Below are 71756 nucleotides of genomic sequence, written 5' to 3' on the forward strand. Positions count from 1 at the left end.
ATCTTTGGAAACAATGGTACAATGTGTTTACTTCACATTTATACATTCATTTATACTTCAATTTTAGTTTCTTTACTTTCTCCTAATCCCCAATTCATCGAGTATATAGATGTATGGTAATTGGTATTAGACCCTTCATCTTGTATGTCTATATTGAATTTTTTGGGCGTTTATTAGTATGTTGTACGTATAAGGTTATCAAGATCTTATAGCTTATCCGATATGATTAATAAGAACTAAAAGCCTAATAGGTTGATGTGTACAAGGTTCATAATGTTAATTTATCGATCTCTAGGATTAACCTATCAATCCTCGACCCCCATACGTGTATATAGGAAAACAAGGGATTCCTCTTAACTATTATGCATTTTTTGAGTTTATATATTCATGCATTGTAAGATAGTCTCATCTCTTATAGTTGGCTGAATTTGGTTTCGTTCCTTATTTAGATTTCTTAATATATTTTATATATCAATAAATCTTGCATTGCAATGTAGGTTCTCCAAAGGGGATGGAAATGGCGAAGAAAATGTTGAAATTCTGCCAAGGAATTCCATTGGCAATTATTGCACTTGGAGGTCTTTTGGTGACTAAGAAAACGCCAGAAGAGTGGGAAACCCTTCTCGGTTTCATGAGTTCTCACGAAAATGGGAAGAATAATCAACAACAATCCTATGAAAAAGTTATGGAAATATGCTACTATGCTTTACCATATTACCTCAAGAATTGCTTGCTCCATTTAGGTGGCTTTCCAGAAGATTTTGAAGTAGCTACTAAGAAATTGTGCAACATGTGGGTAGCTGAAGGTATCGCGATATTAGCAAATGGTGAAGTTTCTAGGGGAGAATCATTGGATGATTTTGCTGAAAATTGCTTAAGTGAGTTGGTGCAAAGAGGTTTGGTTCAAGTATGGAAAAGGAAGACATCAAATGGTAGTGTAAAATCTTGTAAATTACATGCTCTTATGAGAGATTTATGCTTAAGAGTGTTCAAAGATGAAAATTTCCTAAGCATATTGGACTTTGATTCTAAGGAAGTTGTGCTAAATGGAAAAACACGCCGATTGGCTATATACTTGGGAGAAGAAGGTAAAGATCAGATTGTACTTAGCCTAAAAAATCCTGTTCTTAGGTCTCTTTTGTTGTTCACTTCTCAAAAAGAGAGACCGGAAGTAAATCATGCATCGGTTAAAGTCCTTTCTCGAGAGTCTCAGTTGATTCGCGTCCTAGATCTTGAAGGAGTTGTTGTAAGTTCTAAGACTTTGCCTAAGGAAATTGGGGACTTTATTTTTTTGAGGTACTTAAGCTTGAGAGATATGCTTCTTACAAAAATACCACCAACAATAGGCTGTCTAAGGTGGCTCGAAACACTTGATTTAAGAGCTAAGGTAAGGCTCGAGATACCTAATGTATTATGGTGTCTCGAAAGGCTAAGAAATTTATACCTTCCTTGCTATTTCACCATCAAAGATTCTGAAAAGTTAAGATTGGATAACTTGAAGAACTTACTAACACTGAAGAATGTGAACCATTTTCTACTTGAAGATGTGCTTTCGATGAAAAAACTAAGAAAAGCCTCAGTTCGATACATGCTTGAGAACGAGCACATTGAATTCATTCAAAAATCTCCTAAAGTTGTGTTTAGCCTTACTATCTTTAGAGCTATAATTGGCAAAGAGCATGTAAACACGTTAATAAGTTTTGCTAACTTGATCAAACTCGAGCTAAAAGGAGAGGTCTCAGTACCAATACATGAGCTCAAATTTCCTCCTAATTTGAAGAAGTTGATCTTAGATTTTTGTGGGATTATGCAAGACCCAATGCCGGTCCTAGAAAAGCTTCCTAATTTAACATGCGTTTGCCTTGATCACCAAGCTTATGTAGGGCAAAAGATGATTTGTTCTGCTTCGGGTTTCCCTCAGCTTACTTACTTGAGGCTTCATGGCCTTAAAAGTTTACGCGAGCTGAACGTTGAACATGGTTCCATGCCGAATCTCAAGTGCTTGGAGGTACGAATTTGTGAACGATTGACAAAAATTCCTGAAGAGCTTCCTCAGCAGGTTCAAATTACACATATTTGACAGCATTTTGGTGAGTTTTGCAAATAATATTGTTTGGTACTTTATGATACATTTTTGGTTGTATAATTTTCCTGCTGTTTTTTCCCTCCTGTTTGGTGTTTTTTGTGTTTGTACACACTTGATTGAAATCATGAAATGTCTGTTATCTGTACTACTTGTATCAAAAAGGAGTTTTGGAAGAGTTATGTACTTATGTGACTGTCTAGACTCTAGAGCCACTCCAAGGTTTTTTCAAAACATCTTCTACTCTAGATTATAATTTACTCCGTGATACTTATCACACATATGGACGTTTCTTGCTCCCTAGAAACATCATTGTGAAACGGGAGGAAATATTAGCCCTCATTAGATATTATTAAAATTTTGAATGCAGAATAAATTGTCAAACATACTTCAAGTATTATTCTAAACTTCAAGACCGCCATTTACTGCAAAATACATGTGAAAGTATCATTAGTTGAATAGTTCGGGATTTTATTGCAAAATTACTAAATAAAAAAGCAGATATTACTGCAAACACGGACCACTCTACATGCACAAATAAAACAATGGGCAATTTATTGTAAAACTACTTTGAAGACTCCTACAGAGTATACTATACCATATTTTAGTTATGAATCTCCACTACTACAGAGTATACTATGCCTTATACTATACCATATTTTAGTTGAGAATGCGGCAACCCTGTAATATAGTGTGATAGGACAGCCAGAGTACAGTGTACTTTTCCTAAAATTATCTGTGCTACCGTACATCTTTCTGAATTAATATACTCCCTAAGAGTACTATATTCTATATACGTGGAACCTGTTAAAAAGAAAAGTAGACTTTTCTATTCATTCAAATAGCGTGTTGTGGGATTTATAAGAAAGTGGGAAGCATCTCGACTTCTTTCCTTTTAAATCCAAAAATTCAAAAATTGTTTAAACTAAAGGTAATATAATATACGCTTTTAATTTGGTCCAATTTTGAAGATTTTAAGACTCGGTATCAAAAAATTTCGGGATCATAGTGTACATCCTAGGAACATATAATGATGTTTGGAAGTATATATGAGTATATGACCACTGCTTGGTCATATAAAGGTTTGTGGTAGCCTTGAGTTAATTAAGGGACGCATGTATTAAAATGGCAAAATAGATTGTTTAAAAGCAAAGTGGATGGTTTTAACTACCCAAATGGTCTCCTGAGGTGTCGTGAAGTCCATGGGAACGACCACTTTTCTTTCGAGGTTTGAAAAAGTCCGAAATTGTCTAAATTTGTAGGCTAATATATACAAAATTGGACCAATTTTAGAGATTTTGGGACCTAATGTCGACAAATTTCGAGATTGTAGGATGATGAATACTAGGGTCATATAATGCTATAGTGTAGAATGATATATAGTTGGTCATATAAAATTCCTTGATGGCCTTGAATTAAGAAGAGAGGAGTAAGTTGTAAACACGACTTAACTAATTGACATTTTATACTATGGGGGTTACTAAATGCCACAATAGAATTACTTATGCCGCGGTATTGAATGACCCATCTACCCTTACTTGTTTTTTTTAGGCAAATTTGTTATTTTTTTTAAGCCCGTAAATTTACTAATTTTTTTAAGCCATAAATTTTACTAATTAAATTAACTGTACTTTGTTATTTTTAATAATTATTAAAAATTAATTAATATAAATTAAACGGTTTGCTTAAAAAAAAAATTAAACGGTACCCGGTCGCATGCTACATGCGACTATACCGTGGTGTAGTCACATATAACATGCGACCGGGTACAACGGAAATTGAAAAAAAAGTCTGACATATACCTGACTCGACGGCGTCGAAGGTTCATCGTCCCCACCAAGTGCCTCCGATATGAATGCAGACCGTTGTGGACTCATTTTATTGGACGGAAAGTACAATGTTAGTGGTCAACCGTTGTGGAATCGGTCAATTTTGTTGTTAAGGTGGAGTCGTGGTGGTGGACAGTCAAGGTGAGTGGTGGTATGGGTGGTGGAGCTTGTTAGTGGTGGACAGTCAAGGCTTGAGTATGGTCAAGGTGGGACAAAGTTAGTAGTTAGTAATGGTTGGATTGTTATGTTATTTTCAAAATTATAAGGGGTATGAAAGTCTTTTAATATTATAGCTTGAGTAATTTCATTGCGACAAAGATAAGATTTGATCTAGATTTTGGATAAACCAAGGCGATGTGTGCTCATTTTCAAATACGATAATAAACCATAACAAGACAGTGATCACCGACCATGAGAAGTAGATTCATTCCTTATTTTAGATGAGATCAGTGTTAGTCCTATTCAACTTGCCAAACAAATGGGTCCGTACTGTACATATTTTATGTTAAAAGCCAAGTATTTTATTATTTTAAACTTTTAACTGACAACAAACTACACATCATTGATGAAAAAACTCGGCATTTCATAAATTTGAACAATCATTAATTTTGCAAAAAATACAATGTTGGCCACTTTTGCTTATATGGTTGTCAACTGCACTAAAAGCCATGTGAACTTTGGTTTATATGGTTTTTTATAACATAAATGAGTAAAAAAAAATCAGTTTTCTATTGGCTAGACAAAATGACCAATGGTATTGTTATACTTTTATATATTGTTTATATATAGCCATTCATAAAACACTCATTTATCAAACTTGTTTCCTCCAAAAAAAAAAAAAAAAAAAAAAAACCTTAACATTACACAAAACTAACATGGGTTTTAGACTCCATAATATGATCTCAAACACAAAGCAAATCCTTAAGATTCATTCATCCTTGAATAGAAACCAACAAAAATCAGTTCCAAAAGGCCACATTGCAGTTTACGTAGGCGACGAAGAAATGAAGAGGCATGTAGTGCCCTTGTCTGTCCTTAGACACCCTTCTTTCCTAGACTTGCTTCGCCGAGCTGAAGAAGAGTTCGAGTACAATCATCCGATGGGCGGCCTTACCATTCCGTGCAGTGAGCAAATCTTCAACGATCTCACTGCACGATTGAGCTACTAGCCGAATGAATAATTACATGAAAATATTTACGAAATATATGAGATATATTCACAGATTCAACTGTGAACTTGTGCTGAAGTGACCCTTTTATGTTTTCTGGTGTTTTTTTTACACTTCTTGGTTAATTCTGCTTCTTGTGTGCTCAAGTAGTAGCACAACAAGAAACAAACTTCTTGTGTATATTTTTTACCCCACTTCATGCATTGAGTGGGTTGATGATTATTGATTAATGAAATGCTAATATAATCTTTTGGTTGATTTCATCTTATACTTTTAAGCCAAAGATTGTCTTTCAAAGTTTCTATTAAAGAGATGCATGAACAATAGAGCAATATATTATGACATTAAATTGATGATTTACAGGTGATGGATTGTTAATTGACTAAGTTACATTAATTGTGTATGATGTATAAAATTAGACAACTATATCTTCATTAAGAGAAGTCAGCAATTTAAGCAACATAGTCAAAGTTTAAGTGTGTAACAGAATATTGCATTGGATTGATAACATTTTTTAAGTAGTATATATTCCTATCCCTACCACACGTCTATTATAAGATAATAGTAATTGTAAATTTTAAAGTTGTGATCACTTCAAATCATATAAAAGTTACCCTTTTGTGACGTCAACTAGCGTTTTGTAGTTACTATGTAGTATGTACTTATTTTTGGTAATGTGATGGTATATAAAGTCAAACATAAAGTTTCAACCATACACTTAAACTTTAATTTTGATTAATTAGTTCGTCCTTTAACATGTTATCATCCCCAAGATGATCTGAGCGAATACTAATTGGCCTATTTTGCGAGCATCCGCCACCTGCTCCGCCTCTAAGTCCTGAAGATGTAGGACATTTAAAATCTAGAAAGCCAAAAGGAGCTTTTCAACGAACAACAAGCATTAAGAGCTAGCGTAATAAGAAGGTTACAATATAAAACCTCACCAATCTAAATTGGAGTATTTAGTGCTACATATGAGGAGACCCATCCATACTTTGTATTTAATGGACTCTTGTACGAAGGGGTGTGATATAAACTAAACTCGGAGGCTTCAACGGTTTTTTTCTAATTTTATTTTAATCTCCTTTTCATATTCAAGCATTATCTCTTTGGCTTCACCAATGTATTGCAGTTACTTCAGCTAATAGAGAACGGAGAGAGTATTAACAAAAGTGTGACTTTTCATTTAATTGGTTGAAATTTGTGGTTGGAATCAGAGCGTCAGGGAGTACCACATGAACTTAACATGCGAGTGATTATTAGCGTTAATTCACATGACGAAAGCACTTAGATATGCTAAATAGCAGTACAATCTGAGGTACACTACTCTTGTCCTCTCTTTTACATGTTACATCCAATCCAATCACGTTTACCTTACAAGATGACAAGTACAACTCCTATCAAACAAGAACAGAAAAGTTTATTTTCCATGTTGCCTTTTTAGTGGTGATTTTGTACCATGTATTACTACTTTACCGGGTGTTCTTGTGTTTTAAAAATCGCCTGATGTGTTCAATTGTTGTCTATGAAAGATAACCACATATTCTTAATGACTAACATGATGTACTTAGTATGTACCTAAACGTTGTTCATATACCCCCCACAATTAACTAAAAACTCAAAATCTACCGAAATTGTTGAAAGGAAAATTGTGAAGAGAGTAATAGATTATGGGCTTCAATTAGTTAAGCTCCAGGGGAGTCCAATTATGCCATTTTCTACCTACGTAGTATATTATTGATCTAAGACTAAAAATGAGTTCACAACCTACAAGACTTGAACTAAACACAATTTGAACGATCTATTAGACATCTTTTTAGACGATGTCAGTCTAACTAGATATTTGCTAGTAAATCCGAAATCATCAATTACTCTTAGTCAATTATACTATTGGCTGTCCTGCAAGGCTGCTATAAAAATACTGAATTAGATTAAAAAACACCCCACCACACTTATATGATCTATCTTCTTCTTTGACTATCCCTTTCTTCTCTAAATAATGACATTCTTATAATCTTATTATCCAGACAATAAATTTGTCGTCAATTCAAATAAAACGAAACCTTTTCCAGACATTTTCCTTGTCAATAAGCAATTTGATAAGCAACTATATATTAACTAGTTAACTACACATATGAAAGGATAATATTCATATATTCATACATATATATGACTTGTTTTGGCAGAAGTTATACAAAACATTTATGATTTATCTAATTGTCCGTATAACATTAGTGGACCGACGAGGCGCCGACGAATCGACAACAAGATAATATACTAAACGTACATATTAAAATGATCAAATATACACCATTAAGATAGAATGGTAGATGAGACATCAAATTAAACTAAAAATAAGTGATCCATTTGTTAACATTTGGGGCCTTATGTTTATTTGGTATGTGCATGTCTTCACATGGCCTTGTTTCGCTTATAATTCACAAGCATTTTCAAGATTGTGGTATTAAGATGCTAACAAGGCAAAACCATGTGAAAGCCTTAATTAGATGGGTCATCCATTACATCTACAAAATCTTTATCCAACACACTAAGGTTTCGCCGCGATTCACCTTAGTATATATAGCTACATTAGCCTTTGCATTTTCATCAAACTCGAAATCCAATTCTTACAAAGACTAAGCAAATATACATCTCTTAGCTAATAAGCTTTTTTCTCTGTTTCGAACGATTTTATTTACAAAGATGGCTATTCGATTCCCTTCTATGCTCGCTAGTGCAAAGCAAATTCTTAGTAGAAATCAGCAATCAGTAGTACCAAAAGGGTACATCCCAGTTTATGTGGGTGATCAAGTTAACAAGAAGAGATATGTGGTGCCGCTTTCTTACTTAAGTCACCCTGCATTCCAATGTATGCTACACTGTGCTGAACAAGAGTTCGGGTTTAATCATCCTATGGGCGGTCTCACGATTCCTTGCTCTGAAGAAACATTCTTTGAGCTAACTTCTGAACTAAAGTGCTAGTAGAACGATGCTAAGAACAACAATCAGGAACGTTTCAGATTACTTGTAACATTAATTTTTCGGGTTTTTATTCTGTAAAGATGTTTATTGACCCTATGACAAACTAACACTGTATAGTACTCGTGTACATTTTCCCCCATCTGCATGATTCAGAAGGGTGGTTCTCAATATTTTTTAATGGAATCATTTTTTGGATTACAATTGCCTTGCTTTTCAGATTTTTATTAGTTTGTCAGATTTTTGTGATGTTCATATTCATATTCCGGCCTAGCTACAGCACAAAATTCACCCGTTCCTGATACTTGATTTCAAATTGATCGCGAAAATGTACTTTGAACAACACTAATATAATGCCAAACTAGGATAAAACTATTCTTTTTTATAGGCAAGAAAGAATGGAGATTTTCTCAATATATAAAGTTGTCTATGCTATTTTTTGCAAACTAATTACTCTGTAAGATAGGTAAAACAATTGCAGTGATTATAATTACAAGTAAATTTCCTTACCTAACGCGTTGTTGTTTTAGCTGATCATGATTCACTGAAGCTCATTATACATCGAATCCACCTAGCTAGTCTTCTAACCAAGTGTGTCACTAAATTTGCTGGACTTGGGATTAACTTGAAAGGCTGATTCCTTTCGCAGTCAGTGATCAGGTTATCGAGCATGTCCATGACTGTGGTCAGGTTCAGAGAGGCTAAGAATGCTCAATCAAATTCCTTAGAACTTACACTTAAGTCAATAAGTCACACCGGCCTGATAACACTAGACAACTTAAATTAATTGAACCATTTCTAGGAACTTTCCTGATTATCAATAAGAAAATGTGATTCACATCAAGTTTATGTTGACTCACATTAACATTATGTAATATTGTAATGTGAAGAACATATATCCAATTATATAGCCAAGCTGAAGCTACACATTAAATATACGAGACTAAGGCAGTATAACAGTAGGAGACCAACACGGACAGATAGGTAATACATGGAAGCTGTAATCAACAAAATTGTCTGAACTTGTTATTGAGTACAACTGTAAGATAAAGGCGCATTATAGGTGAGGCAACTAGTTAGTCAATTGAAATGATTCATACCTTAAACAGCATCCGGGTCCTGATGTTTACTACCATTAGTATAAGCCATTCACATGGGTATGCTGCCAAACATACAAGTTGCAAGCATTATCAATAAATAGTAACTAATAAGAGTACATGTCACGGAACAAATAGATCAGATAATAACAGTACATCAGTACTCTCAAGGTTAACGTACAAGTTGCAAGCATTGGCAATGATACAGCAACTAATAGGAGTCACGGAACAAATAGATAAGGGTACATCAGCAATTTACAAGCCTTGGAATTGACCGGATTATGTAGGAGTCACGGAACTAGTAGATAAGAAGACATCAGCACTCTCCAAGTTAAGGCCTTAATAAGCCTAGAGAACAAAACCATGTGAGAACCTTCATTAGGTAGGTCATCCTCATCCATCAATAATAATAATTATCCGAATGTCTAATGAAACACGGATAATATTAGTACTAGCTCAACCATTATATAAATGGTTGTTGAACCCTTTAAAATTGCATCATTACTCAAAACTTCTCGTTTACTAAATCTCATTTCCTCCCAAGTTCCGACCTCTCTGTCTATACTATCCACTGATTATAAATACTCAAAGCTTTTCTTTCACAAGAATCCCATTTCCCCCCAAGTTCCGATCTCTCTCTCTGTATTCTTCACTCTTTTGCACAATCTCATCACAAGGATGGCTATTCGCATTACTTCAGTACTCTCTAACGCGAAGCAAATTCTTAACAAAAGTCAGCAAGTAGTTCCAAAAGGGCACATCCCAGTTTATGTAGGAAAGCAAGCTGATAAGAAGAGATATGTGGTGCCGGTTTGTTACCTAAACCACCCTGCATTTCAAGACTTGCTACGAAGTGCTGAAGAAGAGTTCGGCTTCCATCATCCTATGGGCGGTCTGACAATTCCTTGCACTCCAGAAACATTCTTTAAACTGACTTCTGAATTGAAGTGCTGATAATAAACAGAATGACATGAACAACAGCTAGAAATGTAGTTACATTCTATTTTTTAGGCTTGTTTTCTTAGAAAATGTTTATTGACCTATAACAAATTAACACTGTACATATAATGTATCTTTTTCCCTCTTCTGCATAATTCAGAAGGGTGGTTTTCAATATATTTTCTATGGAAACAAATTTTTTATGACAATTGTCTTAGTTTTCTGTTCAATTATTTAGCTTGTCAGATATCTGCATCGTCTTTCTTCATAGTCCTGCAACAATTCTCCAGTCTCTGATAAATTTACGAGTATTGTACTGCTGTGTACAACTGATATAAGAATTCGATTATCATGAATCGCAAACTAGCTAGAACGGAGAACATATATGTATTATATATATTTGTAGCATACAAGAATGTGCCTGTTCTCTGTTTATGAAATCATTAACCATTGACCCTCTTCTGGTTATGTTACTTTCAAGACCATTTAACTGATGATGGCAACAAAATATACAGTAAATCCTGCACTTTCTCGACATAAGACCAAAGAATAAATTCTTATACACATTACCAGAATATGATCCACCAACCACTTAAAGAGATATTTTATACATATGTCATCCCTGAGTAGTGAGTACTAAGTAATCCATTTCCGCGGAGTCAATCTTGTACAGCTTCAGATCACCTCATCCTTAGCTTGTCGATGAAATACAGAATATGTCCTCTTGCCTGTCAGGAATCAGGAGTCAGGGCATCTTAATAACTAGAGAATAACATTTTAACATGAGAAATGTCAACAGCACTATCAAAGTTTAACCTACATATTTGAACTTCAATTCATACATCTCAAGTTCCATATATATATATATATTTTTTTTTCAAATGCTTTTAAATTCACGACATGATGGAGTGTCAAATGCGAATTTCTTGAACCATAACAAAGGGAGTCCGAGTAACATATGACAAACAACATCGTCAAGCAATATAATCACATAAACAAGTCACACCAGCAACTTGAAGTAAAACCTTATTAGCATTGGGGTCCTCAAATATACGAAGTGCTTGCACTTGCAAGGACATATCACACACCCTCTACTTTATTAGTGTTGAATAAGACAGTTTCTAATAAGAGCTAGGAAATATATAGTCCCGGTACTTGTAGGACTAGTCTGACATAACCCTTCACGCCGTTCAGGTGGAGCATTCCCCTCAAATGCAACATGTAGGCCAAGCAAGAGAGTGGCTTTGCAATTTGCAATGCTAAGAAAACAAAGCCATGTGATTGACGGTAAGTCCATTCAACTAGTCAGTCTTCGACTTAATTATCAAATTTTCCTCAAGGAAACGCGGTAATTCCTCTGTTATAAATACCTTCCTTAGCCTTAACAATTGCATCATCATCACACTCAAACTTCTCTTTTTCCAAAAGCCTCATTCAATCCTCTCAAGTTTCCACATCTCTTCCATTTTCTCTCTTGTACGATTTCAATTCCTTACAAATTAAAATGGCAATCCGTTTCCCTTCTGTACTCTCTAGTTCAAAGCAAATGCGTACAAAAAACCAGCAAGCAGTTCCAAAGGGGCACATCCCAGTGTATGTGGGAGAGCAAGCTGATAAGAAAAGATATGTGGTGCCACTATCTTACTTGAGCCACCCCTTATTCCAAGACTTGCTACAACGTGCTGAAGAAGAGTTCGGGTTCAATCATTCCATGGGTGCACTCACTATTCCTTGCACCGAAGAAACATTCTTCAACCTAACTTCCGAACTTAGATGCTAGAACAAGATTTAGATCATGATGTTTCACTTACAGCTCCATTGATTTTTATTTTATTTTTCGATAACCATAGAACTGTACAGATTGATGTAACTTTTCCCCCCATCTGCATCATTCAGTGGGGGTGGTATACGTATAAATCCATTGACTCAACATTCAGATTATATTTTTCTTGCCTCGATTTCAGTTTCTTAGTGGTTCTAATTATTGTGATACCATTGAATTAATTGGCAAAATATGACAAACACATTTGTAGAAAGAATACAATTTTAACATACAGTAAGTACTAAGCTACTAATGTTTATTCCACTGATATAATCAAGTCACATATCTGATTTCAATACTATCTTTCCGTATGCAACCTTCTTATATAAAACCCGACTCAAGATTTGCTTCGATGAGCAGCAGAAGATTTTGAGTTCAATATCCAATAGAGGGCCTAACCATAATTCCATGCAGCACTGAAGCCTATGACTCTTGCTTAAATTTCAGCTTTCAGTCTATGACATTGCTAATTCCACTATTCCAGCAGATCATTATTAAGGAATCTCGACGAGAACATCAAAGTCTTCTGATTAGCCTAGTACATATACCAAGTACAAAAGAACTGGCTGGTTAAAAAATATTAAATAATCATGTTATTCCAAAGTCCATAATATCTGAAGAAAAAGATATAACGCTTGATGTTTGCTGTTGGAACATATAATAAGAACTTCACCATCTCTAAGACATACCTTACACTTTACACAGTACACCGTATACTTGTCTATTAATGTTAATGCAGAAAGATGGCAATCAAGGATGATCAATCACATTCTCGAATGACAGAGCACTTGTCATTTGTATGATCGACTAATTAGCAAGCCAGTCAAAATCTAACAGCTAATGTTAATATTATAGCATCATTCAGTTAATCTCATCTGTTCATTCTTTTAATGAACACATGTCAATAGCACTGTCAATCGAGTAGTCGCCAAGTCATCTTCATCAGGACTTTTCCCAGGTGCTTTCCTTGTTAATGAGCAATGTAATGTGCAACTACCAACCAGACATATGGAAAGAAATATATGTTGACTGGCTCAGATGAGTAATCATATACATACTTGACTTGTTCTATAAATGCAAAGACATTAATCACAATACACAAGCTGATCGAAGCTTCATTTTTCGAGTCCAAGGTCAAAATTATTATAATTTAAGTAGTCCAACAATGACACATAGGTAGCTTCCTTCAATAGTTCAGTCAATATAAGTGGTTACAGATTATGGAAACTACATTAAAGATATTGTCTGATATGATTAAGTAGAACTAAAAGATGACGCGATATAGGTGAGGCTACGAGTTGATCAAAATGATTCATACCTTATCAAGCATTTGGGTCATGATGTTACCCTAGTATATACCAATTCACATGAGTATTTTGTCATGATTAAATAGATAATAGGTTGAGAAGCTAAGTTTACAAAGCCATGTGAGAGCCTTAATTACGTGCGTCATACATTTTCGATTTTAAATCCACAAAATCCCTAGATCTCTAAGCAACATTGGCAATTCACCTAGTATAAATAGCTACCAAAGCCTTTGGAATTGCATCACACTCAAAACTCATCTCTTACAATCAAAATAACATCCAATTCTTCGGTCTCAAGTTCTTACATCGATCTCTCTATTTTCCTTCTCTTGCACGGTTTACTCACAACAATACATACATGGCTATTCGTTTTCCTTCCATGCTTTCTCATGCAAAGCAAATTCTTACTAGAAATCAGCAAGTAGTTCCAAAGGGACACGTACCAGTTTACGTTGGAGAGCAGGCTGATAAGAAGAGATATGTGGTGCCACTTTCATACTTAAGCCACCCTACATTCCAACAATTGCTACAACGTGCTGAAGAAGAGTTCGGCTTTGATCATCCTATGGGTTGTCTAACGATTCCTTGCACTACAGAGACGTTCTTCAAACTAACTTCTGAATTGAAGTGCTAATGGACTAATGTGAAGAACAAACAACAATGTTTCATTGACTTAGATTTTTTTTGTAAAGATGTCTATCAACCCTGCACAAATTAACACTGTATAGAATACAATGTACTTTTCCCCCCATCTGCATCATTCAGAGGGGTGGCTCTTAATATAATTTCAAAGACTCGAATTTTGGATTATCATTGTTTACCTCTCAATTATTTTCAGTTTATCAGATTTATTTCTGTATTGTCATTCCTCATGATCCTGTAACAGTTCTGTAGTTTCTGACTTTCCGATACCTCTGATTGAGTGAACTTGAGCCTAATACAACCAACACAAACGGGAAATAAACCATGATAGAAAAAAAGTTGTAAGTTAGTAAGCATAGATTTGAAAAATGAGCTTATTGAGTGAACTTAATTAGATCTACATATTTGAGCATAAATAAGATCAAGCGATAATGGTATATAAGTGTTTCCTATTCATTAAGGTCAGTTAAAAAATGAAGCATATATATGAGGGTTAAAATAAGGCTTTTAAGAAGTTCCATGTGTTTTTGTATAAGATACAGGATTCTGTGAGGCGAACACAGGATTCTATGAGGCTTTTAAGAAGACATATAAGATACAGGATTCTGTGAGGCGAACACAGGATCCTCGTTTCAGAAGGAAGAGTGTCCAAGTAACATACATAATGCATTAATGCATCATCTATCATCAAGCAATATAACAATGAAGCAATACTTAGTTTAAGGGTATAGTACTCGTAGTTCCTTAGTATCTAGCTAGGTCCTTGTACGCACATTCGATCACATGGAAATGTTGGATATCATTTTGAAGCAGTGACCGACAGAGTTTCCACTAGAGCAATAGGACCCTGGAGACATATTCAGACTTCCAACTTGCAAGACGCTGTTCTGATGGATTATATCTCTCGAAAACAACATGTTATACAATCAACTTAACCCATAAATTAAACCACCTTCATCTTTCTGTTAGGATCAACTTCAGCTCGTAAATCACATCTATGATCAATTCATGTGTGTTACTCCATATATTAGTATAGATTTCAATTTTTGTACAAGTTGAAATTGAAATATGAATCCTTTAAACAACAAAATGCATGAAGTTTACTTTTGAGATGTGTGTCTAACAGTCAAGTAAATTGCAAGTACCTCATATAATGTGATAACAAAATTAACAATCCATGTAAACAAAAAGTTCAACTTCAGACATTATCAACATTCCCAAATACACTATAATTTCTATTGTCACATATTTAAAATGAGATGACATTCTAAACGAACAATCTTTTTCGCCATGTCAAATTGGGATTATTACTTCCAGGCACTTTTCTAGTCTATAAATAATGTGATGACTGATAGGAAACATCAAAGAATGGAACATGTTTATCCAAGCTACAGCTACACATTCATCCCGACAGTTCGTCTACAAGGTCAATCCTGCTAGAAAAAAAGTAATGGATGATTGAATGACACCGTCGACACACAGGTGGTTATGAAAACTATATACTAAAATTAAACATATTGTTTTTAATTTATTAAGTACAGCTATATATAAAATGTTAATTGAGGTAACAATTTAATGAAGATGAGTCACAACCTAATAGGAAAGGAATACAAGTACAAGCATCTGGGGTCTTGAGATATACTAAGTATATGAACTTCACATGGGCTTGTTTAGCTTATAATTAACAGGCTTAGCAAACGACAGATTAACAAAGAAGAGCCACGGAAAGATAGATATGACTCATATCAGTAATGATCAGATTGAGTATCTCCGTTGAGGGAAACAAGCGGGCCATGAAAACGAAAAACCGACGGAGAGAAGGACAAATGAGAAATTAAAGGAGGAGAAGGTTTTGTATTGAGAAGCTAAGAAACAAAGCCATGTGAGAGCCCTTAATGAGGTGGGTCATTCACTCATTCATGTCTATTTACACTAATTCTCTACGAAAATGTATGAGTTTTGCCTTAGTATAAATAGCCTACCTAAGTGTTTGCAATTGCATCAAACTCAACTCAAAACCTTCTCTAGCAAAAAACTCAAATTCAACCAACTTTTATACAACTCTCTAATTAATTTCGTTCTTGCACGATTTCCTTTCAACGACATGGCTATTCGATTCCCTTCTGTGCTCTCTAAGGCAAAGCAAGTTCTTGCCAAAAATCAGCAAGTAGTACCAAAGGGGTACATTCCAGTATATGTTGGACATCAAGGTGATCAGAAGAAATACGTGGTGCCGGTTTCCTACTTAAGCCACCCTACGTTCCAAAGCTTGCTACGACGTGCTGAAGAAGAGTTCGGATTCAATCATCCTATGGGTGGTCTAACCATTCCTTGCACTGCAGAAACATTCTTCAAACTAACTTCTGAACTGAAATGCTAGCTAGAAACAGAAGATCAGAACAAATTAGTTTTTTTCGGGGTTTTTTTTGTTCTTCCTTATAGTTTAGTAACCCCAAGGAAATCGATCTACAATGTACAGATAACAGAATACAATTATGTACTTTTTTCCCCCTAACTGTATCATTCAGAGGGGTGGTTCTTCATACATTCTTATAAAAATTCGAGTTTTGTGATATCATTTGCCCTTGCTTTTACATTTCTAGTTAATCAAATTTATGTATTGTCTTTATATTTCTAATAATAATCCTGCTGCACTTCTCCAGTTTCCAATACTCTCCAATTGAGTACATTTACATGACTAACACGAAAGAAAATCCAGGATAGGATAAAAGTATGTATATAAGACACAATTTCTCCAAACATTTTTTTATATTGAAATCATTTGCTTAAAATTATATGTCAATCAAAGAGTAATACTTGAAAAAAAAAAAAACAAACAAACAAAACAAAACAAAACGAGGGAGGTATCAGGTATGTAACACTTTGTCCCAAAATCTTTATTACACTTAACAATATATCCCAATATCAAAAATCCTTGTACGATCAGTATAAATACAAGTCATTTACCTTGATACACCAAGATTTCAGTGCTTGTCACCAAGTTAACATGCTACTATGCTAGACTGCTAGTATGCTACCATCCCCATGATATACTAAATCAAAATTAGTCAATTTGAACCTGCATATTAGAGCAATTATAGTAATGGGCAGGCATTAATATTATGTCAATGCAACAATACAGAGATAATTACAATAACTAATTAAGTGTTAATTCGTTACATTATCTATGGACGGTCTATGTTCACTAGTTGTGTACCCTGTACCTCATATACACCCTTTACTACCAAGTGAAGAGCAACAAAAGCTGAGAACCTATTACGGAACTAAGAACCTGATTTAGAACTCTTTCTCCGAAAGATTTTTATGTCAGGCTAATAAGTTTGAAGCAGTTCCAATTCCGGATTTCCTGAATCTGGAATGGACCTGATACTGAAACCGCGCCTTCCTAAGTTACATACAAGAAATGAGCATTTGAAGATTTTGAACATTTGCCTAATCCCAAAACAGAAAATTGACATCTTAAAATACATGTACGTACATGATTTAACAAATTTAAACCTTTTTTGGGCACTTGATGATGATGGAAAACACTTATATAAACTAGACAGTACAAAGCAAGTCGTGACAACATATATATTCATAGTTTATACTAACTTAACGTGATTAAAAGCAAGATATTAATCTCAATACTATCTTAAACAAGGCCACATTTAGTGGATCAACGACTGAGACACGGGTGATTACATAAGAAAGCTATGTGTGTATATGAACGATCTGAGGACTAAATTGATCACAACCATAAGATAAAGCAATATAAGTGAGACAAGTAGCAAAGTTTATAAAAGTTATAAGTCACAAGCAATCTGATTGATTAGGAAGAAAACAAAATCGTTAACATCTGCGGTCCTAAAATTTACATGGTCTAGTGTTAAGAATATACGAAGTAATCTTCAGGCAAGAAGAAAGTGACTTGTAAACAAATGGGAGCCTTAGAAACAAATGGAGCTACTCATCTCCCTTAATCTAGGACATTATGTGGCTATGTGTTATCCCTCGATGAGTCGAGTAAATTAGTCCATATTCATTAAAGGAATACCGCGATTCATCTAGTATAAATAGCAACTTAGGCTTTACAAAATTATTCATCAAACTCAACAACTTATCTCTTCCTAAAAGCCACTTCCTCCTTCCAACTTAAAACATTTCAATCTCTCGTTTGACCAATTTCATCGCAAAGATGGCCATTCATTGCCCTTCAGTGCTCTCTAATGACAAGCAAGTTCTTACAAAATATCAGCAAGTACCAAAGGGGTATATCCCAGTTTATGTAGGTGATCACGGTGATAAGAAGAGATATGTGGTGCCGCTTTCTTACTTAAGCCACCCTTCATTTCAAGACTTGTTACAGCTTGCTGAACAAGAGTTCGGGTTTAATCATTCTATGGGCGGTCTCACAATTCCATGCTCAGAAGACGCGTTCTTTGAACTAACCTCTGAGCTAAACTGAACGATGTGAAGATGGACCAACGAACCATTGATCTCTAACTTTTTTGAGGTCTTATTGACCTAAGCCATAACAACTTAACAGTGTACATATGTATATTTTTCTCCAACTGCCTCATTCAAATGGGTCTCAATATATTTTGATTAACTTGTATATATTTTTGTTAAAGGACCAACTCAACCAAAAGTTAAAGCTGATTGTTGAAGCTTAGGATTGGTTTATGTACTCTTATCAATTTCAATACATCTACCTTAATTTTCAGTCTTTATTGTGTCTCAGATTTTACTGTTGTTTATCATTGTCCTGCAAAGAACAAATCTTATGTTTTCGATACTCTCTTAATACAATGAATATGTGTTTACTGTTTAACACAAATGTCAAACCAAGAATTGACTGCTTCTTCGTTTCACAAAGCTTTCCATCTTCTTTTTGGCATACTACAGCATAAAAAAGTACTGCAGTGAGCTGAGTTGATTGTGCAGGAAACATAAATATAACCAATTTTCATTAGCTATTTATCCTTTTTTTCTATAACTTGCTTTGCAAATAAGTGTTTATTTAATCATCATATGAACAGCCAAAACACTCCACACATTACGAAAAACTTTGATTGTATTACTTAAAGCTCGAAATCTAAATACAACAACAAATGAAGAAGTAAAAATCTTGCAAATCAAGTTTTTCTACACAATAACAAATAAACATACTTTTTCAATCAACTGTCTCAATAAATAGCTTTTCAAACAGATATATATACATCAATTCATTGATATTCCTAGTACAAAATTGCAATAGAGGATTTTCATATAAGACTAAAATTATTCCTCTGTATAGTCATATTCTAAACACAAAATGTGCCAACTCAGCGTACTCGGGACCTTTTTCAGACACAGACCTTACATACCCTTATCCATGAGCAATGTTGTATGCAATTATAAATCAAACATATAGGAAGAATTAAACAAGTCTTTTGGCTTACTTGCTGGTAGCTAGTCAAATACAGCTATTGAATGCAGAACAATATATGAGGCCAGTGACGAACACATAGGAAGTTACGGAAACTATATATGGAAACATATTGCCAAAGTTGATTGAAAACAGCTACAAGATAAAGTATTAAAGTGATTAGATGAGGCAACAACTCCATTAAACCATTAATCAAAATGAGTCGTACCTTAATCACCATCTGGGTCCTGATGTATATTTGGTATGCGCCGTTCACATGGGTATGTAATGCATATAATTTACAAGCATTGCAAATAATAGGAGCCAAGAAAAGACAGACAATAAAAGCACTTCATCTAGCAATCATGCAAGTTGTTTCCTCTGAAACAAAGACATGTGAGAGCTAAAACAAGGTGGGTCAGCCATGTTCGTCTACATAAGTTTTCTATGAAGTATTTCTCCTTAGTATATATAAAGCTCACTAAGCCTTTGTTTATTTCATCACACTCAAAAACTTCAACTCTTCCTTACAAATTAAAAGATTATTTTTAGAAAATTCTGTCTTTCTCGATCTCTTTCAAACAAATTTCATTGCAAGGATGGCAATCCGCTTCCCTTATGTACTTTCTAGTGCAAGGCAAATACTTACAAGAAATCAGCAAGTAGTACCAAAGGGGTATATCCCGGTTTATGTAGGGGATAAGGCTGATAAGAAGAGATATATGGTGCCGCTTTCTTACTTGAGCAACCCTGCATTCCAAGACTTGTTACAGCGTGCTGAAGAAGAGTTTGGGTTTAATCATCCTATGGGAGGTCTCACAATTCCTTGCTCTGAAGAAAATTTCTTCAGCCTAACTTCTGAACTGAATTGTTAACAGAAAGATATGAAGAACAAACAGATCTGTCATACCTTCTACTCTACCTTGGGGGTTTTTAATGAATGTATATTCATCTTAGACAAACTAACATTGTACAGATATACTTTTCCCCCATCTGCATCATTCAGATGGGTGGTTTTCTATAAATTATTTAATGAACGTAAATTTGGGATCATAATAGCCTCACTTTTCATTTTTCGCCTGTCAAATTTCTATTTAATCTTTCTTCATATACAGTCTCTGATGATCTGCAGCAGTTTTCTAGTCTCTGATGATTCTCCTCAACTGAGTGATGCGAATGTGATTAATACGAATGGAAAAGTAGGATATAATACGCGTATGCTGTAACTTGGCATCATAACAAAAGCAATTAAGAGTGTTCACTAAAACTCTTATATCACCATCATTATGTTATGATCATCCCTACACATATATAATTAGATCACAGCTTCCATCAGTCCAAAACCATCAGTTTAGAAACATACAGACAATTGATGCCCCTTTCATCTTCCTAGCAGTCAGTCAACGCCTGAGTCAACTTTGTACCTCCCATCAGGAGTCATGGAATCCACATATATTCTGTACTATGAGTAATAAAATTAAGGTCAAGAGATTCTAACTTCCGTGGCAAACCGATTCCTAGGCAAATACAGAAACCGGCAGGATGGAATTTTTATGGGGTTGTCAATAATAGGGAGCAATGAAGCACAGAAGTCGGTAAAAAAAAAAAAATACTTACTGTATTGATGAGGCATATGAACCTAAGGCTTCATTTATCCTAGACCACAATGTTAATGACTAGGTCAACACTCAACAATTCATTGGTATGGCCTTATGGGTACAAAATTTAGATTGTATGGCCAATATGAAGATGAAAACAAAGTATTCAGAAAGCTGAGTTCCATAACTTTTTGAAGTTTTTAACTGTACTATTAACAGCATAATTTTATAGGATGTTGACTGTGACAGAGCGCATAATACGAGCCAGGAAATAGATTCAGTACTTGTAGACTCAGTAAACAGCAACCAGTGAGTCCACAAAAAACCTAATTAATACGACTTAAACCTGAGCATCTGAGTCCTTACATTGCATCTACCAAGTGCGCGGTTTCACATGGACATGTCACATTATCATTTGCAAGCATTGACTGTGACAGAGCGCATAATACGAGCCAGGAAATAGATTCAGTACTTGTAGCCGTAAAACTGGTCTGGCCAGAACCCTCATGTACTTCAGGTGGAGCTTCACCCCCTCAAGTTAACACGTGGGTCGAAACATTAGTACATAGATAGCAAAACAGGGTATTTCTAAACTAAAAATAGACAAGGCCATGTGAAGGTCGTCTTCTCTGTGTGGGTCTGTCTTCTCTACTCATATTACACACAACAGCCACAAATCAATCTACTCCGTATTATAAATAGCACCAAAGGCCTTAGCAATTTTATCACATTCAAACTTCTCAATCTCTTGCAAAGCCTAAATCAACCCTCGAAGCATTCCTTTCTTTTTCTCTCCAGCACAATTTCCTCACAAAAATGGCAATTCGCTTCCCTTCTGTACTCTCTAACACAAAGCAAATTCGTACAAAAAATCAACAAGTAGTTCCAAAGGGGTACGTACCAGTTTATGTAGGAGAACAAGCTGATAAGAAGAGATTTGTGGTGCCACTTTCTTACTTGAGCCACCCCGTATTTCAAGACTTGCTACAGCGCGCTGAAGAAGAATATGGGTTCAATCATCCCATGGGTGCTCTCACCATTCCTTGTTCTGAAGACACGTTCTTTACTCTTACTTCTGAACTTAGGTGCTAATAATAGAAGATATGAACAACAACATGATGTTTCACTTGCTGTTCTAATTTTTTTCGGGTTTTTTTAGATCAAATTGATACCTGAAAAGGAAAAAAAAAAAAAAAAAAAAAAAAAAAAAAAAACTGTACAGACTGATGTAACTTTTTCCCCCCTATCTGCATCATTCAGTGGGGTGGTATTCATTTTCTATACATTTATTGATTCCATTTTCAGATGTCAGTTTTACTTATTTGCAGTTTTCCAGTTTGCCAAGTTCTATTCATTAGAAGTGACTTTTTTTTAACATTTTGGTGATGCTTACAATCAATTAATAGATCGAAAATGAGTATATGACTAATGAGAGATTATAAGCTTATTTTCTGGTTAACACTGAAAGATTAATTTTTCATTCATAATAACACCAAAAACATGAATATTTCTCTACTAAAAAAGTTCTTGTTCTTCTCAAAGAAGCTGGATTAGAGTATTTTAAACCAGTTTAACTTAAAACATATATTTTCATCCACTCGTAGTCTCTTTGATCCGTCAGAAAAGAATGTCAATTTAGATCTCATATTGAATAATTCTTGACTTGCAGAATGGTAGGTAAGATACTCAAAAGAAAACTTCTAATTAAAGGTCGTGAAAATATACGAAGTATATATTATGCATAATTTTTGTTCTGAAAAGATAAGGAAGGGTTCATGTCCTTTCTATGCTTTTCAAAAAAATACAAATAATTTGCATTTTCATTGTATTTTTTAGATTCAATCACACAAGCAAGAGATTTTTTTTTTTTTTTTTCCCAGATTCTTAAGTAAAACATGGAAAGAACAATTTATAGTACTTAAACAAAAAAAAATGGAAAAGATGGCTAAAATGCTTGACACCTTCCCAAAGAACAAGACCATATTGTGGTATAAAAATCTTAGATTTTCATCTTTATCAAACTACTCTCAAACCACAAATCTCCAATTTTAGTAAACATTTTCATCTCATTTACCTTATATTTCTTGAAGTTAATGCAGCCTGATCACTGAGCAGTTTCGGTACTCTTGCTCAGTAGTACTACGATATCAGGAGTCTAAACAGCACTTAACTTATTTGCTGTCATAAAAAAGAAGAAAAATACTCAAAAGACTTTCATTCCTAAATACTCTATATAGAAATTTTCTCAAGTTGCTTACACGTAAAAGTAGGATCTAAAAGCTCATAAATTAGCAGCACAGTGTATAAATTCCTATTTGCTTCTTGTCATTTTAAACAGAGCAGATTGAAAATGGCAGGTTTCAGGGAACTACTACTTCTGGCCTTAACTCTGAATGCAAGTTTTGCAGTTCTCGGAAGAAGGTGATGTTGGTGTCTGCTATGGGCTCGTTGGAGACAATCTACCCTCTCCAAAGGATGTGGTCAGTCTCTATAAACGACACAACATCCGGAAGATGAGGATATTTGAGCCATATCCAGAAGTGCTTGAAGCTCTAAGAGGGAGCAATATTGAACTCACATTGGGTGTTAAGAATACTGATATACCAACTCTTGCATCGAGTGAAGATGCAGCTAATTCGTGGTTCATTAGCAATGTTGATCCTTATGTCAATGACATCCGGATAACATACATCAGTGTCGGTAACGAGGTTATACCAGGAGAATTTAGCGATTCTATTTTGCCTGCCATGCAGAATCTGCAGAATGTCCTCAGGAGCAATAATCTCGGTATGTGATAACAAATCAAACTTTAAGAGGAGATTGCATTGAGCTTAAATCAACCCTAAATCAGAACTATGACTTCTATTAATCTTACGACTCGGTTCTAATTTATTATTGCTATAATACAATTTTTAATTTATATTATTTCCTGCTGGAACAAGGTACGAGGACAACCACAGTGGTGCATTCAGCAGTGCTAGGAACTTCTTTCCCACCCTCAGCAGCCACATTTTCAGATAGCGCTCGCCCCTTTATCAGCGGAATTATACAATTTCTATCATCACAAAAGTCCCCACTGTTGGTTAATCTCTACCCTTATTTTCCCTATGCTGCAGACCCGGAAAACATAAGACTAGACTATGCACAATTCAGGACAACTGAACCACTGATCAAGGATGGAGCTCTGAGGTACTCCAACCTCCTTGATGCCATGCTTGATGGTTTCTTCTCGGCAATGGAGAAAGAGGGTGTCAATGATGTTAACATCATAATATCTGAGACCGGTTGGCCCCATGATGGGAATGGCAATATCACAACTCCAGGTCTTGCGGCTACTTACAACCGAAATTTCATACATCATGTTAATGACTTTGAAGGGACTCCAAAGAGGCCAGCGGCATTTCTAGAAGGATTCATTTTTGCTATGTTCGATGAAGATTTGAAGGATCCTGGTGTTGAGCAACATTGGGGACTTTTCAGCCCCAACATGCAACCAAATTACAATATATTTGGTTGAATTAAAAATTTTGTAAAAGAGACTGTGCAAAAAAATATGGCCTTTATTTTTCTGATTAATCATAAAAAGGCAGTTAGGAGAGCAAAATTTGGTAGATATAACCTGATTAAACTATATGGAAAATTTTCATATACAACTCATAAATTTAGGGCTTTCTACTTACAGATTTTCATCAGTCCAGGGAAAGATTCCCAGTACGAATTTTGCGCTGCTGATGCGTGATTTCTTTGGCTAATCTTAATTGAGATAATCCCATTTGTGCTTGTACTTGTCCTTGTGTTTGTGCCTGATTCCCAGTAAATGAAGGAACAATTTTTGGCTGAAGCCATTTTTTTACAGCAAATCCATTGATTTTGATTTTGCCACTTGATTCAGATCCTTGATATGGTAGCCGTAATCTCCTAAATAAAGCTCCAATTGCTTGACTAAGCCTGCAATAAGAAATGACACAATGAATTGCTATTAGGCAAGTTTGCTGGTTTTTTTTTTTAGCTAAGTTGTGCCAAATCTATACAATTAAAATTGCATTAGAGTACTAACGATTGAGAATTAAAATCTAAACATTTTTTTTAGAGCCTTTAGAGGATCCTGAAGCTTGCTAGGATAAAGTTTGTGCAAACAATATGGCAACAAAAAAAAAGGTCCTTTATATAAAATTGCATTTGGTGCGTCTTCACACTTTCCTCCAGCATAAATTTGTATTTCTCCTAAACAATGCAAATGCTTTTCTTGCAATTGATAATCTACAAAGTACAAACTACAGTGCATACCATAAACCTTGAGGCCACCATATATTTAGTTCTCGTGATAGCTCAAACAGTCAGACGCAATCTCAATCTATATTCAGAAAATCTATTTAAGTGCTTAAAGCATGACTAACCTTGCAGAGAGATTGATTGTTTTTTCTCCTTTAGGACGTGCAATGTCTGTTGTCTCCACAGGCAGTGAAATTGTTATACTGGGAACCTTTGCACCTGCATATTCAAATAGAGCGATCAAGGTCTTTTATGCATTCTACAGTTACAACATATTTTGACTCGGACATTAATGCCGTAGAATAGCAACTTTTCAGAGAGCTGTGGAGTGGACAACCTAATATGGTAATCTCTCTACGGGGGAAAATTTCAACATGAATTGATCAGGCTCAATTCTGCAACTTTGGCAAGGCAATGCCAAGATAGCAGCTTCTAGAAAAAGCAAGAACCCCAATGGCTCATATTGGTAGAAGTCAATTTTGGGCAATTGACAATGAGTTTTTGTCTAATAATATGTGGAAAATCTGCGATATGAATGTCCATGTTAAATTTTTAATATATGTACACTGCCAAGAATGTGTACAATAATTCCTGTGCCACTCATGCCCACTATATCAGGAAGTAACAAGGGATATTGAGAACTATCGATAAATACAACTAGCTGAATAATGAAAATGCATTACCATGACAATACATGGGAAATTCCATTCAAATATTCACACAATTTGTTTCCACTTGCCACTGTTCTAACTCCAACTGAGTCATAAACTCATAAGTATGCAGAAAGCAACTTCAGAAGATACAATACTAGGGGGAAAGGGGACCTGAAATTCCTGCAACATACAGCTATCAAATAGCTATATCACAACATGACTACAAATTATATGCAAAATATTGCAGTTCAAGCACATTACAAAAGATTGATGAAACACGGGTGAGAGAATATTGGGATGAAAAGGACCATCAATAGGTGGTTGATCAGATCAATAGACCAAATTCGATTGAAGATAGAAAAGCTATACGAAGTATATAGTAATTCAGAATCTACTTTTGCTCAGCTTTTAGACAACAATAGGACATGCAGACGAAAAAAAAAACATTCTAAGATCACCGAGATAATAGACACAGCAGGGTTTCATGTAAAAGATAAAGAGGACAATTCAACTTGATGAAAATAGAGTGCATGCATCCATAAAGTACAATAATACATTAATAAGAAAAGATAAGCTTAATCATACCAGCAGCAAGACGATGCTTGAGTCCTTTTAAAACTGTTAGGATATATACCTGAGAGAATACGATGAACAAGAATAGATTAGCAGTCAGCATCGAATGAATTATATGCAAAAAGAATACAGAATTGAGCAGCAATCCTAAGGTATTCACTGTTTTAACTCTGTTAGGCAGCTAAAAGGATTCCATGATTCTGATATTAGTAATCTAGACTGAAAAGTACTTTAGTTTATATCTCTACTACTAAACTAATGTGCTAGATATCTATACTGTAGAAATGGTCTAGTTGGGAACAAGACAACAACAGAACCAACATATATGAACATGTCTGGAGCTAGCAAAGAGATGGTGCAATTAATGAGCATCCATGAAGAGAGAGGCAAGGACAGGTTGGATACCATACTATTCAGTGAAAATTCAAGCCCCATGCATGATAAAAATATCTTAAACACTGCAGTTTCATACCAAGACAAAAATAATGGACGAATGTCTCGGTTGATTTGAAGTTTGTCAAAGGATGAAGTATTATGGTTAACAAAAATTTAGGAAAATAATAATCAGACATGTTCAAATGCAGAACATGGGTAATCATCAAACTCTTAAACTGGGTCTACCACCAAAATAACAGGTCGCAACAGATCATATAACCACTTGGATTCAAAGAGCATTGAATAAATATATATGGACATTGCGTGTACTTAGCCAAGTTCATTTTGTGATCATGCTGGTCTTGAAACATGATAAAGGTTCAGGAAAAGTTAATTACAGATCCCAGTTGTCCAAAATGTAAACAATGTTAAGAAGGCAGGCAAGGGGGAGGGGAGGTGGGTGGCGGACTCACCTCTGCTACGTGAATGTTCAAATCTGTTGCATCAATTACAATGGGACTTTCTTTAAAGGAAGCACCAGGTACAATGCCAAGTGAAGCAGCTTCCTAAAAGTAAAAAAACAGTCCAGATATTATCTTTAATGAGATAGAAGAAGTATTAATGAAAATATCATAAGATTAATGGGGCTGCACAAAATCTCTTCTAAGTTTGTTTGATGTAATTGAAAATTTACAATAAGAAAGTGTAACCAATATCTTAGGCACGTGCACTAGATGCATATCATATCATATGAAAAGACCATTATAACCAACTGGCCCTAATACATAAATATTCAAATAATGTGTATCATCACACGAGAGCTTATAAGAAATTGTTATAATTAGTAAATAACCTGTTTCTCCTAGTGTATATCCTTTGTCGAAGACTGAACCTTTTATTTGTTGGAATGGGGTGGGGGGAGGGGGGATTTTTGAACATGTATAGTTTGAAGGAAAAATATAAATTGAAGTGCTGCTACAATTCTAATCATGTTAAAAATATCAGCAAAATCAATTCACAGACACAAACATCATCCATGAAAGACCGCATGAGTCTACATGATGTAGTGGTGAAAAGATGGAAGGGTAGTAGATAGCTAACCTCAAACAACGAAAAAGAACGAGGGTCATATTCTGCAAAACCGTCTATCAATGGAAAGAGGTTTGCACTTCTTGATGTTTCAGCATTGATTCCCAAAGTCTCAATAAGCCTCTTCTTCAAGGATACATCTTTTGGTAGCTGTAGACATCCCAAAACTTGAGAAAGAGTATCCATAGAAGGGACCAAACCAGATCCAATCATTTCACGGTAAATCATTAAAGCCAAGGATGCCCTGAAGACATCAGAAGAGAAAAAGGGGGAAACGCCTTAGACATAATATTTGTAATACTGCCTTTAAAATTTTAACGAGCATACATAAAAAAGCCACACACGTATGTGAGCATATGAAATATAACTAAGTAATCTTTAGCCAAACGATTAAATGAGAACAGCCTAGAGTTCCTCTTTACTAATATGTGCTCAAGACTGTGCCAATTCTGATTTGGAAGAAATCAAAGGAGCTAGAGTATGTATATGCACTATATTGATATTGAAGTGTGAATTCCTTTTACATCGTCAAGTTTGATAATCTAGTGTCATTTGAGGAAATTATATAAGTGGGCTTTTAAGTTTCTTAAAGCCTCCATCCAGGGTACAGTGGACCGACCACCAAGGTAGACCCTCCATCTTCACTACTAGTTATGAGCTAGTAGCCCTAATCGCATGCCTAACACTCATATCCCAACCATCCCTCTTATTCGAATACTTTAGCTTTTGGGGGGAAGGGGGGGGGGGGTCTTTCAGTTGCTGTAAGACTGCTTCTCTTTCAATGTGTGGGAGAATGTTTACCAAAACTTAACTAATTTTTCAGTTCGATCATTCAAGTGACCTTATACCATGACATATATACAAAAGAAGGTTAGTCCTCTTAATTAAAAAGAAGCAAATCTTAAACCAGATGTGCACTGGAACTTTTACTGATGGTTAGTAAAAAACATCTTGAAGTGTCAAGTGTCCATTAGAATAAAAAAAAAATCACTAAGATTCTTAAACAGATGTGAACTGGAACTTTTACCATTGGTTGGTAAAAAAAAAAAATCCTGAAGTAGTTCCATTAGAGTATCCAGTGTAGGATTTCCCCCCACCCCCCACCAATTTTAGCCACATAGCTCCAGTGAAGAAAAGTCGGCAAAGGAACTTGTTTCAGCCATATGTCACTTTGTTACGTCAAAATGAAGAAAAGTGATGACAATAAGCACACAACATAAATCAATCCATCAACATATAGAGGGCAGATGGAATACCATTTGCTGTCAATTTGCGGACGTCCAGACTTAAAAGATAAAACAGGCTCACCAATTGTAGAAGCCCTCTCATATCTCCGGTAGCACATTTCTGTAAGATGCATTGCGGCAACAGAAACCAATTACAAAGATATTTATATGTTAAAAATAAATTAATATATTCAAAAAGATATAAGGAAAAATATAAAAAAGAAACACTCTGTCAAGGCCTATAATATGACTAAATGAAGATTTGATAATGCTTTTCAAACCAGAAACTGTACCATTGCCAAGAGCATAGTGAGGTTCTAAAACAACACAGTCATTCACTCAGAACTTGGGGAGCACAAAAAATGATAATCAAATGCTTCATAGTACATATCCTTCATATTGCAAGAAACTCAAACCTTTTACAAGAAACCACTTAAGATACTCAAGATAGAGTATTGATTTGCCAGAACATTTACAGTGTGTTTGGATGAAGAAAGGGGGGAGGAAAAGAAGGGGAGGTAAGGGAGGAGGAGGAGAAAGGGAAAGGGAGGAGGGATGGGGGAGAATGATGAGTTTCCCTTCCAAGTCTTTCCATTGTTGGAGAGATCAATTTCTTACAATTTAATCCCTCCATTTCTCTCCCCTCCATTTACCTTCCTTCCTTATTTGGTATCCAAATGAAAGATACTCTACCCCTCCATTTCCTTTCCCTCCATCTCCTTCAATCCAAACACACTGTTAAAAGAGAAAACATTTGTATGCATTTCACTTATATAAAGAATGAATAATACATGAGAATGGACCAAGGTGCTTGATCAAAGAAATTTGAAATGAGTCAACCAATAAATCGTTCAAACTTACTTATAAGACATTTACACATGATATGGCTGAAGGAAACACCGTCAGCTTTTGCTTGAGAAAAGAGTGCAAGGCCTACTTCTAAATTATCCTTTCTGCAAAGCACAAGAACCATCATAAACCCTTCTTTCAAGAATCTAGAAGCCTCTCAGGGGCTAGAATAAAGAACAAATGCATAAGATCTGAAGACATATTTTCAGAGTTCATCAAAGCAGTAACTTTCTGTGTCTAGGGCCTTAAAGAAAGGTTCCACCAAAAAATATAGTAATTCATTGGACATAAGAAAAAGAGAAATTACTTTTCACTTGCCGCTATTAGAATGGAGTAAGTGATATTATTTGGCCTCAAGTCGAGTTTCTGCATTTCTGTCAGAACATCCAGAGCCTTCTGCATTTGGTCAGCATCACCTGCGTGGACAGTTACAGGGTCAATTTTGTTGCAAAAGCCTCCACAAGCCTGATGATTTGTCAAGAACAAGTTTCAACTATATGGCTTTTTATCCTTCCACATTGACGGTGTTTCATGTTAAGAGTTCATTAATTTGCTGGGTTCATCTTCTAATTTGTTTCCTTAATCTTTACAGGAATTATAGAAAAACAATCATAATAATCCCATTTTGAATTTTCCGTAAGCCAAGTTTATACACTAACTACTTGCAAGAAATTCTTTTTGCTTTATAGTAAACAAACATGAGCAATCTATGGAGATTATATTTCCTATATTTGCATAAACCATTTTGATACAGTAATTCTGAGTTGTTATTGTCAATCTGTTGCTATCAGTTTAACACTAGAGTTCCATATGCATTTTGCAATCTTGGTTTAAATGTTTTGCTAAGGCTTTTCAACAAAACTGATGAGCAATGATTAAAATAGATGATACATCTTACAATTACTCCCATTTTTCTGCTAGAGATACTAATGTCAAAGATATACATTGGCAAATGTGAATACTCAAAACAAGATTATATTAGGAAATTTACCATATTGAACTTGAATTCACAACCCTAAGGCCTAAGCATTTTATATATTATTACCCTCTAACAATAAATTTAGATACATCAAAACAGTATATAGACAGAGTAACTTACAGAGTGCAGTAATTAAGGCATTTACAGTTGAAACTGTGGGTTTCATATTCATAGCTTTGATTTGCTCAAAAAGCTCGAGCGCCTTCACCCAATTTTGGGTCTGAAATCAGTATTTGAAATTATGGTCATTATCATGACATATATTGCATCATATAGCATAGACCTAGAATATAAAAACAAAGGGAACAAGTAACTTCCCTTCACTATGTCTTAAATAACATTGCAAAGTACTCAAATTTCAAGAAACTCATTTAGCCATCTGGCCGGAGCTATGATAGGATTTTTTTTTTCCCCACTCATTCCATTAAATTGGGAAGGATACTGAAATCACTGAACCAATCCTACAAGCTATAGGCAGCGTGCAATGTAAAGTTTTTAAAAACATGTGAGTTAAAGTGTTGAATGAATTGGGCTTGGATTACTTAATTTAATTTTTTCGGTTAAATTTTTTTGTAACAATAACTAGTGTGTTTTTAAAATTTAAAATAAAATTTTGTTCTTCTTGGGCACAGTCAGCTTCCCGTGTAAAATGCAATTCTATGCTACTTTTAGTAGGTCAAGTCAATGGTTCAGTCAATCACATATTTGTGGGTTTGAAGTGCATTTTAAACTTACTGTTCATGGGCTTCAAGATTTCAAGTCTATCGTGGTTAGTCAGTTCAATTTTTTACTATATCTATCTGCGAGTAATTTTGGTTCAACTTACAGCTCTGGGCAGGGGGCAGTTAGGCATATCAAATAGAGATACTTTGATAAACCTGAACATTATATAAAAAAATATACTTGTAAAATAAAAAAATAAAAAAAATCTTCAATTAAAGGCTATGATCCAACACAATAATCAACAACAACAAAGCCATAGTGTTCTAAATTTCTAATACTCAAAGACCACTCAAGAACTTTGCTATGCTGTATGATATATGTATATTGATTTTAACAACTTGAAATGACCAGAATCAAGAAAAAGTAAGGGATACATACATTGCTACAGGCCCCCATCAACGAGCTGTATGCAATAATTCCTGGATTCATCCCTTCAGTTCTTGCATCTTGCAGAACCTCAAAAGCAGCATCAAGGTTACCAGCATGCCCAGCAACATCTATTAAGGCACTAAAAAACATCTGCATGAAACATGAGAAGCTTGAGTGTATTAAGCAAATACATCAACAAAGATGAAAGGATTACTAACAGCACGAAAAGATTTTCTATAATTGACTACTAACAAAGATGAATTCTATGAATGACACACTAATCACCCTATGACAGCTCACTGAAAAGAATTACAGTACTCCCTGCATCCCTGAAAAAAAGTATTTTTTGTTTTTGCACACATTTTCAAGAAGGTAAAAAAAATTAGATAAATAAACAGAGTTTGGTTGATTTAAGGTGGGGAAAAAAAAAAAAAAAAAAAAAAAAAAAAAAAAAAAAAAAAAAGAGTAATAGTGAGGTTTAATTGATTAAAACTGAATAATGTAAGAAATTAAGGTAAAATGAGAGTTTATTTAAGGATAAGGTTGTTGGGTGAAATAGAACTTTTATTTGGGGAAGGATTATGAATTTCCTAATAAAAATAAATACTAGTAAATAGATAAAATGGGGCAACTGCAACATCTAAATTAGACATTAGGTTGCCAAGCATTACTTCATCAGGGACCACGCCCTTCCTTTTCATGTCAGCATATATGTTGCATGCAAAATCCCAATCACCAGTCTGACTGCAACTATTAGCAGCAATTGTGTAAAGCTCTGGAGAGCCTTTGATGTTGAATTGCTCCATCATAGCATATACATCTTTCACTCGATCAACCTAGAAAATGCAGATTGTTAATGAGGGTTTTAAAATGATTGATCTGCATAGCAGTAAATAAGGACAATCACAGCAGGTCTATAACTTGAATGTAACATGGTTAAGAGACTCTTTACCTGACCAGCGCTTGTACAGGCTCTTATCAGAGCGCCAATAGTAAAGTGATCAGGGTCAATAGGCTGTAGTTCAGATCTCATTTCTGCCAGCACATCAAAAGCACGTTCCACTGCTTTAGACTGGCCACACGCGGTGATAAGTGCATTGAATACAACTCGATCTGGCTTCACATTCTACTGCATATAGGTATGCTATCAATTGGCTTTTAGAGGTACTGAGGAAGCAATGCACAGACAGTCCAAAAAACAATCAAATTCATCTCCAAACATTCAATAACTACACACCTTAGACCTTAAAATCCCATACACACCAAAGGCTTTAGCTACTTGACCAGCTCTTGCACAACCATCAATAAGAGCTCCATACGTATGAAGATTTGGTTCCACACCAGCATTCACCATTTCATGAAAGACCTGATGAAGTATTTATAGTGAATTGTAATATACTCAATATGAGAAAAGAAAGGACAACACTGTACACACACACATTGCACAAAAGAATAATAATTTGGACAGCCAATTGTAAGGAAAAACAAATTACCTACAAAAAGGAAGAAAGAGCTGATAGACTAATTATACAAAAGAAGAGCAAGGCTTCTAAAAATACAAGATACAACTCATTTTAATCCTAAAAAGCAGCTTTAAAAAGAATACTGATGAAGCAGACTCACTTCAAACATAGTGTCAACTTTTCCACTTTTAGCACAGGTTGATATCAGAGTAGTGTAAAGTCTACAATCAGCTTTATATCCAGCCTTCTGAACCAGAAGCCAAGCATCAAAAGCTCCTACACACATAATCATAATTAAATCACAATAAAGTGGATCAAATAAAAATCAAGAAAAAACCTAAATAAATTGCCATTATAAGCTAGAGCTTACCTTCAGAATCTTGTGAAGCAGCACAAACAGACATAAGCATATTGAAAGTACTAAGAGTAGGATTTGGAATCAGCATGGTAAAACGGAAAGCTTCTTTAACAGCCTTTTGTCTTCGACAAAAATCAAAAAACTTAGCATGGTAAATCTGAAACCAAAGCATAAAAGATCAGAACCACAAAGAAAAAAAAAAAGGATTTTTTTTATTATTTACCAATCTAAAATTGTAGAATAGAATCTTTCTGAGCATAAGAAAAAAAAAATGTGACTTTACTTTACTCATATCCAATATATCTTTGCTATCCATATCTTCAAGCAACTCTACACATTCTCTTAACCTGATAAATAGAATATGTTATGCAGGAAAAGATGGAGATAGGGAGAAGTATACAGAAGAATCCAACAGTAAAGTGAGGTGGAGGCATTAAATGTTAATAGCCTCACCAAAACCTATGCATAATTCTATCTGTTAAAACCAGTATGTCACAAAATTAATGATTTTCAAAGTAAGCAAATTATTTGCCTCAACATCCAGCTATACGTGAAATCTCAAAAACTTGGGACAAGGCTTATTAAAATCAATACCTGCCACTTTTCAGCAAGCGGTTGTAAGAGCTCATATGCTTAGGTATAGTGTGTTGGCTATTAGCTTCAAGTGAAGTCGCATCAGGAGAATCAGAAACACTTCGGTGGTCATATAGCAAAGAACAGGCCCTTGTTTCTTTTCTTAGACTTCTTTTTACTTTCCGCAAGCCTTTTCCCTCATTAAAAGAGCCTCCTGCATGGGATGCTACAGGCCCATGTCCTCTGATGCCTGGAAAAATCAAAGCCTAAAAAACAAGTCAGATACTTGATGCACAATCGTGACACTCCAAGCCATATAGTAATGATACACAACTGATTGCTGATAATTAATCATGTTCCAGAGATATATTCAGCATAACCTGCAGCTTGGAAAAAATCTTCTTGCAACATGTTAGGAGCAGAATTCCTCGTAGTCACAGGGAAGTTGTTTTTCACCAAATGAGATGCTTGAGTGGATGATCCATTTATTCCCAGCAAATGCTTTGGGTTGTCTGATGCAATTGAATTCTCATAAAACAAGTACAGCTCATCTCTAACAGATCTTGTTCTTTCTTGATAGCTAGATTTTTGAAGTTTAAAATCATCCTGATCGCGGTTTTGTTCTATAAGATTACTATCTTTTGTGAATGTGGTATCCACAAGTGCAATCCCAGTATCCTTCATCTCATCAACATTAACCGGTGAATTTAGATTCAAATCAATCTCCACTCCACAACTTACAGAGTCTGATTCTTCAGTTAAGTTGACAGGTGGTTGCAGAGATTCAGGAGATGCCTCTGGAAGAGATATCCCTATTTCTACAATCTTCTCCGAAAGTACAGAAGCTATGGCCCCTACATTCTGAAAGTTAGAATCAAGAAAATCTGCTGATTCCGCATCAGATGTTTTTAAAGGTGTCAAAGAGGGATCATGATAAGACAAATTGATCCTACCTTCATTTTCCTTTAAGGTGGTTTCTACAACTTCTGATAGTGAAGAATTTTTGTCCTCGAGACTTTCCATGTCAAAGTATTCGGGAGATTCCTCTGGGAGAGAGAGACCAATTACCTCACTCTTCACTGAAAGTGCAGAAGCAATAGCCCCTAAATCATGAAAACTAGAATCAGGAAAATCTGCAGACTCAGTATCTGGCATATCTTTAGGTGTTGCAACATGATCCTGAAATGACAATTCAGTGCCGCTCTCATTATCATTAATATTGGTTTCTTTGACTTCTGATAAAGAGTAACTTGGCTCCTTGACACTCTCTATCTGAAGATGTTGAGAAGATGTATGTGGAAGAGATAGGTCTATTTCTCTCTTCTCCATAAGCGCAGAAGCAACAGCCCCCACTTCGTGACATTTAGAATCAGCAAAATCTGTTTGTCCAACTGCAGGTGTATCTTCAGGTATTGATGAAGAACCTTTCCATGACAAATTGACCCTGCCCACATTATCCTCAGTGATGCTTTCTACTGGTGATGGAAAATTTATCTCTTTCAAACTTCCTATCTGAAGATGTGCAGCATCTTTTGCACTATAAAACCCCACTTTACTTGTACCTTTTTCTTTTTGGTTATTTTGGTTATACTCAGAAGATGGAACCTATAGAGCGGCAATGAGAGGGAAATATCAGAAGTAATCATCCCTAATCCAATACAGGGTACATTAAATGAAAAAAAAAAAAAAGAGGGGGGTGGGGGGTTACTAAGAGGGAATACCAAAAACCACTAAAATACTATACCGCGGATTAGGAAAGAAATAAATACTCTGTAAATGACATTTGTTTTCTCATGCCTTAGGATGTTTACCAAAAAGGTCATCAATTATAAATTCCAAGTTATCTAAAACAATTATTACCTAGATTATAGGTTAAATTCAAATTCTACTTATCTATCATCTATTTCTATTGTGCACCAGAAAATAACTGAAATGACAAGAACAGGTGAAAAAGGAAAACCCTAAAGTCATGTTTACTAACAAAAAGGATAATATAAAATATATTTTCTTCATCGTCATACATCTTCCAGTTATTCATTGGCTTTTGCACCCGTACAATCAACAATTTTCCTTCTTCCTCTTGTAATTGTTCCTACCTAAATAACCCTCCCAATTGGCTCTTACAGTGACACCAGGCCTTTTGTTCATGATGTTCTTCTTTCCCTGTCCAAAATTTGTCCATCTCAAATGAGAAGTCAAATTTTGTAGAGTTTGACCAATAAAAATCTAATACTCATCCATTTTTGCTTTTGTAGCAGATTTTGGACATATACTATGCATAGTATGCAAAAGGTGCAACTACGATTTTAGCTACTTATTAGCTATCAAATGATTTAAAAAGTAAAATAATAGAGAGTACGTAGGTAAAAAAAAATTACGAATGAATACAACCATATTGCCTCTTAAAGTGGATCATTCAAAATACTTCGTCCATTTTTTTTTCAGATGAAACCCTTCTAAATTTACACTATTCCTATACAATCTCAATTTATGGACTTATGATGATTAATTCATAAGAAAAAGGAAAACGTAGACACTCTGGGTCTTGTTTACCAAATACCAATTTATTTTTAGAAAATTATTGATAATATCAAATATTATTGGTTGAAGATATGCATTGGCAAACTTGTGTTTCATCTAAAAAAATTGAAGGAGATATTTTGTTTATTCCTTCTGCCTAAGGGCCTGTTCACATTGGAGCAAAACTGAACTGAACTGAACTGAATAGAGCTGAAATGAATATTTTATGAAAGAAGGAAATTAGGAGTTGAACTGAACTGGTTGGAGCTTAGCTGAATTGAAGTGAAATTAAGCTGAAGTAAATGGGCCCTAAGACTGGAAAACCGAGGCCAAATCACTTGAACGCGGGCAATCTTATGCCGAGAATCGAGGATTGCAAAATCTCCTTCCAACAAACTACTAACTCAAAATGCCATCCATTAACTACTACTTTCAAAATTGCGGCATAAAAAATTACGGAGTACTTCAATAGTTCAATGGCTACAATTCCAAGAATCTTATCCACTAATACCAAATTAACTTTAAAATTATTGTTTTTTCTACTTATGCTCCAACAAATTTAGATAATTACCAAATACAAGTTAAATACACAAAAATACCATAATTTCAACAATCACATCAATTATCATCCAAAAAATCACAAAATCTTACAGCAACAAAAATTGAAGAGAGAGATAGACTGAAATCAAACCTTTTTCCTTTTGGAATAGTAAAAATTGGAGAAAACCACAGCGACGGCAGAAACCGTCATAGCGGCGACGATAACAGCAACAATCGGAACCGAATTCAACGAAGCGACGGGAACTTGAGTAGTATGAAAACGAAGACGCTTGCATTTCCGACGAGAATTGAGCCTCAATTTTGGGGAAATTCCGAAGAAATCACTGCGAATTGATTGAATTCTGGAGATACATAAACAAACAGACGAAGAAGATGAAGAAGAAGATGATGAAGACGAAGAAAATCGAGGAATTAGGGCTAGGGTTTGCGTGGTAGGAGAATAGAGAGCATCCATGAAAGATGAGGAGAGAGAAAATTGGAGAGATGAGGATGAAGATGATGAAGATGAAATGGAGGTTGAGAGTGAGGTAGTAGACTAGTTTTGGATGATGATGAATGAAGGAACTTTTTATTTTTTTTTTTCTTTTTTTTTTTTTTTTTTTTTTTGTAAATGTTTTTTGCTGACGTGGCATTGTTAATGATTTTAGGACTAACCCCAAAATGGTAGTTAGTTGATGTTTAAGGACTTTTTGGGAAATTCCTTTGTGGCGCCAAATCTCTACAACTGTATTTATTTTTCCATTGTAATTACAGTGTACTCCGTATATTTTAGAGTACTCTAATTATAATTACTCTTATCTATACATTACATTATGCACAACCTTGATTATTTATACTCTTTTTATTTTTTCTAAACGCATTGATTTGATAGACAAAACTTTTAAGCGGTGGGTTGAATAAAATACTAACAAAAAAAATAATGAAATAATACAATCGGACAATCGGTAACAAATAACAATATGACAAATATAAGTAAACTAACATTTGTAACATACAGTGTATATTTTATTATTACACATTATAATATACAAGGAACACCATATTACAATATAGTATATACAGGTCACATATCCTTTATTACACTCAATACAGTTCCTTTCTTTATCACACACATCGCAAACATATATATGCCACATAAACACACTACATTATTCATATACAAGTCCATAAAATATCTCTTACCTTAATCTAAGCAAGGTCTTATATAGACATATAGGTAGTACTCTAATCAATTATAGATCGTTCTTCACTTCATTATTAGTTAGCTTGACTCCCTGCAACAGCATGCACCGTGCTGGAACTTGCCTTGTTAAACCTGATTATAACATAAGCAACAACAAATCTCTTCAAACACAGTTTTACAACTGAACAGTACAAAGGGTCATTCTTACATTACTGACGAGTTTTGCTAGCAAATGATGCAAGTAATATTACCTTGACAGCAGGGCTAATGGGCAAATCCAAATCCTCATCCAGATCCAGGACATAAGAAACATTGATACGCGAAACATGTTGTACTTTTGGGTATTGAGCCCATTCCTTTATGTCTTCCATGGGATTTTTACAATTGAAGAATGAAAATGGCATGAATGAAATTGACAATTCTTTGAGTTTATTAACGTATTTCAAGCCATCTGGTAACATCTTCAGTTTTGGACAATCATTGATCACCAGGCTAGATAGTTTAGGCATAGCTGCTTTTTCTACCTTCCACACTTTTAATCCCTTCAGGCCTTCTAAAATGAGATACTCGAGCTCTTGAAATTCTCCTTCAGAGCATTTCATATCCTCCCCTAAATAAGAATCCTGCTTTAAACTTAGCTTCTTCAAGCAAGCCAATTTCCCAAGGACTTCCATAGGATCCCTACTCACAAATTTGGAATCATGAAAAGATAACACAGTTAAATATTTAGGCAGCATATCGGAACCAAGTGAACCTGTTATCTCTCCCTTGACCCATAATTTGTGGAGCTTAGAGCAGCTTCCTATTGATTGATGATTTTCTTTCAGTACTTTACCATCGAGCCTAAGTGACACGTGCTTGAGGTGTTCTAAGCTCGAAGAATCATCAATGTGGGGCATGATGCCTTTTACATCATTAAGAAAGTCACACGAAGAAAATCTTCGGAGTTTCTCAAGGCCTTCAATATCTTTTACTCTGCATCTGTGACTGAAATTTAAAAGAGTCTCCAAGTGTCTCAAATTACTCAATCTAATTGGCTTACTCTCTGATGAGTGGCGATGATGATGGATCAAGAAGTGCTTAGAAGGTAAAAACAAATGAACCAGCCGCGACATCTTCCATAAGACATCAGGTATATCCACACGGATGAATGATAGAACACGTAAATCAAGCGTTTGTAAGCACTTTAAATTCTTGATTGTTGGCGGCAACCAAGATATCCAACTACCTCTTAAACTCAAATACCTCAAATGAACCAAATATCCCACTTCCTCTGGTAGACTATGAACTTCAATATATTCAATATCTAGGACCCTTAGCAAAACGTAACGTTCAAATGCTTGTCGTAAAACCTTGTGCTTTAGATTCATCGAAACATCCCCATCATTGGCTAGTGTGAAGTAAAATAAGGACCTTGTAAATTTTGCTTGTTTAATATTATATTTGGAGTTCAAGGATTGTGGATTATTGATAACAGGAAATTCAGTGAAATTTAACCATTTTCCTCTTGATGTTTTGGCTATGCATAGATCTTTTACGAGATCATGTAGCACACATGTCTTGGCCCGACCGGTAGGGATCCTAGATCCAACCGTCACCATTGACCTTTCTACCAACTCCGCTAAGCACCTTTCAGCAACATCTCCAATAGGCATGTCTTTAAATAATTCATTGTCTTTAAAGGAAACGCGGCCTTCTGCCTCCCACAGTCGAGTAATTTTTCTTGTATGAATTTCGAGATTTGTTGGAAAATATCCCAGATATAGAAAGCTTGGTTTCAGGTGATAGGGGAGGTCATAGTAGCTTAATTCTAGTACTCCTTTCCATCGCGGAACCAGGCTACCATCAACCATCTTTACGTATGAATTGACATTCTCCTCCACCATCAACAAGTCCTCAACTGTCTTTTTTGCTGATAATACTCCTCCAAGCAAAGATATCGCCAATGGCAGGCCTTCACAATGCTCCAGCAATTTCGTCATTACAGCTTTCATTTTGTCTGGGATGTCAAATAATTAATTAGTTTATTTATTAAGATAATATAAGATATACGGAGTATTAAATACTGTATGATCCTAACCGCAAGAAAGAAATCAAATACGTTACTAATGTAAACTAACAATATGATGACTACATATATACACTAGAACATAATAGAAATAAGTACTTGCAATTGGAACTTAGAACTTACCCTCTATACCTGGTGTACAAAGAATAACGTTATGTTTGAGTTTCTCTTTTAGTAGCGATTTGCTAGACTTTGGATTTAAGCAATGCAACTCTTCAATGTAGGCATCTTCATACACATATTTGGCGACCTCCTGTTCTCTAGTTGTGATCAATAGCTTGCTCCTATATTTGCAACTTGAAACCGGAAACGCATCTTTAAGACTATCCCAAACCTTCTTCTCCCAAATTCCATCTAGCACAATTAAACATTTGTGTTTACACTGAAATTCGTAGAGCTCATTCTTGAGCTCTGAATAAGTCAACAGAGCAATCTGCTCCTCTGATTTGGAGGCAAGGCTTCTTAGTATGTCTTGCTGAATAACAATACACTGGGATGGTTTTGAAACATAAGCCCAAGCGAAAGCCTCAAAGTTTCTATTGATTTCCAGATTTTGGAATATTGTCTCGGCTAAAAACGTCTTTCCAACACCACCCATACCGCATATAGAAACAACTTTTTTGTTTCCAACCAATTCATATATCAATCTATCCAACTCATCCTTGTGCACTTCGATAATCTTTTCCTTACAACTGTGGTAAGTAGTATGTCTCTCTTTTGATAGCCAAGACGCCGAACTACTCTCCATCTTAAGCTGGATCTTATACAGCATCTGCTTCGAGCATAAGAGAGAAATCTTACGTTTTAAAGTTTCGATATCATTTGAAATTTCATGTACTACTTTAGCTTCCTTGACTACACTGAAAAACTTAATCAACTTGGTCTTTAAGGTACCTATCCCTCTGTTATTGGTGGCGACTCTGAAGAGGTATTTCTCGATGGTGTCTTCGGCGCGATAGGAAAATTCTCGGACCTGAGCAACCCACTTCTTGGTCATGTAACTGTCATGTTGGCTAGCATCTGCATCTCTCAGATAGAGTTGGATCCATTCTAGCTCATCTTTTAGCTCATTTACCTTGTCTTCCACCTTATAAAGGTATTGCGCTTCTTCCAGTAGCAGTTTTCCTATCCATTGCGCAGCTGACTGGAAATCAACCATTCTACATACGATGCATTGTAGATCAATTAAATAATTACGTACAATCTCAATCACAAGTAGTACATACATTTAACTTAATTGCATGCTAGCAAAGTAGTTGTAAATGTATCTTTGAATTATTACTACTAGGTGTGAATCAAAGAATCTTATTCATAGAAAGTGTTATGGGTCTAGCTATACAACCCTGTAGAATACGTTTGATTTACTTATAGGCTCGAACGAGGTCATTTTCTCACATAAATGTGATTTATCAGTAAAATTTAAAAAATCATCATAAAACTAAGAATTTGAAATGCATATTTCAAAACATAGTCATGCTAGATTCGTCTTACTATACTTGTAACAATTAATTTTTTGAAATGCGTACTTTGAAATATTTTGGTTACAATATTGTATTGAAAGATGTGAAAAAAAACGAGAAAATACAAGTTTCTCAACGTGAGAAACACCTCATGTTTCTCAAAGGGGTAAATTCGACATTTTAAATTAATAATTTGGGTTAGTTATGTAAATTTGTCTAAAAAATCTGTATGTTCTGCAAAAATCAAAAGTTTTCATTGAAAACCACCGTCTGACGATAATAGAGAAGCTAGACTTCAATGGGGAATTGAATATGGCAGATGTCTTCAATGGAGGAGGATATAACCCTTTCCATTAAGGGTTAGCCATATCCTTTTTCAGTGGTGTTCACGAGCTACAATGGAGGAGTACTAAAGCAAGTAGAAAATGGAGTATGAAGAAGTTGGAGGATGAAGAAGATGGAGGAGGAGGAAGAAGATGGAGTACGAATTGAAGAGGAGGAAAAGGACAAAAAAAATGTACCAAAAAAAATATAAAAAAATCATGCAATTCCTCTTATTTACAAAAATACCATTTTAAAAAGCTAAAAAAGAAATGTCAATCCTGAAATTCTGACGTTTTCTCCTGAGATTTTTGAAAATTCCAAGCGCATAACCTCCACCCAAAAAAAACGACTTTAATTACATTCCAACGATGACCTTGCCCGCGATCAGTGGTGGTTTGTGAAGGTTTGTTGGGAGGAGAGAATGTTAAAATGAGTTAGAGGGAAGAAAAACACGGAATACACTCGAGAGTATGTTCATCTAGAGCTGGTCAAAGTCAATCCAGCCCGATTTTGGGCGGGTTTTGAATCCGACCCGAGAAACAAGATGATTTATTTGGCCTCGACCCAACCCGCCTAATGTTCACCTCTATGTTCATCAATTCATGTTTAAATGCGGGCATCGTTTTGCTTCTCTTTTTTTTTTTTGGTTTGTCCCCTTCCTCTCCACATTAATTGATTCCAGAAGCCCTCCTCCCTAAAGATGGTTCTGGGTCATGCCTTGTGTCGGGCCCACGTGCTTTGGATTCAGTGAGGCCCGACCTATGGCTCGGCCCACAAGTTTCGTCGTGCCGAGCCCGACAAAAATTTCAAAAAGGTTGGCCCGTGCACGGCTGAGGTCCACGTGCCATCGTAACGGGTTTACATGCCTAATTAAGTAAATTTCATTGATTTTAGCGTACTTTGTCGTGCTTTGCCTTATCATGTTTCTCCCAAATAAAGGCGGCCCACGGCCTGACATGCACTGTAACGTGCCATGTCATGCTTTTTTTGTGCTGAGTCATGACGGGCCTTGGGTCTGCCCGGCCAAACCCCATCTTTACGGCCTTTCCCTCTGTTTTTGGCCACCTCTCCCCCCTTCAATTCCCCTCCCCTTCTCCGCACCCCCTCCCCCTCCCTTTCCCTGCACCCCCTCCCCTTCCCTTTCCTTTTCCAACCACCCCATGAAATCCCCCACCCAAAACAACTACCCCGAGAAACCCCCACTGAAAACCCCCATTAAATGAATAAACTCTCGAAAGTAACGTGAGCAATAACATAGAAGAACAACACTCCAGCAAAAAACTCTCGTAAAGGCATGAAAAATCCAACGAGCAATATATTATGATTCAATATTTTGCAAAATGTGCCATACTTTTGCTATGATTCGGTGAATTCGGTTTGATTAATGTTGAAATCTGACCTAATTTTACACTACCATTTGTACATTCGACATTATTCACATAATTCCCTTCATCCACACATATTAAACTGTGATTTTTCCATAAAGGTAGTGCTACCAATACAATTGTATGTACTCAGTTTTGTTTTTTTTTTAAGAGAAAGGTATCTCCTGTATGAATATATTAATGCAAAATTTTGACCAATAATATACTTATTTAATAATAAGTAAAAAATAATAATTAAATATTAATAATCTATTTATTAAAATAATTCCAACAAGTACTCGTGACTATAGATTTTGTTATGCTCAAATCACTAAAATTAGTTAATGTAGAATAGGTATATACTGCAAAAAGTCATAACGTTTCAATTTTTAAATTATGAAGAGAGAAGTTACGGAGTATCTAAAAAGTTGGATTATACTTCTTATAAGGTTCCCACAAAGTAAAAATAAAAAATTAAAATAAATAAAATCAAAAAAATAAATTAAAAAAGAAACCAAGCAGGCGTACTTTCTGTAAAAATTATGCTTCAGGCAAGACTGATAAATAAAGATGACTAGCATAAAATTGTATATTAAATTTTGAATTTTTACCTGCACTGATCTTGGAATTGAATGAGTAGGTCAGATTTCGATGTAAACAATATCTGCCATGCAGTAAGAATATACTTGTTTATGGGGTGTAGCATACACAAGGTAAGAAAAACTGAAAAAGTATTCAACTTTGAACAAAAATATCAATCTTGCATATGATTTATACTACTTAGGAAACACAGAATATTTCTTTCTCTAAATGCAAGACATGGTTCCAATCCCACCATTTGCGAACTCTCTTTGTTTTAAATTAAAAACTAAGCAAAGAATGACTTCACACTTTACTTATTCTATTTCTGAAATAAATATTGTAAAGTAACAGAGGATTCTGAAGCAAAAATTACAGGTTTTCCTATATGAAATTTCTGATGAAGTAAGCATATCAGAGTCAATCGACTTCTTAATTGGCAAAAAAATAAAAATTTGGAATCAGTAACCAGGGTATAAAGCAAGGATACAAGTCATACAACAACATACAACGCCAGGAATTTATTCCTTCCCCAAGTTTAACATGTAAGTTGTAATTGATCAATGTTATGCCATCAAAAAATCACAAAACTAATAGACCTCGTTATAATTTAGGCCTCGTTTGGTTGCATATAGGAATCAAATACCCATAGGAAATTACAATGCTCAGCAAGTTATAATTCTTAGGAAATACTAAAATCATGTTTGGTTAACATAAATAAAATTGTATTTCCAATAAATTATCTTTCTATTTTTTGTTTGGATGACTTTGGGGGTGTTTGGTATTGGCATTTGGCTTTTTGCCTAGCATTTGGCTTTTGGTTTTTTTTAATTTGGTCAAACAGCCAAAAAATTTGTGTAATAGTTGGCTTTTTTATTAGCTTTTAAGCTGGCTTTTCTACCAAAAAGCTAATATGAGTAACTTTTTCTATTTACTTTGGCTTGTTGGCCCACATTATTACTAATAGAGTGCTAACCGCCATAAATAATTTTACCAAACACTTTTATAAATAATCGGCTTAAACAACTAACTTAAAAAGTCAATCCATACAACAAATGCTATTAAGTCAAACAAACCAACAGCCGATTGTCAAACAACCCCTTTATGTAATTCTCATGTATTATTACACCCTTTTATTATTATTTTTTTTCATATTTTTGAGGGCAATAATGTAATTTCATCCAAAATATTCCCATTATTAAAATGCAATCAAATAAGGCCTTATTTTAATTATAAGTTGAACATAAAATGTCCTTATAAACCCTTATTTCTCTTACACTTGTCAAGGTGAGCAAAAAAAGGCCTTACTCTATGCAATTTTATTGCTAATTTTAACACAGAAATAATTTTACGTCATTACTTTTATAACATGTCGGCAATTATACTTTTTATTCCAAGCGAATATGTACAATGCTTTTAATTAAAATCATTTAATCTAGCAAACACACCTCTGGCAGAATTATCAATTGATAAAATAAACCACAGGCCAGCTTCCGCTACGAGTTTGTTCAATGTCAAACCAACACAAGCAAAATGATATATTCTCTAAGATCAATAATTCTCCAGCAAGATCAAACATCATAAACAAGAAAATATAGAAATGAACAAGCACAAACAATCAAGCAAAGGACACACGATGTTTATGCAGAAAACCCCCTTCAAAGAGAAGAGAAAAAACAACGAAACGATGAAAGAGGCCACCCAATTGCTCTTATTAAGATAAAAAAATGTTACACAAACACAATTCCAAGTCTTAAAATGGATACTCAATTTGCCCATCAACAACAATAATCACATAGAACTAAACAAAAATGGAGATCAAATTGAAGAATATCACCAGAAAACTGAGTCATTTTCAACGTTTTCAGCAAAATCGGATCAAACGGTAGCTGCTTTTGAAACCCTTTGTTTTTCACTCCTTTTCACTTCAAAAAAAACCGATGTTCTACTGCATTTTTCACACGGCAAAAATACCCTTGTTGTGTTGGCAACATACTCAAATCACTGAGCTTTCCCAAAAGTCAACTAACAAACAGAAGATTTTTTTAGAAGCAAGCTACAAAACACTTGGGTTAAAAAGCCAAATTAATGGTGGCCCAAATACATGAGATTAAATGGGCTTTTCCACTTAAAAATGTATCTATAGCTCAACACATATACGTAGGGCACATAATCCAGGCCACTAACTACTTCCTCGATTCTTATATAGAGTTCTGTTGGGTTGCATAATCCAAGCCACTAACTATTTCCTCGGTTCTTTTTTAGTTGACACAAAAGGTTTTGTTGGGTTGCATTCCAAGCCACTAACTATTTCCTCGGTTCTTTTTTAGTTGACACGCAAGGTTTTGTTGGGATCATTTTAATGTATACTTGTATTTTGTTGTATAAACATTTTATAACTTGAATAAGTAGTTTATACAGTAATACTCGAATAAGAAATACTCTTATATTCCCCATATACTGCTACATCCCCATGATGAAAAGTCAATAATGATTTAAGAACCTTTAACAATAGGAAGGAAATATGTTGGGATTGGAAAATTGCAATAAAGTAAATTATATTAAACAAATAACAACATAACTGTTTAGGTTTTATTTCATTCTCTGATTCACAAAACAAGATAAAATTCAAACAAATCCCTTCTTATTAGTTATCACACACATTACAATATACAGGTAATGTCTACCAAAACACGCCACACATAATCACACCACATTATTCACATATAACTCCATATAATGTCTCTTACCTTTATCTAAGCAAAGGTCTTATATAGACATATACATAGTAGTATTATACTCAAATACAGATCTTCTGAATCACTTCAATATTCATTAGATCAACTCCCTGCATCAGCATTCACTTTCCTGCATCTCCGAAACTTGACTTGTTGAACCTGATCATAAAACATAAGCAACAACAAATCTCTTCAGTAATTAAGTTTCACCACTGCACAAAGGGTCATTATTAATTACATTACTATTGAGTTTTGCTAAAATAATAATGCAAGTTATATTACCTTGACAGCCCGGCATTTCAATGGGCACATCCTCGAGATACAGGACATAAGAAACATTGATACATGGAACATGTTCTACATTTCGGTATTGAGCCCATTTTGTCAAATCCTTGGGACTGTTCCAGCCGAAGAATGAATACGGCATGTATGAAATCGCCAATTCTTTGAGGTTTTTAACGTGTTTCAAGCCATCTGGTAGCATCTCTAGTTTCTGACAACCATTGATGTTCAAGTGAGATAGTTTAGGCATAGCTTCTGCTTCTACTGTCCAAACTTTTAAGCTCTCCAGGCCTTTTAAAGTGAGGTACTCGAGCTCTTTAAAATTTGTACTAGAGCATTTCATAGCCTCCCCCGTGTAAGAAGCATGCTTTAAACTAAGCTTCTTCAATGAAGGCAGACTCTCAAGGACTTCCATAGGATCATTCTGGAATTTGGTATTTTTCAATGATAACCGGGTTAATTTTTGAGGAAATTTTATCTCTGCAATTGGTTGCTCTACCTCCCCTTTCACCCATAATTTACGGAGCCTACAGCTTGCAAGTGTGTGAGAATATTCTTTTAATATTTGACCTTCAAGCTTGAGTGACACACGTTCAAGGTGTTTTAAGTTGGAGGTCGGAGATAGGAGGGGCTTGATGCTGTCATCATTAGAAAGAAAAGCACAAGAGGTAAATCTTCGTAGGTTGGAAAGCTTTTTGACATCTTTTGCTCTACAGTTGTTGCTGAAGTTTGAGAGTGTCTCTAAGCTTTTTAAACCCTCAAGTTGGAGATTAGCTGCTTTGTGGCGGAGGTTGAATAATTTTGAAGGCAAGTATAGATGAAGCAGCCGCTCCAACTTCCCCAACACATCTGGTATTCTCACATGAACAAATGAAAGTACACGCAAATCAAGGGTTTGTAAACACCTTAAATTCTTGATTGTTGAAGGCAACGTGGAAACCCAACTACCTCTTATGCTCAAGTACCTCAAATGAATCAAGAATCCAACTTCATTTGGTAAACTGTGCATTTCAATATTTTCGATATTGAGGACTCTCAACAATTTGTATTTGTTAAATGCTTTTCTCAGAAGTAATTTCTTTAAGGGTATCAATACATCATCACTTGATAATGTATTGAAGAATAACAGAGACCTTATGTGCCTAGCTTGGTCGTAATCACCGGGAAGTTTCTCAGAAGACTTACCACTATAGTAAATGGCCAGGCGGCGAATTTTTTTCTTCTCCAATTTTGAAGCTTTACGTGACTTGGAAGATTTACCTTTAGCTTGATTCTCTTCAGAGCCGACTTTAACTATACTAAGCAAATTTCCTTGTGTTGCTTTGGTTATGCATAAATCACGCATTAGGTTATGGACTAGAATTGTTTTTACCTTTCCAGTTAAGCCCCTTGAACCCACCTGCACAAGCGACCTTTCTACCAACTCAGCCAAGCAATGTTCAGCAACATCTTCGAGTGTATCTTCTGAAATTTCGTCGTCACTAGAGGAAACAAGACCTTCTGCCTCCCACAGCCGAATAATTTTCTTTGCAGGTATCTCCAGGTTAGTTGGAAAATAACCCAAATATAGGAAGCTCGGTTTGAGCTGAAATGGAAGGTCATAATAGCTCAATTCCAGTATTTTTTTCCAACTTGGTACCTGGTGGTGGTCCTCGGTCAAGTATGAGCTGATATACTTGTCGACATCTTCCCAATCCTTCATTGTCTTCTTTGTCGCTAATACTCCTCCGAGCACAGAAATTAACAATGGAAGGCCATTGCAGAATTTGAGTATCTTATCTTTAATGTCATTCACTCTCTCTGGATCCATTTGGTCTGACAAGAGAAAACATCCAGTTGAAGAAATGGTAAAGCTCTGGCAGCAGACGCTAAAAAGTTAAAAATTATGACAAACAGAATTATAAAATTAGGTAGAGGATGGCTGGGTGCATCAAAGCCCTATACTCCAAGTCAAGTTCACAATTTATTAGTATGTTAAAATACTACATTATGTTAGCAAATACTTCACATATTCTAAAAATTCTAGAAGGCATTACTGTTCAACCAAATAAACTTCACATCATCTAGTTTTACTTTCAAATGTAATAATAAAAAAAATAAAAAAAAAAAAAAAAAAAAAAAAAAAAAAAAAAAAAAAATTATTACCTTGAGGACATCAAGAATTCCAATTCAATAACCTAAACTAGAGTAAAATTAAAGTAAACACACAGGAACATACACAAAGACAAAAGGAAAAAAAAAAAAAAGTGAAACATGGTTGGAGGCTTGGAGATCATAAGTAGATGAACTCAATTAAATGGACAGACTAAATTGGTATAAATGAAAAAGTGAGGAAATTTTAATTGTTTGTATTGGTCATTTGCTTGTTTGAATCTTCTGTTCGCAATGGTTGTTTACAAAAGTTTCTGGCCAGATTAATTGTAGGCTCCAAGTAAAAATTAACCAACATTTGGGCAAAGCAGCCAAAGCAAGTGAACATTGCTCCAGTCTAATTTTGCATTTTGGCCAATAAAGTAGAGCAGAGCTAGCTTTTTAAGGCTACTCAAAACCATTTTCCAAACATATTTTTCTATACTTAAGTTTAGACCACATGAAAAAGCCGATCAAAAAATTTACAAAATGGCATATAAACTAGGAGAGAGTGTGTGTGGGTGTTTGGAAGGGAGTGCAGCTGAGGGGAAACAGGTTCATACCAGATTTGTCAGGTGGATTGTTTTTGACTTTCTCTTCTAGGAGCTGCTTGCTCTGATCCTTATCCAAGGGTCGTAACGGATGAATATAGGCCTTTTCATTTACATGTATTGCCACTTCTTCTAGCTGATTTGTGATCAACAACTTACTTCCATTATCAAGGCTTGCAAATGGAAAGGATTTCTTCAAACTATCCCAAACCTCATTTCCCCAAACGCCGTCTAGTACAATAAAACATTTGGATTTGCGCAGAACCTTGCGGAGCTCAGTCTTTAGCTCATCATCAGTCATCTGAGAAATCTGCTCCTTCGATTTGGAAGTGAGGCTGCTTAGAAGGTCTTGCTGGACAGCTGAACTCTGACATGGAGAAGAAACATAAGCCCAGGCAAAGGCCTCAAATTGCTTCCTGATTTCTATGTAGTTGAAAATTTTCTTAGCCAAAAAGGTCTTTCCAACACCAGCATCTCCACATATAGAAACAACTGTGCATTCTTTCTTTGTCAACTTACCTACAACTTCATCCATATCTTTTTCCCGTCCAATTATGTTCTCTTTCACAGACCTTTTGAAAGTAATCTTTTTTCTCAATAGCCAAGAGGATGAGCTTTCTCCCATTGTAAGCTTGATGTCATAAGTATGCAACTTAGAGGTCAGGAAAGAGATCTTCTGCTTCAAAGAGTCAATTTCAGATCCAATCTCATGAATCAATCGAGCTTCCCACAAAAAACCTGAATATTTTTTCACCAGGCCCAAAATGTCTCTTCGCCTTGTGCTCTGGGTATCAACTCTGATGAGAAATCTCTCAATTGTGTCCTCAGCTTCATAAGCAAATTCTCTGATCCGAGCAACCCACCTCCGGGCCATGGCATAGTCATATTTGCTTGCATCGGCATTACTCAGAAAGCAATGCATCCAATCAAGTTCATCTCGTAGCTCCTTCACCTTGTCTTCCACATTGGCTAAGTATCTTGCTTCCTCAATAACCAATCTTCCAAGCCACTGTGCAGCTGATTGGATATCAGCCATCCTGCTTTAAGTCGGCCAAATTAGAATTTGAGAAGTGACATATATCAAAAAAAAAAAAAACTGAATACCATAATTCTAAAGATGGTTGGCAGTCAAAATAAAAGTAGGGATCAATAAATAAAACAATTGAACAAAATTAGCAAAAATCCTGTGAAAAATATGTATCAGGAGAGAATTTGATACCACAATAATATACACATTTTACATGTCAAATATATATGTCATGGAGTATTTATCAAGTTTCACGCAACATTGATTTAGCATTGTTTTGTATTTCAATATTGCTCTCCTTGAGTTATATTTTCATTTTGTGGATATTTGTCAGAAAGCTAGTTAACGCGGTGAATATAATGATGGTATATATGAGCAGCCCGCGAAAAATTATATTAAATGTATAGTAAAGCAATATTGGGCAGCCTACATCACTGCCCAAATCGTGGCTGACTTAGCATCCACGGCCTGCCTGCCTGTGGAAGCTTATACTTGTGCAGGAAAGATCTTTTCCTACCAGTTGACTTGATCAAAAATTTGGCAAAAGATTAGAATGGGATGTGAGTTTCTAGCTTTACCCTGTATTAGAGACTTGGGTCCTACTAAAAACTACAAAAGCCAGTTGAAGATATATATACAAAGGCAATCAAATAGATTAGGGGGTTTTATTGGAGTTAAAGAGTGGCGTTGCCTTTTAATAGATGTAGCAGCCAATTCACGTAGCTTGATTTATTAGATTCTTTTACAGTCTGTTTGGATAGCAAAGTGGAAAGGACAAGAAAGGGAAGGGAGGGGAGATGAAGAATTGGGGAGGAAAAGAGGAGGAAGGAAAAAGTAAGGTTACATTTTCCCTCCAACTATTTCCAACATTGGAAGGTTTATTAAAGTGGGAGGGAAAATAAATCCTTCCATTTCCCTTCCTTCTAACCAAAAAGTATCCAAACAATAAAGGATGGATCATTCTTTGCTCTTCTTTTCCTTTCCCTCCAATTTTCTCTCAATCTAAACAAAGTGTTTATTCCCAAGTTTATTTTGTTCTTGTAATTACTTTTAAGTATTATTTGATTTATTTCGTTCTTATTATTATGTTTCAATATTGTTTAATCTAGAATTAGGCCTTGTTATCTACAACTAAATTTTGTTTTACTATAATTATTTTAATTGTATTGAAATTATTTTTGTTGAACTTAAATTGAATTAATTGATTCTCAATAATATTTTTTCTTTAAAATAACTGATTTTTACGGAATAAAAATCATTCTGACTGAACTAAAATTATTTTTGATAAACTGAACTTATTTTTACTTACATAATATTATGGTTTTAAGGTGAAAAGAATATGGTCTTAGATAAAAGGAAAATTTGTCAAAAATAAATCAACCTTGTGCGGTTAGCTCAAAATGAGTCAACCTTTTAATTAACTAAGAATAAGTTCACTTTTATGATAAATTTTCTTTTATTAAGCCTTCATACAATATAAAACATATTGCATTTATATTGGTCTGTCTTTAAAAATTTTAATTTAAATTTATTGACTTAGATTTTTTTAAGAAAAATTTATTGAATTTTAATTTTTATTATTTTACCCTTTTTATCTCCACCTTCCACTACCCCCTTCTTTCTCCTCCCTAATGACACCATTAACAACACCTCAATCCCACTGCCCCTTCAACCTTCAACAAACCCAAATCTCCATCATAGCCAACCTATAGAGGTTGGAGGTCATTTGGCCTAAATGAAGATAATAACTTAAAAAAAAGGTCAATTTATTCTTAGTTAATCAAAAATTTGACTTATTTTAAGCTAATTGTGCAAAAGTTTGGCTTATTTTAAACATTTTTTCCTAGATTAAACCCTAGGTTTGATATTTGACTTTTCTCCCCAAATAATATTTTCTTATGTTCTTGCTTTAATAATTGTTCTATTTTATATTTTTATCAATGCAGGTTAGAATGAATTTGGTATTGATATGAACCTAATATCTTTTTCTTTTTTTTTTTTAATAACATGAACCCAATATCTAGTTATCAATTATAGTCAACTGTGATGGTTGTGTTTAATTCAACAAGGACGTGAAGTTCTCAATGAAAATAAGTAGAACAGATTGTTAAGTAGTTAGGATGTCGTGTTTAATGTCTCCAAATTACACGAATTCATGAAAGTAGGTACAATAATATGTTAGGAAAGTCGTTAATTGATGGAAAGAAATTCTAGGTATTATAAAGGTGTATACTTCCTTTTGAGCATTATAGTTTGTCTATTTAGGGTAGTGATTTATCTTTGTAATAAAATCCTGCAAATGACAACCGTCTCTTTGTGCGATTGACATTGAATTCATGCTAATGGGTGCAGGGATATAGGGTAGTCTAAAGCTTTTCCTGCATTCAACTGATATTTCCTATAATCATGCAAAAAGTAAGGGTGCAGGGGGGTAGAGCCAACATGAAACGAAAGCGAGTAAAATTTTCATGTTATCAATTCTAATCAACTGGATGATCGTACTTACCTGGCACTGATCTTGGTAGGACAAGGTCAGATGTTGAAGTAGATCCTTTGCTGCTGGGTCATTTTTACAGTTCACAAAGAACAGTAAGCTTGCAGTAGTGATGTCTTAAAATGCTTTGTTGTTATGTAAAAACACAAAAAAAAGAAGAAAGTATTAATGTTGAATTAAAACACCAAATTTGTATCAGCTTTATACATTGGAGGAAAAAAAAAAACAGAACCTTCCTTTCCTCTCATAGTAAGGAAGCCATGATGCCAAAACACCAAAAAGTAAAGTTCTCTATATTTTTATAGCACTCGTATTATTTTATCAGAACTTATTTGGATTTAATTTATCAAGACTTAACTTGTCAAAACTTTATTTTTCTTAAAAAAAAAACTTATTTTGTCTACAATTGTCTTATTTGTGTGTGATTTTGTCTAGAAATATAATAACTTACTTCCTCTGTTCTTTTCTACTTGACCTGTTTCTTTTATCACACTTGCCAATGCAAAAGTTTAATGATCAATAACTTTAATTCTCCATTAGTAAAAATTATAAAAGTTATATATTATGATAGTACTTATTGAGACGAATTTAAAAAGATCCCACATGAATATGTTTTTCCTTACATATTATTCACAAAAGACAGTCAAAGGAGGAGTGGTGAATAGTATAAAAGTCAAAACGGGTAAAGTAAAAAAGAACGGAGGAAGTATATTGTCAAAAACAAATTGTTTGAATTTATTTAGTCTAAAATACTATCAATCCTAATATTGTATACATTAATTTACAGATTTCCTAATTGAGAATTCATATCATTTCCAGAGTTACCAGCTTATTACTTATTGGTAAAGGTAAGCATTTAAAATCAGCAAGCAGAGTAAATAGCAAGGATAAGATGCCAGATCCTTATACCTTTCCCCAAGTTTAAAGTATATGAAGTATTTTAATTTATTCATCAAAACTTGTTTGCCATTCAAAAGTAAAAGAAAGACTGAACCCAATTTCCCATTTACAACTTCTTCGTAATGTAAATGTGTTTTCAAAGTCATTCACAAAATGAATTCACAAACAAAAGATTTTAGGAAAAAGAGTTATTCTTTGCTTTGTATAGTATGTGTGGGAGAAGGATGTTATTTAAACAAAATAGTACTAAGATCACATTTTTAAAAAAAGACTTCTCCATCCAGAATGAATAGTCATAGTCGCGTGAAATCAAAAGATTAGCAGTCACTTCCTAAATACTCTGTAGAAATTAGTTGGGCATAGTACAGAAATATTCCTGAACCCTAAATCTTATACGAAATACTTGTATAACATTGCTTAAAAAACATACAAAAATTGATGGTCTATTAGTCTATTCAGTTAACAAGCTAAAAAACACAGAAATTGAAGCACAATTCAAAATTCAAGGCCCAAAAACACAAACAGAGAATTCTTTTCAATGCATAACAAACATTTTGAGTTGGTCATTGTAACTAATGCATAATATCAACATTCAAACCATTTCAGAAAATCAATATAGCACTAAAAAGTACAGGCCAATCAGTCAAAAACACAACATTATCAAAAACTCGTCAACTTGGATTGATAGGTACTTTAATGTTAATAATAAAGGACACAGCAATGCGTACATATCGCTACCAATAAGTAGCCTATCAATATAAATGTGTGGACTACTTATTGTATATGTATATAGCTAACATAGAGGCCAGGCTCTAGGCCATTCGGTTTTGTACTTAAAGAGCAATATATAATCTAAACTCCACTTGATCACGACCAAATCTAAAAGAACTACACCCCAAAAAATGGAGCCTCTTTCCCCTTCCTCATCCCAAGCTGCTCTGCTTTCCCCTTTCTCTTCCCTGCATTCACTATCAAATTCAAATTGGCCATGAAATCAAGAAGACAAACTAAGTGACCTAGGCCTCCAAAGTGCTTGCAGCTCAGATATTTCTAGTCAGAATCTGATGAATCATGGGTTTCACTTTGTCGCACACTTCTGGTATGTCCCTGGGATCGGGAAGACTTTACTGATGATTCACCCTCAAAGATGATAATCTGATATTTAGCCAATCTCTCCTCCAATTCGTCTGTGCTAAAATCATCTTTCCCACCAAGCTCGTCAAAACCAACCTAAAAATAAACAAAAATTAATACTTTGCAAGAGTTTGTTGTGGCAAGGGATGGTAGAGTTCAGATAAATACCATATAATTTTCAACTTTTGCATTCTTTATAATAGCAAGGGTTGGAAGGACAACAATCTTCAGCTTTTCAGCTAAGAATGGACTTTTCTCAGCCTGAATTTTTACAAAGCGTGTCTCAATATGCTGCTTTGCTAAAATACTCAAGTGCTTGTCCATTACCTGCACATGATATAGATATAAATCAATGAAGTACTCCCACTCGTTCAACGCAACTCAAATATTCCTCCCATGATAATATGAAGTACATCCTTCTCAGTATATCTGCTCTGCAATTCATGACATCCTCAAATCAAAGACTACTTCTAAAGGAGATTTATAGCTCACATCACTTTGCATACTTTGACCCCATTAGTCCTTAATGCGTCATTAACATAAATCACTAGGACCTTTTTTCCGGAATTTTTAAACGCCGCGTCAAAGGAGAGATTACAAGCTCATGAAGGCACAAGTAACCCAAAGTGATGTTTGAAAGTTTACAGCCAATGGAAGAAGTCTAATCCCCTCGAATGAAATATACGCCTATCTTGATGTAAAGTGTGTACCTTAATAAATTAAACTTAGGGACAAACCATATTATCTACAGTCAAGCCTCTGACCTAAGATTTGGACGGCAGCAAATATGTCCACAAAGACTGTTCTGTTTTCAATACTTCCTAAATTCATCAAAAGACAAACAAATCAAGAAATCATTCACATCATCACATGTGCCATGCCTAAAGAAGCTCAAAAGTGTACACCCACAGGGAAAAATCTGACTTCATAAACAAACTGTATGCTGGGTTTTTGTGTAATTCAGCTTAAAAATAACTTCAGAAACCACAAAGAACAAACAGATGAACCAGAATTAGAATTTTCAAAAGTTGGCCCAAAGTTTGGGAAAGCATCCACTTTTGACGTGTCCTGTTCATCCCCTCCCAAAACAACAAAAAAAACAAACTAAAAACTGGCCTTCGGATATACCATGGTCAAACCACTGGCTGCTACCAGCATCCAACCAAATCACTACAACACTAACTTTAACAGTATAAACATGCAAACTTCACATTAAGTCCTCATCATCCTAAAATCCACCAATTAGCTTCTTGCCATCCCTGCCAGCAACAAATTAAAAATCTGTGCTTGAAAATCAGATTATTCACTGTTTCACACACCTCTATCAGTAACCCTACTACATTTGACAAAGAAAAAGAGGATATACTACCGGCTAAGGTTATAGAGATTAGTCTTGAAGAACTGGCCTTGTTCATAAGAAAGACCATTTAAAATTTAAAATAAATAAATAAATAACCCTCACCAGGCTAGGCAAGGAATCCATAACAATAAAGCAAAAACCATGCCAGTACCATGAAAGACCTAAGTTAAAAGGCACAGACTCGAAGACTCAAGATAATATACATAATATTAAAGGTATTTAATCAAATCAAATTATTAATTAATCCAAATCTGTAGAGTACGACTTGCCATTTAAGGAGAACATCTCAACATTAACTTAATTTCTACAAAATAGGAATCTTATACAGAGACGAGAACAAACACCCTGATTCCAATATCCACGGAGAAAAACTTCCAATAGGCTTTCACCTATATTATGCTGAAATTAAGCACTTGTAAAACAATATCAGGATAATCTTCTCAATGTCCTCTCCCTGAGATAACTGATTTTAATACTGTTAGTTCCCCCGAAAAAAATTGAATGTTTAGTTGTCTCCCCACTTTAAATGACCAAGCAAGGTTCTAATTCTGCTCTAAATAGCAAGTTGGGCGTAAAACCATGCATCAATTTGATTTTCTACTATATTCTTCCCTAATTAAGCTAAATAATACGAAGTATAAAAATCAGATCCAATTTCTTCTTCCATGACATGTGAAATACCAAACAACCGCGATTCTTCAGCTCAATATGTTCAAAAGTTACATTTTTCCCCTCTACATCACCATACTCAAAACAATCCAAAAAATGTGCATGATAACCACATCAAACAATAAATTCACCCATTTTTAACTCTCAATCTCTATATTCTAGGTTCACTTTTCCTCTACATCAAACAAATATCAGATCTAATATACTTCCATAAACATAACTTTCTCATAATTAATCCAAAAAAACAATAAAAATATTAAAAATTCAATAAAAATCAAAAGATGATACTTTACCTTACAAGGCCAATTCTCGCGATAGAAATGGCAAACGACGCGTTCACTGGCTTTAACAACAGAGAAGAAATCCTTTTCAGAAGGAATCTCAGAATACTCGCCATGGCCAAGAGAGATCCAACGGCTACGCTTCTCCGCCATTTTCTTCATCTGTTGAATCCTCTTCTCTCTCAACACTTCGATATCGTCGCTTTCGAGGCGATCTAGGGCTGCGATTTCATCATCGATCTTGTCCTCCATTGCTTTCGCCACTGTTAGAACTTGCTTCTCCAAAATCTGCAGACATTTGATTAATTTTTTTAGAATTGTGACGAAATTGATTCACATATTTGAGAAAAAGAGAGATGAATTTGACGAACCTGTTGAACATTAGGGTTTTCCATTTTGATTTTTCGACCGATTTGTCGGGAAAATTGGGATTACGCCGGAAATTGTAGAAGGAAGGTTTTTGTTTCTGGAAATTGGGAGAAAGGAAGAGAGAGAAAATTTAGGTGGGGTAGTAGAAGTCTAGAAGATAGATTTCTCACTTGCTCACTGTCAATTGACACGGTCACACGGCGCTAAAGCCCTTTTGAATTCGTTCTAAAACTAACAGACTGATTCAATATGATTATAACCTGAATTAGACTAAACCCGACTCAATCATCCAAGAAGACACCTCTACATAAAAAGGAGAGCATCTTTTCACCGTTTTAACTTTTGACTTGGTAGCTTAGGGTTTTTTTCTTTAAATTAATTTACTTTTTTTTTTCTTTAGATGAGCTATGATAAAATTTTGAGAGAAGAGTGATCTTGCTTTCTTGAATTTATAAACTGAGAGAAGAGTATATTTTAAAAACATGATTTAATAGTGTACAGATTTAAAATATTAATCTTAGTGGAAATAATACGGAGTATTGTTTTTTTTTTTTTATGCACAATCATACTATTAAATTTAATACAAGTACAGTTATGACATAAATAGCTATTATTATTAATTTCAAAATGCGAGATATAGTCACATGTTAATTGATTTTTTCCAAATTTAGTAATTGTATAATAGTCTTTGAATTAATCATATAATAAATCTTAATAACACGTGGGATATAAGCGAGTTAAATTAATATACATACGAAAAATTAGTTAAATTAATATACATATTAAAGTCATTCATAATTCCTTAGAATAATAAGGTTCCATTAAGGCATAAATCTTAAGGCGTGCTTGGATTGAGGGAGATTATGTATTACTAGGGTAATAAAAGTCAAACTAAGCAAAATGAAAGTGAATATAGGGAAGGAGGAGATAGTGATAATGTGATTGTAATTTGGTGTGTTTGGATTGGAGGAAATGGAGGGAAAGGAAGGGAAGGGAAATGAAGGGATTGGTTATCTTTTATTTGGATAACAAATGAGAAAGGAATGGAATTGGAGGGGAGAGAAATGGAGGGAATTAATTGTAAGAAATTCATCTCTCTATCAATGGAGAGATTTGGAAGGAAAACTCATCTTTCTTCCCTCCCTTCCCCTTCCCCTCCCTCCCCTTCCCTTTTTAATATCCAAATACACTGTTAGTGATGGGTGTGGTATGAGGTGAACAAAAAAGAACTAATACCCTCATTTGTGGGTAATTGTTACACTAGAAGCCAGCAGTGGCGGATCCAGAAATTTATAAATGGGGGTCCAAAATGTTTTCCAACTTAGGGCCTGTTCATATTTACTTAATTTCAGTTCAGTTCAGTTCAGCTCCAATCAGTTCAGTTCAGTTCAGCTCTTAATTTCCCTCTCACATAAAATATTCATTTCAGCTTAATTCAGTTCAGTTCAGTTCCAATCAGTTCAGTTCAGCTCCAATCAGTTCAGTTCAGTTCAGTTCAGTTCAGTTCAGTTCAGCTCAGTTCAGTAAATATGAACAGGCCCTTAATCATACCAACGTACGGAATAATTAAAAAAAAAAACCTTTTTTTGGATTTTTGAACAAACTAATCCAAAGTTCCTTTCTTTTTTCTTTCATCAACCATCTTCTCACTAGTAAAAAAGTAGAATACTACTTTAAATAATCAGAAACAACTAGTCAATTTGATATATTACCCTCGTTTCATATTATTTGCGACAAATTGTATTATTTATGAGACATAAATTATTCATTTATTGTAAATAATATGTGAAACGGGTGTAGTAAATTAAATCTAAAATCAATCGGTTACCTAAGTCAAGCACTCACTCTATTACTATAAAGTATACAATCTCAATCAATAAAATGCACAAAGTAAAGCTATAATAGTTTGAGGCATTTGAGTTTGAGTCTTGGAAAAAGGAGACTTGGAGAGAGAAAATCAAAAAAAAGGGGTTGTGAGAGAAGAGGTTCACGTGAGTAACCAACCAAGCATTTAAAAATTAAAAAAATAAAAAATACTTGCTTTTCTATCTTCACGTGACATATGAGAATAAGAGCAGTAGGAGTTTGTCAGCAAATGATATATGGATATTTGGAATGGGGGTCCAAATTTTTGGGCTTTTTTTTAAAACGAACTTGGGCCTATAGACTTAATTTGTATTTTTTTTCACAAAATGGGGATGCAGATGCTCCCTAAGAGGGCTTAATAGGTCCACCCATGCTAGAAGGAGGCCAGGGTGGGAAAATATTACCCTCATAAAGTTTCATCTCTCTCTTTTCCTTATGGCACAAGCAATTACCTTATTTCATTTGTAAGCACTTTGTCTCCAACAACACCACCTCTAATTACTTACTTCGTATATTTTTTCAAGTTTGATTTTTATTACCACCTTAAGGATGAAAATTTACTCTCAACATGTTAGCTTATATCCAAAGTTACATATCACACTACTAAAATTCGGCTAAATTGCAACCGTTTTTCTACGACCGTCACAAAAACGGTCGCAAATTATGAAATCTGCGACCTTTTTTTTTGCAGTCGCAATTTTGCGACCGGTTTAAAGGCGGTCGCAATTTTACGACCGTTTTTGACCAATTAAACCGTTGCAAGGGTATTTGAATAATTTTTTTTAAAAAAAAAACATGTGGAAAATAATTCAAAAATAAAATAAAATAGTTGCGACCGTTAAAAGCGGTCGCAGATTCGTTATTTGCGACCGTTTTTGGCGATCGTAATTAATTTTTTTTATTAAAATCGGGTATAAAAGAGGTTCTCAACTCACCCTAACCCTAATTTTTCCTAACTCAGCCGCTATCTCTTCTTTTCCCTTCTCTCTCTCACTCTCTTCTCACGCCACTCTTCCTCCATCTTTCCTAAACTCCTCTCTTTCCTTCTCTTCTTTCTCACGCCCCTCCTCTCTTAGCTTCCACCTTCATTCTCCTCCATCTTTCCTTATCTCCTAATTCTCAAACTTTCATTTCCGATAATCAGACAAAGTACAAAGCAACACACGAAGTTTGGTGTTTATGGTCAAGTTCGACCATAAAAATTCCAGATCTGAAGTTTTCATGGTCGAATTTGACCATATAAACCCAAAGAGGAAGATATATTGGGAAAGGTATGTTGATTTTTCTGAAAATTTTGTTTGTTTTTGTTTATTTTCGATTTTTGTGGTTTTATTTCGTTTATTGTTCGAATTTTCAATTTTGTTTGATTTTTTTTATCGATTTTTGTTTGAAAATTTGTTCGAATTTCTTTGCTTTTGGTTGTATTTTGAGTTTTCGTTGATTTTATTCGAATTTGTTCATTTTTTGTTCGAATTTTGTAGATTTTTTGTCTGATTATGAGTTCTCGTTTATTTTCTTTGAATTTCTGTGAACTTTGTGGGTTTTTTTTTATGGTCTAATTACTGGAATTGTGTGGGTTTTTCGTGAATTGTGTGGGTTTTTTCGTGAACCTTGTGGGTTTTTTGGATCTAATTTTTCTGGGTTATTTTCATGAATTTTGTTGTTGATTTTTGAGTTTGATTGTGGGTTATTTTTAGGGTGTAATTTTTTTGATAAATTGAAAAGTTTTTTTGGTTTAGGGGTTGTTTTGGGTGTGCGGTGATGGTGGGTAGAGGTTTTTAAGGGTGTAGGCGGCGGTGGTTAGAATTCGCGATGGGTGGAGAAGTTTGGGAAGTGGTTGTGGGTGGTAAATGGTGGTGGTGGGGCTGGCTTGTGAAGTGCATGCAGTACTGCAGCACTAGGTGCGTTTTTGTTTTTTTTTTATTTTTTTAAAATTTTAGCGACCGCTTTAGGCCGTCGCTATTTTACGGCTTTGCGACCGTTTTCATTAACGGTCGCAATTAATATTATTTGCGACCGTTTAACTTGCGGTCGTTGAAATTAATAAAAACGGTCACAATTAATCTGCGACCGTCATGCGGTCGTAATTATGTTTTTTTGCGACCATGTGAATAACAACCGTCATGTTACGACCTTCGACGATCGTAATTAATTTTGCGACCGTTTTTGCTATTTTCAACGATCGTTTGAGACGGTCGCAAAAACCTTAATTTTTAGTAGTGTCAATAATTGATTTACTATTCTTTGTATACACTCAATTCTCCATTCCACATAACCATATCCTTTAAATAGTGACACGAATCACACGATGACATGTTATGGAGTATTATAAAAATGAATTGAAATACAAGTACATTTGTAACTAGATATAGAGGAAATGTAGCAAAAAGAATTACTAATACTTCAATTCATAAACCATTACTCTGAATGAATAGAACACTAGTTCATCAACAATGATGATATTTATTAGCACTACAATAATCCCTAAACAACGACACCAAATAAATGACAATAATCCCTAAACAACGACACAATAATCACTAGACAAAGACACATAGACCATATATCAATACATATATATGGTTCTAATATAAGAATTTACTCTAATCAAAATACTACAAAACAAACATAAGTTGGTATCCTCAAACTACAAGCACACCCTAAACAACACAAGATTATAACATACTCGAAACAATGACAAACAACATGACACGAAATCAAACACGGTCCAAGCTGAACGATGCAATCAACGGAACCTGTGGCATCTGATAAGGGACAACACCCTTTTGCCATGGATATGGCTGTGCAAAAACGCGTAGTTAGCCTCAATTCGCTCCACCAGCCTTTGGTACAAGCACATCCCCATACACACTCCATGCTTAAGGTGCATCATCTGTAATAATAATCGATCAAATAATTCAATTAAAACCTTCTACTACGTAAATAATTTTATTCAATTATACGAGCCAAGTATTATGTAAAAAGAAGCAAGCTAAGATATCGCGTGACTAATTAAAAATCATCAAGCTAACCTTGGTTCTACGTAGAGCAGATTGAGCAACAAAGTTCCCGGTAGGATGTTGAAGAATCTCAAGAAAATTTGCGTGATCATTTTCATTAAAAACCTCACTGATGATAGGTTCGACGAATTCTTCATGACCTTCTTTAAAAAATTTCTCAACAACATGACTACCAAACTTGTTCTTAGTTAGACGAATCAGATAACCATGTAAAGCCCTTAGAACTTCTTGCGTAATGTGGAAATCTTTCAATCCAATGACATATTGTTAAATACGGGCCTGGGCCGCACCCGTCACGGGAGAGTGCAAGTCCACCACTTTACAAGACCAAGGAGGTTCCACCTCAAAACCATATGGCAATGAGGGGAGTAGCCCCTTAGCCTTATATTGTGGTGGTATCTCTTGAATTCTTTCAATGTGGGATTTCATAACCACTACACTCCCCCTTTAGTGTTTAGTGTGGGACAAGAAGAATGCTCACATGTGGGTTGTTCATGGGCTCAACACTCCCCCTCACATGTGAGCTGTCCATACTGTTTTTGGCCCAGTATACTTTAGCAAGGCCCCAATCGTGGGCCTGGCTCTGATACCATGTTAAATACGGGCCTGGGCCGCACCCGTCACGGGAGAGTGCAAGTCCACCACTTTACAAGACCAAGGAGGTTCCACCTCAAAACCATATGGCAATGAGGGGAGTAGCCCCTTAGCCTTATATTGTGGTGGTATCTCTTGAATTCTTTCAATGTGGGATTTCATAACCACTACACTCCCCCTTTAGTGTTTAGTGTGGGACAAGAAGAATGCTCACATGTGGGTTGTTCATGGGCTCAACACATATTGTACAACATAGTTTCTGCCAATAATCAAACAAAAACGAATCAAGATTAGACTGAAATATACATAACATAGACTAAATTTGAAAATTATATTGAAATTGAAATTATTTTAGAAAACAAACCCATAATCGCTTTCAGATAGCTCCAAGGCATGATTAATAATTTCATGAATGATACGATCACGTTCGGGTGATAGAACCAGTATACAGTTTTGCAATACACAACATCCACTTCTATCCATTGCTATCTCCACACAGTGATCGGCTACTTCACTCAGTATAGGCTGTATAAGTCCAAATTGAAAAATCAAATAAGTAACATACTAATTTACTTTGTAACATAAACTTATTAAACGAATGGTAGTAAATAATTAGCCAAAAATAAATAAAAACTGGTCGATTAATTATATTTTTACGGGTAAAGACACTTTCAATTATAAAGTTATACAAAAAAAATCCACGCATGAATCATATATATTAAGCCAACATTTAGATCATACACACGTTTAAGTGAAACAAAATTTAAAATATGTACAACAAATCATACACACGAAATCGCCGGCCACAGGGAAGCTCTAATTTTACTTCATAAATATAACGATTAAATCTTTATGTCAATGCCAATAACAATAACACCCTAAGTCTTGAGAAAAGATGGACTAATTTTTGTCGTATATCTTTTTAACAAAAAGAATATACATTCGGGTGTACCGTATGAATTTTTTTTCATTTAATCATCAAATGAAGAGCAAAAACTAACCTTAGGTTAGTTAGGTGTACGGTACACCCGGGTGTATATAACAAATTCTATAAAATTAAAGGCAACTTAAACTAACTGTATTAAAATCCCAATTGATGCGAAAAAACAAATACGGAGTACTCCGTAGTATACTAGTGAAAATTTAATGCCAATAACAATAACACACTTTTTATAGTAACACTAATGCAAATTTAATAACAATAATAATGAGAATAAAGAAGAAATTAATTACATACCGCAGTGATTTCATAAACATTTGTCAAAGCTTTCAAGACATGAAAACCATTCATATTCTTTGCTAGAGCCACCACTCCTCCCCTAATTGCATTCATAACGATCGCCTTCTCTTCTAGACTATCCGAATCCAAGCAACTCAGTAGTTTCTGTACTCCCCTAGTCCTATAACACAATTAATCATAAATCAAATCAATCAACCAACATTATCATAATTAATCAAAATTCAATCTTGTAAAAAAAAAAAATATTAAAAAAAAATTATACACATACGAACTTACCCAACATTATCAAGGCAAACGCGAAGAAAATCATGTTGATTAGCAACAAGAGCCTTTAAGATATCGACGATGTCTTGATGATCAAGTATATCCAACAGCTTATGAAAGAATTCATTACCACAAGAATTCATCAAGATTAAAGATAAACCCTCCTTAATCTCGGAAATAACCATCTTTAGCCCTTCCATATGCCCTAACTCGAACTTATTAATCATCATGAGACTATATTCTTTTTCAATCGCGTATTTCAGAACTTTTCCCTTGATCTCTTCCCACGATATCATCGACGGGGTTACACCACCAACAAGCCCTCGTGTTCGAGGGATTGCTATCGTTGTTGCTGTCGTTGTCGTGTTCCTCCTTGGATAATAATTATTGTTGTAATTAACATTGTTACGACGATGATGATAAGTAGTAGTAGTATTATTACTGAGATTTTGTTGGAAAGTGTTGTACAAAAGAAGCGTCAGAAAATCAGGATTATAGTAATGATTATTATTGCTATTACTATAATTGTTACCAAGGACGGGCTGAATCTCGTTTCGAGGCAGCATTGCGAAATAATCAAAAGGAGGAACGTAACCAGAACCTAAACCCGAACCTGAACCCGAACCCGAACCTGACAAAGAACCGGGGACAGTGTTGTTGATGAGGTTCGGGTAGTATGGATTAGTGACGACTTCTTGATTTGCAGCAGCCATAATAAGTTCTCGCATTCTATTCAACTGTTGTTCGAGATCATGATAATAAGAATCATTGTTGTTAGGGCGAGGGAGGTTCGGGAATTGCGAAGCTGAATCGGAACCTGATAGCGAAAGCCGAGAGAATTGATCTTGTAAAGGAGAAGAGGAAGACGAAGGGTTGGAAGAAAAAGAAGGACGCAATTGACGGTCCATTGATTGAGGGAGAAAACTCAAAGAAAAAGATTGATTGTTAGAGAGAGAAATAGAAGGAAAAAAAGTAGGGAGAGAAATATTTATAAAGGGTTTAAAAAAGATCGAGTGATTAGGGTTTTAGGAAGATCGAATATCAAGGGGGTTAAAAAAGATTGTTTTTTGTTGAAAAAGATAACAAAAAAGATTTACTAGAACCTTTATATACGAATAATATGGTTATTATTTTGACATGTATTGGTTGATTATTTGTTGATGATTGTTTCCTACTAGTATTTGATAACAAATTGATTTGTTTTATACACCTATCTTTTATTATTATTATTATTAATTATTATGCCTTTTGTTTGTACTATATATTTAACCACTTTGATTTGTTATGGTGTTTATATTTATCTAATCACTTCATTAAATTATTAATTTTTTTTTTGAATTCTATTAATAATATATTTGTAGGTTATATAGAAAATATATTTATTTAAATTGTTTTTGTTGAGATTACACCTGATCTATATCTATTGAGTTTAAAAACGGTTAGTCGGTAACGGTTACATATATTAGCACGTGGACTTACACAGTTACACATAATCTTAAACGATAGATGTAATTAACTAAACTTTTTTGGATAGGGGATTTTATTGATTCGCTAATCCATTTTCTATATAGTAATTTTATAATTAATTAATAATGTTGGCCTTGTACGTAATAGATCATTAAATTAAATGAAATAACAAAACATAGAAAGTAAAAATTTCCATAAAGTGAAAGCATGAGAAGTCATTGGCCCGATAGAACTTTAGACTTACCATGATCAACCAAATAGCTTGATATAGTTTGTAGGCTAGTATTGGAAATTAATTGGTAAACAAGTATCCTAGCCTCCTAGAGGAAACAAATAACACTTCATATGTTAAACCAATCATCCAATTAATGGTACTCATTATGAAAAAATAATTCTATTTTTATATACAAATCACTAATAATGTCAAGGGGTGCAACTGTACAAGGCCTTCAAAAATTAATTAACACGAAGTCGTTGCGAATTGAATCCATCTACAATATCTTCTTGTAAAGCATATTTGGACAAAATCGCCAAAATCGAGGAGAGCATCATTTAAAGTGTGAATTATCCCTTATATATGTGATTAGTGGATAAAGAAGAAACGGGCGTTTTCATTATAAGGCACTGTTCACTCCACCTTAAAAAAAATAATATTGAGTAAAAATAATTTCAATTCAGTAAAAATAAGTTCAGTTCAGTAAAAATAAGTTCAATTCAGTAAAAATAAGTTTAGTTCAATAAAAATAAGTTTGGTAACTACAAAGAAGAAATATAATAGAAAATCAGTAAAAATAATTTTAGTTCAGCAAAAATAATTTCAGTTCAATAAAAATAATTTAAGTTCAGCAAAAATAAGGTGAAGTGAACGGGGTCTAACTCATGAGCTTAGCCTGCCATTTATTCCGCAAATGATCAGAATTAAAATGTTATAACCAAAAATGTGTTACGTGTATTCTCAAAGACTATTTGAAAAAGAAATACTCGTAAAACGAAGATAAATAACTACTCTGTAAAATAAGTCTTGAGCTAACCATGTCAAATTATATTGAGAAGCTAAGTGACTTTTTTTTTTTTGAAGGAAGAAGCTAAGTGACTATAAACCTTTTACTCGTAGCAAAAATTGTGGATAAAATAATCTTATATTGGTATTGCTGTTAATGCATGATTTGGCATTTTTCGTCCTCAATACGATAAAATAAAAAAGGAAAATAAAAGTAGCTATAAGGTCTGGATTAATGAATAAAGAGTAAATAGACATTAATTACGTACATCGATCTATTTGTGATTTTGCCGTAAATTTCCAAAGTACTCCGTATAATATTGGAAACTTCGTGTAATAATTATATGTACGTAATTATGTAAACCCTAAGGGATACAAAAACAATTTTTTTAAACCAAACAATTTACAATCTTAATTTTAGCTATACATTCAACTTTAAATAACCTAGATCATGTAGTCCCCGTTGTGTACTTGTGTTTGTGACCATTTGCATGCAATTAGTATGTTTTTTTTTATCAGTTGTTTGAATCAACTAGCCATTATTTATATATATATATATATATATATATATATATATATATATATATATATATATATATATATATATATATATATATATATATATATATATATATATATTGCAAGAATTGTATTTTTATTAATGATTAGTAGATTGTTGTTGGAAATATATGGGAGACTGATTACTGTCCCAAACATAAAGATACAATATGATTTTTACTAAAATTGCTTATTTGCATTATATGAATTGAACAACTTATTTAGGGAAATAGAGATCAATACAATCAAGTCTGATACGCTAAGAAACATTATTTCTTTCCTAACTAGCAAGTAGAATATCTTAACATCCCAAAATTACAAATTGAATTCTAGCCTTAAAATCCAAAATAATTTAATGCATAATTTGCTTTTTATGCAAGAAATTTATTACTGTAATATGGTAGATATAATAATTGAATAGTGTGAAAATAAGAGTATACGAGTAATTTGTTTAAGAATTATTTTTGAGCAGGGTAACAATAGTCCGTAATTAGTTTTAAATTTCTTCGTTGGACACAAACTAGTATAAAAATTAAGTCAATTTAATTGTCTATATTTTACGTAGGTTTAAACATGTCAATTAAAAACAGACTTGACTTAATTTAATAATAATATCTTTATCTTTCCTTCAAAAAAAAAAATTGTTTTGTCAAAAAAAAAAAAAAAAAATTGTCTAAATTCTATGCCAATTTAAACGTGTCGACTAAAAACGATCTGAATTTGTTCTCTAGTTCATACAGCAATATACGATTCCTGGAAGCTCATTCTCTGCAGTCCATGCAGCAAGGGAGTATTTTAAAATTTTACAAAACTAATAAGCATAACATTTTTCAAAGTTTTGGATTTATATTTCACAAGCATTCATGACTTTAAAATAAAAGCTTATGCTTAGATTAATCTGAATATAAAGAGGTATGTCAAGAAAATTAACCCGAAGATACAGAATAAGAAAACACAATATTCATTGAAATTGGGTGCTTATTAGGGAAGGAGGTGCAACATTTCATGACAATGGCAGCTAACCTCGGAAGAGTCGGAACTCAGATGCCACCTCAGTCCTCATGTTCACAAATTTTGTTGCTTGCTAAGCCTTCTAAGACATTAAGGTCTGCTACTTGAGCAGCACAGTACATATAGCAAATTAATGACGCAAAACTACCTGTAGTCATCAATTAAATCACAAGTGCAAGCAGTGAGCTGCTACATTACCGGTATAATCTTCAGTACAAAATTTCTCATTAAGTGTAAAACACTGCCTGCCGATGGTTGTGAAGCTGGTATTCATAATAATACTTGCCTCGAGAGAAGCCAAACGAAGAGGAACATTAGCAACTACATGATATACTTATAAACAAGATACAACCCTCATTGAGGAAACAGTAATTGTGCCTTTTTGCACACCGTACATTTTCCGAAATACATATAGACAGTGCATTTCAAGGCATGCTCTCCCTCATCGTCATTGGGATGACTGACAGCAATAATAGAAAGACCTTTCAGGCTTTCAGGCAATTTACTCCCTATCAAGGCGATCATCTTCATTGTTTGGTGAAAGTGAAAGTAGTTCCGTCAGTTGTGTTCGGTATTCAAGACCTCTAACGTAGTGTCCCAACAGCATGCACCTTAACAAACAAAATAAACAAATGAAGCATCTATTAACCATCTTCTGTACACGCAAGGTGCTACTAGCACTCTAGCATAATAGGATGATACCAATCTCTACAAATGAGAAACCTAACTCCAAGACTGAAAAGCACTCTCTCTCTCTCTCTCTCTCTCTCTCTCTCTCTCTCTCTCTCTCTAACACACACACACACACACACACAATAAAAGCAAAAAGGTCGGAAGGCAAGAGAGAAGATGAGCTCAGAAGACTAACCAGAATATAAGACGTGCAAGATAATCTCTGGTCAGTGAAATTATGGGCTGAAAATTAAGCGAAGTGTTTTCAATAAGTTCCGCACAGTCTTCGTTTTCAACATTTAAAGCTCCAGCAGCATTCTTCTCTGACAGAGGAGGGGCCTTTGAGTGCATCTTTGGAGATAATGTTGCAAGGAGACCATGGACAACAGAACGAATTGTTTCTTTGACTTCAGCAGAGGTTGGTTCTGACAACTCTGCCACCTATACCAACGAGTCAAATGGTCATGAGAAGGAAAGTTTAGTGTAAGCATGTTGATCAACAATAACATTTATAGCAAGGGTAAAATCAATTGTACCACATGTTATATTTCATAGAAGTTCTATCTCACCAAGCCATCCTAAATCTCAATTTCTATATATCAACCTGTTATGATTTGGTCTCAAAGAAAATGTGAAACGTGGCAAATCCAGTCCGAATCTGATCTAAAAATGGACTGGTACTCTCCGAATCTAACTTTCCCAGTTTGCTCTGCAATCCACAAAATTCACGTGATTCTAGTCTTTATATTTAACTGGTTCAATTTTGGTAAAGTCTGGATGTGGATAGACGTATGTCTAAAGTCTCTCAACAAACCCATCGAACCCCCTCCCCTTCTCATATGGTCAAAGTAATATGGTCAAGTTGCATTCTTGATATAATGCATATATATAGGAAAAAATCATCACAAATCACAATGTAATAGCAAGAGTCATATTGATCATAGCCATAGCAAAGAATGACTAGTGCAAATTACGTTAAAGAAGCAGAGATTATTTTCTAACCTTCTCAGGTTGCAATGAGCGCAGGTAATCCAACAACTCATTCTTTTCCTCTCCCACAAATTGTTGCATCTGAAGAGCAGCATTCTTCCTCTTGACTTCTCTCAGCTCCTTTTTAATCAATATCAAGTAAGATTATGAGAAAGTGTCTTACCATTCATCAACAAGTAATCAGCATTTTCTCAACCAAGATTGAGTAAATAACATAAACATTTCAATATTTCATAATAATCTTGCTCATAATTTTGAAATATTTTAAACACTACTTTGACCTCTATTGATGGTATTAATTTACTAAAGAAATTTTCTGGGTGAGGCAAGTATTGAAGAAAAGCACATTACACGTAAGCTTCAAATGGCAGACTGAGAAGCTATTTCGTCAATGTAACAAAATAAATACCTTCTTAGTAGCAGATAACCGAGAACGCAAGTGACGAATGTAGGACTGAATTTCAGGAGTTATTTCACCAATGTCTTCGCTACTGAAATCTTCAGATGGATTTTCAGCAATTTCCTCACCACTAGAAGAAACCACACTTTCATCAGCAACTTGGACTCTTCTAACACTGTCAAGTAATAGTTCCTGCAAACCAAGATTGAGGGCCTCTGATATTTGACTCTCATTATTTTCATCATGAATATCAAGGTTTTTCTCCAAACAAAGCCTATACTCAGCATTTCTTAAAGTATATCT

At 34.7% G+C, this 71756-nt stretch overlaps 8 protein-coding genes and 2 pseudogenes across 11 annotated transcripts in view; 5 read left to right on the forward strand and 5 right to left on the reverse strand.

The window, feature by feature from the left end:
• Window positions 1-2080, forward strand: part of LOC145589139 (putative disease resistance protein At1g50180) — a 3121-nt gene extending 1041 nt beyond the window's left edge. Inside the window, exons 1-2 of the mRNA XM_081645697.1 lie at window positions 1-16; window positions 498-2080. The exon at window positions 1-16 is cut by the window's left edge and continues 1041 nt beyond it. Coding sequence (XP_081501823.1) covers window positions 1-16; window positions 498-2080 — 1599 coding nt within the window. The remainder of the gene's footprint in view (window positions 17-497) is intronic.
• Window positions 2081-9835: 7755 nt separating this feature from the next.
• LOC145589140 (auxin-responsive protein SAUR21 pseudogene) lies at window positions 9836-10111 on the forward strand (annotated as a pseudogene).
• A 5860-nt stretch (window positions 10112-15971) lies between these two features.
• Window positions 15972-16247, forward strand: LOC145589141 (auxin-responsive protein SAUR21 pseudogene; annotated as a pseudogene).
• Window positions 16248-18065: 1818 nt separating this feature from the next.
• LOC145589142 (auxin-induced protein 15A-like) lies at window positions 18066-18335 on the forward strand. Its single transcript, XM_081645699.1, has one exon. The coding sequence runs from the start codon at window positions 18066-18068 to the stop codon at window positions 18333-18335; it is 270 nt and encodes an 89-aa protein (XP_081501825.1).
• Window positions 18336-19876: 1541 nt separating this feature from the next.
• On the forward strand, window positions 19877-20152 carry LOC145589143 (auxin-responsive protein SAUR21-like). Its single transcript, XM_081645700.1, has one exon. It carries the CDS (start codon window positions 19877-19879, stop codon window positions 20150-20152), a length of 276 nt encoding a protein of 91 aa, XP_081501826.1.
• Window positions 20153-24415: 4263 nt separating this feature from the next.
• Window positions 24416-38009, reverse strand: LOC145589904 (pentatricopeptide repeat-containing protein MRL1, chloroplastic-like). 4 transcript variants are annotated; one of them, XM_081646609.1, is made up of 20 exons: window positions 37589-38009; window positions 35331-35982; window positions 34758-35222; window positions 34399-34627; window positions 34088-34151; window positions 33817-33961; window positions 33607-33722; window positions 33221-33349; window positions 32936-33109; window positions 32655-32819; window positions 31993-32133; window positions 31012-31111; window positions 30220-30328; window positions 29925-30016; window positions 29094-29184; window positions 27850-28081; window positions 27222-27314; window positions 26386-26434; window positions 25273-25366; window positions 24416-24823 (listed from the first exon to the last, which is right to left on the reverse strand). In XM_081646609.1, exons 1-20 carry the CDS (start codon window positions 37910-37912, stop codon window positions 24565-24567), a joined length of 3723 nt encoding a protein of 1240 aa, XP_081502735.1. In that variant the 5' UTR covers window positions 37913-38009; the 3' UTR covers window positions 24416-24564. The 4 variants fall into 4 exon arrangements, with proteins under 4 accessions (XP_081502735.1, XP_081502734.1, XP_081502733.1 ...); XM_081646608.1 differs by having other exon boundaries at window positions 34758-35231; XM_081646607.1 differs by having other exon boundaries at window positions 34758-35982.
• A 558-nt stretch (window positions 38010-38567) lies between these two features.
• Window positions 38568-44583, reverse strand: LOC145588201 (putative disease resistance protein At1g50180). The gene is made up of 4 exons (XM_081644847.1): window positions 44469-44583; window positions 40833-41869; window positions 38893-40640; window positions 38568-38773 (listed from the first exon to the last, which is right to left on the reverse strand). The coding sequence occupies exons 1-4, from the start codon at window positions 44561-44563 to the stop codon at window positions 38768-38770; spliced, it is 2886 nt and encodes a 961-aa protein (XP_081500973.1). The 5' UTR covers window positions 44564-44583; the 3' UTR covers window positions 38568-38767.
• A 2394-nt stretch (window positions 44584-46977) lies between these two features.
• LOC145588202 (putative disease resistance protein At1g50180) lies at window positions 46978-53937 on the reverse strand. Its single transcript, XM_081644848.1, has 4 exons — window positions 53671-53937; window positions 50150-51174; window positions 47457-49271; window positions 46978-47333 (listed from the first exon to the last, which is right to left on the reverse strand). Exons 2-4 carry the CDS (start codon window positions 51171-51173, stop codon window positions 47290-47292), a joined length of 2883 nt encoding a protein of 960 aa, XP_081500974.1. The 5' UTR covers window position 51174; window positions 53671-53937; the 3' UTR covers window positions 46978-47289.
• Window positions 53938-55143: 1206 nt separating this feature from the next.
• Window positions 55144-58531, reverse strand: LOC145588203 (thioredoxin domain-containing protein 9 homolog). The gene is made up of 4 exons (XM_081644849.1): window positions 58374-58531; window positions 58015-58290; window positions 55861-56019; window positions 55144-55788 (listed from the first exon to the last, which is right to left on the reverse strand). The coding sequence occupies exons 1-4, from the start codon at window positions 58395-58397 to the stop codon at window positions 55609-55611; spliced, it is 639 nt and encodes a 212-aa protein (XP_081500975.1). The 5' UTR covers window positions 58398-58531; the 3' UTR covers window positions 55144-55608.
• Window positions 58532-69552: 11021 nt separating this feature from the next.
• Window positions 69553-71756, reverse strand: part of LOC145589905 (uncharacterized) — a 4716-nt gene continuing 2512 nt past the window's right edge. Inside the window, exons 3-6 of the mRNA XM_081646611.1 lie at window positions 71463-71754; window positions 71066-71173; window positions 70260-70504; window positions 69553-70002 (exon numbers count right to left, since the gene is read on the reverse strand). Coding sequence (XP_081502737.1) covers window positions 69894-70002; window positions 70260-70504; window positions 71066-71173; window positions 71463-71754 — 754 coding nt within the window. The 3' untranslated portion in view covers window positions 69553-69893. The remainder of the gene's footprint in view (window positions 70003-70259; window positions 70505-71065; window positions 71174-71462; window positions 71755-71756) is intronic.

Source organism: Chenopodium album, chromosome 17 (genome assembly GCF_948465745.1).
Source record: "Chenopodium album chromosome 17, dcCheAlbu1.1, whole genome shotgun sequence".
In the NCBI taxonomy this organism is placed as follows: domain Eukaryota; kingdom Viridiplantae; phylum Streptophyta; class Magnoliopsida; order Caryophyllales; family Amaranthaceae; genus Chenopodium; species Chenopodium album.

Bases quoted from the DNA above. Each gene is read 5' to 3' on its own strand.
- LOC145589143 (XM_081645700.1), top strand. From the start codon at position 19,877: ATGGCAATCCGCTTCCCTTATGTACTTTCTAGTGCAAGGCAAATACTT.
- LOC145588203 (XM_081644849.1), bottom strand. From the start codon at position 58,397: ATGGAAAACCCTAATGTTCAACAG. The intron at 58,291-58,373 runs GTTCGTCAAATT...AAATGTCTGCAG, and splicing joins AAAACCCTAATGTTCAACAG to ATTTTGGAGAAGCAAGTTCT. The intron at 55,789-55,860 runs GTATTTATCTGA...GTTTATTTTTAG, and splicing joins CAAAAGTTGAAAATTATATG to GTTGGTTTTGACGAGCTTGG.
- LOC145589142 (XM_081645699.1), top strand. From the start codon at position 18,066: ATGGCCATTCATTGCCCTTCAGTGCTCTCTAATGACAAGCAAGTTCTT.
- LOC145588201 (XM_081644847.1), bottom strand. From the start codon at position 44,563: ATGCTACACCCCATAAACAAGTATATTCTTACTGCATGGCAGATATTG. The intron at 41,870-44,468 runs GTAAAAATTCAA...CATCGTATGTAG, and splicing joins CAATTCCAAGATCAGTGCAG to AATGGTTGATTTCCAGTCAG. The intron at 40,641-40,832 runs GTAAGTTCTAAG...TTGACATCCCAG, and splicing joins TTGTACACCAGGTATAGAGG to ACAAAATGAAAGCTGTAATG.
- LOC145589904 (XM_081646607.1), bottom strand. From the start codon at position 37,912: ATGGATGCTCTCTATTCTCCTACCACGCAAACCCTAGCCCTAATTCCT. The intron at 33,110-33,220 runs GTGTGTAGTTAT...TATATGCAGTAG, and splicing joins ATGGGATTTTAAGGTCTAAG to AATGTGAAGCCAGATCGAGT. The intron at 31,112-31,992 runs GTATGTATCCCT...TACTGATTTCAG, and splicing joins TGATGGGGGCCTGTAGCAAT to ACCCAAAATTGGGTGAAGGC.
- LOC145588202 (XM_081644848.1), bottom strand. From the start codon at position 51,173: ATGGCTGATATCCAATCAGCTGCACAGTGGCTTGGAAGATTGGTTATT. The intron at 49,272-50,149 runs GTATGAACCTGT...TTCTCTTGTCAG, and splicing joins CAATCCACCTGACAAATCTG to ACCAAATGGATCCAGAGAGA. The intron at 47,334-47,456 runs GTAATATAACTT...TTTTATGATCAG, and splicing joins TGAAATGCCGGGCTGTCAAG to GTTCAACAAGTCAAGTTTCG.